At 54.1% G+C, this 67,405-nt stretch overlaps 3 protein-coding genes, 1 long non-coding RNA gene and 1 pseudogene across 5 annotated transcripts; 3 read left to right on the top strand and 2 right to left on the bottom strand.

Annotated features, from left to right (window-relative positions):
- Positions 1-12,059: 12,059 nt before the first annotated feature.
- LOC148810822 (apelin receptor A-like) lies at positions 12,060-13,309 on the bottom strand. Its single transcript, XM_088908850.1, has 2 exons — positions 13,276-13,309; positions 12,060-12,610 (listed from the first exon to the last, which is right to left on the bottom strand). The coding sequence occupies exons 1-2, from the start codon at positions 13,307-13,309 to the stop codon at positions 12,060-12,062; spliced, it is 585 nt and encodes a 194-aa protein (XP_088764976.1).
- A 514-nt stretch (positions 13,310-13,823) lies between these two features.
- On the top strand, positions 13,824-15,254 carry LOC148810821 (uncharacterized). The gene is made up of 3 exons (XR_016086589.1): positions 13,824-13,870; positions 14,110-14,144; positions 15,234-15,254. It is a non-coding gene; the product is annotated as an uncharacterized LOC148810821 (long non-coding RNA).
- Positions 15,255-16,671: 1,417 nt separating this feature from the next.
- LOC148810820 (ATPase MORC2-like) lies at positions 16,672-28,559 on the top strand. Its single transcript, XM_088908849.1, has 9 exons — positions 16,672-16,700; positions 17,091-17,157; positions 20,711-20,815; positions 21,751-21,948; positions 23,004-23,064; positions 23,930-24,065; positions 24,955-25,131; positions 26,228-26,321; positions 26,644-28,559. The coding sequence occupies exons 1-9, from the start codon at positions 16,672-16,674 to the stop codon at positions 26,977-26,979; spliced, it is 1,203 nt and encodes a 400-aa protein (XP_088764975.1). The 3' UTR covers positions 26,980-28,559.
- Positions 28,560-29,662: 1,103 nt separating this feature from the next.
- LOC148810819 (rab5 GDP/GTP exchange factor-like) lies at positions 29,663-40,815 on the bottom strand (annotated as a pseudogene). Its single transcript, XR_016086584.1, has 9 exons — positions 40,192-40,815; positions 38,562-38,726; positions 36,498-36,637; positions 36,066-36,217; positions 35,693-35,762; positions 35,019-35,154; positions 34,463-34,557; positions 33,271-33,526; positions 29,663-32,620 (listed from the first exon to the last, which is right to left on the bottom strand). The product of XR_016086584.1 is annotated as a rab5 GDP/GTP exchange factor-like (transcript).
- A 2,027-nt stretch (positions 40,816-42,842) lies between these two features.
- Positions 42,843-47,802, top strand: LOC148810818 (neutral alpha-glucosidase AB-like). Its single transcript, XM_088908885.1, has 5 exons — positions 42,843-42,911; positions 46,452-46,562; positions 46,731-46,839; positions 47,041-47,168; positions 47,439-47,802. Exons 1-5 carry the CDS (start codon positions 42,892-42,894, stop codon positions 47,587-47,589), a joined length of 519 nt encoding a protein of 172 aa, XP_088765011.1. The 5' UTR covers positions 42,843-42,891; the 3' UTR covers positions 47,590-47,802.
- The last annotated feature ends 19,603 nt before the right edge of the window (positions 47,803-67,405 follow it).

Here is a 67,405-nt window from a genome sequence, read left to right as displayed (position 1 = left end):
GCGTTGGGCGGTGTGTGGGGGTTTTGGGGGCTCTGGGGTTTGTGGGCGTTGGGCGGTGTGTGGGGGTTCTCAGGGCGTGTGTGGGGGTTCGGGGGGGTGTGTGGGCGTTGGGCGGTGTGTGGGAGTTCTGGGGGGTGTGTGGGGGTTTTGGGGGCTGTGGGGTGTGGGCGTTGGGCGGTGTGTGGGGGTTCTCAGGGCGTGTGTGGGGGTTCTGGGGGGTGTGTGGGAGTTGGGCGGTGTGTGGGGGTTCTGGGGGCTGTGGGCGTTGGGCGGTGTGTGGGGGTTTTGGGGGGTGTGGAGTTTGTGGGTGTTGGGCGGTGTGTGGGGGTTCTCGGGGGTGTTTGGGCGTTGGGCGGTGTGTGGTGTGTGGGGGCTGTGGGGTGTGGGCGTTGGGCGGTGTGTGGGGGTTCTCGGGGGTGTGTGGGCGTTGGGTGGTGTGTCAGGGTTTTGGGGGGTGTGTGGGCGTTTGAGCGGTGTGTGGGGGTTTTGGGGGGTGTGTGGGCGTTGGGCGGTGTGTGGGGGTTCTGGGGGGTGTGTGGGCGTTGGGCGGTGTGTGGGGGTTCTGGGTGCTGTGGGCGTTGGGCGGTGTGTGGGGGTTCTGGGGGCTGTGGTATGTGTGTGCATTGGGCGGTGTGTGGGGGTTCTGGGGGCTGTGGTATGTGTGGGCATTGGGCGGTGTGTGGGGGTTCTGGGGAGTGTGGGCGTTGGGCGGTGTGTGGGGGTTCTGGGGGCTGTGGGCGTTGGTTGTTGTGTGGGGGTTCTGGGGGCTGTGGGCGTTGGGCGGTGTGTGGTGGTTCTGGGGGCTGTGGGGGTGTTGGGCCTTGTTTGGGGGTTCTGTGGTGTGTGGGCTTTTGCGGTGTGTGGGGTATTCTGTGGGGTGTGTTAGCGTTGGCAGTGTCTGGGGGTTCTGGGGGCTGTGGGGTTATGACGCAGTGGTGGCCGGGCCTAGCGAGATGTGACGCAGTTGTGGCCGGGCACGGTGAGGTGCACCGGCAGCTGCAGGGTGTGACGCAGTGGTGGCTGGGCCTGGCGAGATGTGACGCAGTTGTGGCCGGGCACGGTGAGGTGCGCTGGCAGCTGCAGGGTGTGACGCAGTTGTGGCCGGGCACGGTGAGGTGCGCCGGCAGCTGCAGGGTGTGACGCAGTGGTGGCCGGGCTTGGCCAGGTGTGACGCAGTTGTGGCCGGGCACGGTGAGGTGCGCTGGCAGCTGCAGGGTGTGACGCAGTGGTGGCCGGGCGCAGTGTGGTGCGCCGGCAGCTGTAGGGTGTGACGCAGTGGTGGCCGGGCGCAGTGTGGTGCGCCGGCAGCTGTAGGGTGTGACGCAGTGGTGGCCGGGCCTGGTGAGGTGTGACGCAGTTGTGGCCGGGCACGGTGAGGTGCGCCGGCAGCTGCAGGGTGTGACGCAGTGGTGGCCGGGCCTAGCGAGATGTGACGCAGTTGTGGCCGGGCACGGTGAGGTGCGCCGGCAGCTGCAGGGTGTGACGCAGTGGTGGCCGGGCGCAGTGTGGTGCGCCGGCAGCTGCAGGGTGTGACGCAGTGGTGGCCGGGCCTGGCGAGGTGTGACGCAGTTGTGGCCGGGCACAGTGAGGTGCGCTGGCAGCTGCAGGGTGTGACACAGTGGTGGCCGGGCAGGGCGAGGTGTGCCGGCAGCTGTGTGACGCAGTGGTGGCTGGGCGTGGGAGGTGCGTTGGCTGTGTGGCAGTGAGGGTGTGTGCGGATGGGTTTGAGGGGGTTTGTGGGCTTTGGGGGTGTGTGATGGGTTTGTGGGGGCTGTGGGGTGCGCGGGAGTTCTGGCTGCTGTTTGCGTTGGGTAGTGTGTGGGGGTTCTGGGGGCTGTTGGGTGTGTGGGCATTGGGCGGTGTGTTGGGGCTGTGGGGTTTGTGGGGGTTCTGGGGGGTGTGTGGGCATTGGGCGGTGTTTGGGGGTTCTGGGGGGTGTGTGGGCGTTGGGCGGTACATGGGGGTTCTGAGGGGTGTGTGGGCGTTGGTCGGTGTGTCGGGGTTCTGGGGGGTGTGTGGGCGTTGGGCGGTACGTGGGGGTTCTGGGGCCTGTGGGCGTTGGGTGGTGTGTGGGGGTTCTGGGGGCTGTGGGCGTTGGGCAGTGTGTGGGGGTTCTGGGGGCTGTGGGCGTTGGGCGGTGTGTGGGGGTTCGGGGGTGTGTAGGCGTTGGGTGGTGTGTGGGGTTTCTGGGGGGTGTGTGGGCGTTTGGGCGGTGTGCGGGGGTTCTTGGGGGTGTGTCGGCGTTGGGCGGTGTGTGGTGTTGTGTGTGTGGGAGTTGGGGTGTGCGGATGGGGCTCTGGTCTGGCCCGGCCCGGCGGGTCCTGTCTGTGGTCTGGCCTGGTGGGACGGTTTCAGGCTGTGGTTTTTCACGGCTGGTTCGGACTGTGGTCTGGCCCGGCGGGTCTGGGCTCTGGTCTGCCCGGCGGGTCTGGGCTGTGGTCTGCCCCGGTGGGTTCGGACTGTGGTCTGGCCCGGCGGGTTTGGGCTCCGGTCTGGCCCGGCGGGTTTGGGCTCCAGTCTGGCCCAGCGGGTGTGGGCTGTGGTCTGACCCGGCGGGTCTTGGCTCGGTCTGGCCCGGCGGGTGTGGGCTCTGTTCTGGCGCTGTGCAGGGGGCTGGCACCTCTGTCTTTGCCTCAGTGCTGCAATGATGTGGTTGGATTCTCTCTTCCTGATCGATCGTGAAGAAATTCCTTCACCAGATTCTGAGCAGCGCCGAGGCCTACTGGGCTTCAGTTCCACAGCAGTCAAGTCCGGGCCGGGTCTTACCAGAATGGGGTGTGTGCGGATGGGGCTGTGGGGGTGTGTGGTGGGTGTGTGGGCGTTGGGCGGTGTGTGGGGGTTCTGGGGAGTGTGTGGGCGTTGGGCGGTTTGTGGGGTTTCAGGGGGGTGTGTGGGCGTTTGGGCGGTGTGTGGGGGTTCTGGGGGCTGTGGGCGTTGGGCGGTGTGTGGGGGTTCGGGGGGTGTGTGGGCGTTGGGCGGTGTGTGGGGGTTCTGGGGGCTGTGGGCGTTGGGCGGTGTGTGGGGGTTCGGGGGGTGTGTGGGCGTTTGGGTGGTGTGTGGGGGTTCTGGGGCCTGTGGGCGTTGGATGGTGTGTGTGGGTTCTGGGGGCTGTGGGCGTTGGGCGGTGTGTGGGGGTTCGGGGGGTGTGTGGGCGTTGGGCGGTGTGTGGGGTTTCAGGGGGGTGTGTGGGCATTTGGGCGGTGTGTGGGGGTTCTCGGGGGTGTGTGGGCGTTGGGCGGTGTGTGGGGGTTCTGGGGGCTGTGGGGTTTGTGGGCGTTGGGCGGCGTGTGGGGGTTTTGGGGGTTGTGGGGTTTCTGGGCGTTGGGCGGTGTGTGGGGGTTCTCGGGGGTGTGTGGGCGTTGGCGGTGTGTGGGGTTTCAGGGGGGTGTGTGGGCGTTTGGGCGGTGTGCGGGGGTTCTGGGGGCTGTGGGCGTTGGGCGGTGTGTGGGGGTTCTGGGGGCTGTGGGCGTTGGGCGGTGTGTGGGGGTTCGGGGGGTGTGTGGGCGTTGGGTGGTGTGTGGGGTTTCTGGGGGGTGTGGGGGCGTTTGGGCGGTGTGCGGGGGTTCTGGTGGGTGTGTGGGCGTTGGGCGATGTGTGTGGGTTCGGGGGGGTGTGTGGGCGTTGGGCGGTGTGTGGGGGCTGTGGGGTGTGTGGGCGTTGGGCGGTGTGTGGGGGTTCTGGGGGGTGTGTGGGCGTTGAGCGATGTGTGTGGGTTCGGGGGGGTGTGTCGGCGTTGGGCGGTGTGTGGTGTTGTGTGTGTGGGAGTTGGGGTGTGCGGATGGGGCTCTGGTCTGGCCAGGGCCGGCGGGTCCTGTCTGTGGTCTGGCCTGGTGGGACGGTTTCAGGCTGTGGTTTTTCACGGCTGGTTCGGACTGTGGTCTGGCCCGGCGGGTCTGGGCTGTGGTCTGCCCGGCGGGTCTGGGCTGTGGTCTGCCCCGGTGGGTTCGGACTGTGGTCTGGCCCGGCGGGTTTGGGCTCCGGTCTGGCCCGGCGGGTGTGGGCTGTGGTCTGACCCGGCGGGTCTTGGCTCGGTCTGGCCCGGCGGGTGTGGGCTCTGGTCTGGCGCTGTGCAGGGGGCTGGCACCTCTGTCTTTGCCTCAGTGCTGCAATGATGTGGTTGGATTCTCTCTTCCTGATCGATCGTGAAGAAATTCCTTCACCAGATTCTGAGCAGCGCCGAGGCCTACTGGGCTTCAGTTCCACAGCAGTCAAGTCCGGGCCGGGTCTTACCAGAATGGGGTGTGTGCGGATGGGGCTGTGGGGGTGTGTGGTGGGTGTGTGGGCGTTGGGCGGTGTGTGGGGGTTCTTGGGGGTGTGTGGGCGTTGGGCGGTGTGTGGGGGTTCTGGGGAGTGTGTGGGCGTTGGGCGGTGTGTGGGGGCTCTGGGGACTGTGGGCGTTTGGCGGTGTGTGGGGGCTCTGGGGACTGTGGGCGTTGGGCGGTGTGTGGGGGTTCTAGGGGGTATGTGGGCGTTGGGCGGTGTGTGGGGGTTCTTGGGGGTGTGTGGGCGTTGGGCGGTGTGTGGGGGTTCTGGGGACTGTGGGCGTTGGGCGGTGTGTGGGGGTTCTAGGGGGTATGTGGGCGTTGGGCGGTGTGTCAGGGTTTTGGGGGCTGTGGGGTTTGTGGGCGTTGGGTGGTGTGTGGGGGTTCTGGGGAGTGTGTGGGGGTTTTGGGGGCTGTGGGGTGTGTGGGTGTTGGGCGGTGTGTGGGGGTTCTGCGGGGTGTGTGGGGGTTTTGGGGTCTGTGGGGTTTGTGGGCGTTGGGCGGTGTGTGGGGGTTCTCGGGGGGGTGTCGGCGTTGGGTGTTGTAAGACATTTCTTCAAACTACGCACAGAACCCTGGCAGGATGGAATTTTCTCACCAATGGTCACAGGAACGGACTAACAGACAGGTGACACTGTAAAAAACAAATGTGACTGAAGTTGAATTCCCAGGTGGATCAGCAGAATCTGTGGGATCTCTGGTTAAAGCTATTACACCTGTTCAAAAAAAGTCAAATTAAGCTCATTTATATACTTAAGATGGATAAATTCTGGAAGGTATTTAAGCCTGATGTATGGAGACACAAATCAAATACATTTGTGCTCTACGGAGTTCTATGCAGAGAGTAAGCAAATACAAGTTGTAGCTGCATACCCTCAGTGTGTCTCTCTGCTAGGACTGACAGGGACAACAGGTTGGAGCATGTCCCAAGATGAAAGACTGGGTGAGATATGTTAGTCTGTGTTTTCAGGTGTCCTTTCTAGGGGAGCTGTCCCCTCTGCTCGGTCTGCTGGGAGACGGGCCAGAGCAGAGCCACCTGTGAGCCGGTCGTTTTTTCACTTGGGTGGTGCTTTTGTGTCCCAGTAGGGGCGACAGCTGCGAGGGGACAGTGGCAGGTAACCCTCTCGCACACTCGCACCCCTCCCCAGCCTTCGTCCTGAGATCCTCAAAGGAACCTGTCTGACTCCCCCATGTGTGGCACACTAGACCACAGGCTGAGGAAGCCATATCAAAGGACGAGGTCACTGAGAGAACGCGGGAGCTGAAATTCACATCCCTCTACCAAATTCATTTGCAACTCTTCTTGTCTTAGAGCAGTGCTGGCATTGTGATTTGCTGTGACTAAATTCAATTCGATTTTAGGCTATAATTATAGGAATAAGAATGAATTGAAAGTCACAATGTTGTGGGATTTTGTGCTGTAGTCACATACATAGAGTTCCTTTGAAATGATCCAGATTTATTTCGACTTATTGTTCAGATAAGCTCTTATCCCATCAGGGGATCGGATAACACTGTATCACCAAATAACAGAAAGATTTACAGATTGGATCATGCTTCTTGCATTAAAAATTCCTCAAGAGTTACACGGTAATTGTAACAGCATTGCACACAGCACGTTCATATTTGCTATTAATAATTTAAGTTTCAAAAGACAAAGGTTACATTTCTTCACCCCCTTGTTGTTAGTATTCATCTGGCAGGAATTCTAGTGATGAGACCTCCTACAGTGAGCTCTGAGGTCCTGGCACTTCACAGGACCACCGTATGACCAGTCCTTCATGCAGACTTGCTCACACCCCTTCAGACCCTTTGGTTTCCCTCACTGAGCTGCCATCCTGAATCGGAATCACAGAGCTTCAGCTGGATTGAGCTCTGGGGATCGGGATGGGCAGGCGAGAGTGTCTGTTCTGTGTGTGATTAACCTTTCTTTTTCAATCTGGATGTGAGCTCTGGATCGCTGTCATGCTGGAATCTCCAGTTTTGGCCACACAAGAGTACTCCTGGCAGAAGAGCCAGGTGTCAGGCCAGTATGTCCAGGTCTGTGTTGGAGTCCATTTCCCCTGTCTTGTCTAGGGCTCCAGGACTCCCAGAACATAAGAGTGGTCAAGAGTGTTTTCTCTTACACCAGCTTCGTCTAGTTTTACACCAGACATAACGCAGATGAGCCAAAAAGCTCAAGTTTCATTTCATCTGACCACGAGACATTTGTTTCAATCGTCATTCAAATGGTCTTTTTGTCATTCACTTCTTTCTTCCAGCCCAGCTGTGAATACTACATTCATGCTGGCAGCTTCACACGGTAGTTTTCGACACTATGTATCCTGAAGAAGCCAGTGTGCATTGGGTATTCAGGTGTTACCTTTGTCCCAAACCTCTTCACAGCCCATGGTGGCAAGATACACTTGTGTCCTCTTCCACACAGGGTGACCACTATACCAGTAGCCTTAAATGTCTAATACTGGACACCACAGTGGAAAGGGGTTAATGCAGCTGTTTGTGGATTCTGTTATAGCCATCCCCCAACATCTGGAAGCCCATGATCATCTGTCTGCAGTGAAGAGCTCTCTGGCTTTAACCATCATGAGGCTGCAGCTGCTGAATGTTTTTGCGTCTTACCTCCTTTTGTACCCCAGGGAAGCAGGAAGCCTTCAGAGGCGTCTATACAGTCTCGTGGGCTTCCACTGCGGTTCCAAAGAACAGAGTGTTCCTGGAGATGTGTCTTTGCTGAATTTGATTTAAAGCAATACTTAGAGATGTGAATAAATGTGGCCATGCTGTTCTCTGGAATTCAGTTATTTAGGACAGACTTGACTTTGTGTTTTTTTATTACAGTACAACATCAATAAGTGAGGCACATTATCCAATCTATAACCCATTATGCTCTACATTATGCTCATCTCACTGTCTCTTTTAGTTATTCTTACAAGTTAACCGCATGCTAAACCAGCCCACCTCTCTGCTGATTCTTTAATTCATATAGGATTGGTAGGATTGGTCCAGGTACAGCTAACTTGAACCTGCAAAATGTCCATATATACATCTTGTTCCAGGGTCAACTTTCATGTTTATGGTTGATTTAAGAGCAGTATGAATTTTTTGCCCTTTTTTAAAACACAACACAGCCTAAAGTGTCACTGCTCAAAGTTAGCTTGCTTCTGTCACCACGTACTGTGGAAAAGTGACAGTAGTGTTTCATATATATCAACAGACAGAGAGATAGATAGACATAATCATAATGACATATGTGTTACATGGGATTAACAATGACACACATAAAACACCATCCGCCCATATTCTGTTCCACTTCAATTCCAATTCAGGGTCACAGGGGAGCCGGAGTCGATCCCAGCAAGCAAAGGGTGCAGGACAGGGTACACCCTGGACAGGATAACAGTCCATTGTAGGACAGACACACACACATACGCACACCAGGGACAATTTTCCCAGAAGCCAGTTAACCTACCTGCTTGTTTTTGGACTGTAGGAGGACGAAAATATCTAAGTGTCTAAGAAACAGCCATTGATAGTCACACTTTATCTGAGTAAAGGAGATCAGGAGATCTATAGATGGCAAAAAAATAGTGTTCACTTGTATTCTGTCTTGTGCAGCTCCATGTAGAGATTGCCTAAAGCTCTGAATACGTCTCCAATGCCAAAACAAAAGCCCAAAAATGTTCCTAATTCTGACTGTCACTTTCTACAGTGAGGAGAGTATTGCAATAACATTTTATGGAGCCCAAGAAGAGTTAGATAAGGAAGGAAAAGACACATTTCTACACATCTTTCACTTTTGATCCTCACTTCAAAATGCAATAAAATTCAGATTTTTTCTGAATTAAGGTTAAAGACTGCAGGTTTCAAAATCAAACACTTCCAGTCTAGATTTATTTCTGTTAATAGGAGTGATCACAATATTTCTTATTTGAAGAAAATGTTTTAAATTCTGTTTTAGCTATAAGGAACCTCAGTAAAGGATTTAAATCTTACACCTTCATGAAACAAATTTCTATTTTTAAGCCCTTAGCTTCCTACAGGAATTCATGCCAAGATTATTATTAAAATTATTAAACTATGTAATACTTGACTACAAATAATTTAATAATTTGAATATGTGGATTAAAAGAAAGAGGTGAGCCACAAAAAGTTCATCTTGAACCCCACACCCCACACATCAGTGGACTTGAGTTTATCAGCCACCTCAACACTCAGCACAAACATTGGCCTGTTTTCAGAGCTGATTGGCAACAATTGTCAAAGGATTACAAATGAGACTGTGTCCAACTGAGCTCATTAAAGGAAAACCACGGACTGAATAATAGTTCATTATTCAGTGTTGAGTTTAGTTTCTTGAGGTTTTATTGAGCGTTCCTTTTCAATAAAACCTCACGGAAGGAAAAAACAGCAGTATGGAAGTGAAACAAGTTTTCAAAAAAACTGAATCGTCACTTACTGCTGCCAGACATTATTACTGGATTATCCAGACAGAATTAGGACAAAGCCAGAAGGAAGGTTAACACCAAATTGAAGAACGGATGCTCTTCAATTACACAGCATGAACAATTACACGGTAAGATTTTTACTACCAATTGATCAGCACTTTGCAGGAAGAAATTAAATGAATAGTTCAGGTGAAAATAGGGGGAAATAATTAAGATCTTCAGACCTGCTTGTGTTTTCAGCCACATGTCGCTAATATTTCTCCAAGGCCTAAATGCTTTTAATTCAGGTTGTAATTTTACTTGATTGCCTGACTCAATAAGCTGGCTGCCAGAGGAATCGATTCACAACTTCCTGAATCAACCATTTTTAAACATCTTATAAAGCACACATTCTGATAACCAAATAATCACCTGTGCAGTTCAACTGTTAGTAAGATGTTAGTCATCTTTCATCATCTGTATTCATCTGGTAATATTCTACAGGTCTTACAACAAGTGCTCACAGTCAAATGCCATACATAATGACGGCTGAGGGAAACACATACCTTAATCCTCTAGCAAGCTCAACAGATTGTTTTAGTGGTTACTTGGGAATGCAAATGACAAATCATCAGTTTTCTTGTCTCCGAACACTCTGGTTGGCCTGCAAGTTACTTCATTCATACAGAATGAAGGGGCTTAACTCAGCACTCGTTTTGTCCTGATGTCATGTAGAACGTGTTGTGGTTTGTATGTCCTGTGAGATTTCATGTGTGGTTTACCACTGGCTGACAGTTCTTAAATGTAATACAGTGGCCTTAAAGTTCAAAAGAAATTCACTGCACACCTGCTAGGACATGAATCTTGTAACTTAAGATCTGACAGCACTTGTCAGGCTTTTTTGTGTCTGTAAAGCCAGAATTTCTGGTGACTCCAAGGCAGCATATCCCTAACAATAGAGGTCGTTTCTATCATGTTCTTCAACTTAGACATGGTCCTTACTACTGCAGGTAAAAGCCCCATGGATTCTTCTGGAATGTAGCAATTAACACACTTAATTTAAGATTCTTTCTTGTATGCACATTCTGAAGTTTGCTATCGGATTGCTGACATGAAATTATGTTTGTCTTAGGAGAACACACCTCAATACATCACTCACTCAGGGTGCATTTTCAAATGTACAAACTTTTTTTTGTGGAACGCAAGCTTAATATTGTTAAAATACACAAGTGCATATAATCCTAATAGAACTGCAAGTCTTGTTAAGTATTAATAGTAATGGTCAGGATTAAAGACACATGAATGAAAGCTTACATACAGTACGTTGTAGTGGACTGCTTCATTTTTTTAAGGGCACCAAGTTACATAAAGTCAATGGAGCAGAGAGCTTTTGTACACAATTCTACAGTAACAACATTTCATATCACCCAGCATAATTATCATCCAGGTGGGGCTGCACACTGGTGGTGGTGAGGGGGAGTCCCCATTACCTGTAAAGCGCTTTGAGTGGAGTGTCCAGAAAAAAGCGCTATATAAATGTAAGCAATTATTAATTATTATTATTATTAATTACAGAAGTCTGTTGTATAATATATGATTGTTTAATTTGTGTTAAATTGTTGCAGTGTTTATGAACTAATATACTTTGTAAGGTTGGGATGAAAACTCTTATTGCATAGAAATGCTGTGAAAAGACTTTTTTACCTCTGACTGTAGTATGAATCAATTAACTCAATAGTAAGACCAGTCTTTCTCAGCGCTTGTGTAGTACATCATTTTCTGAATTTGTGCTTCCCTGTAGCATCCTAATAAGGCACAAGAATGATGTATTCATGCTATATGTGAATGGTGGTTAGTTCCTGGGAGTTTTCTTGTTTGAGTAGATGCACATGAAGTGATGTAATATCTATTAAAGGGTCCTATAACTTTCCACTCTAACAGTAATGTGAACTCTGCCCCATTTTTCCAGTATTAAGTGAACTATTCTACCTTAAGATTCAAGCCCACCTGTCACTTTATTCATATTCTGGCAAAAAACAACACAAAAAATACATCGTGTCTGGGGAATTATTGACATCTGCTTGACCACATTGCTGCAGGCAGATGTTTAAAAGTTAGAGACCAGACTCTGCTTCTTTTTCTAATTCCTTTATAGTGCATTTTTAACATGCCTGGCGGGCTTGCTGAGACACCCTTGCTTTAACTCAGCCAAGAAAAAGAATTTCCTGGAAAAGCTCAATATCCCAAAAGAACTGCAGTCATTATTTTCCCTGTGCTTTTTTTTAAAGCAGCAGGCTGCTCGGTTCCTCTCGTCTTCAAAAACTGAAACAACTGCACAAATGAGCAAGTGTGGGAAGAGACACAGCAGCACTAAAGGCAGGGTGACATTCACACGGCCAGCAGGGATTGAAGAAAGTTAAGAGGAATATTTTAAAAACACTTTTTATTTACAAATAGGAAATGCTAAGAAGCATCCAGATACAGTAGTTAGTTATAGGCAAAAACATACAATCCATAATACAAATCCTTAATTTCTGAGACATTCACAGCAAAAGCCACTTACAGATGATAAGTCACCCCAGCTCCAAAGTCATGTAACAACAGTGCATTCAAGTCAATTCGTAGCCATCATCTCCTAGACCTCTGCTCCCCCTCCCAGAAAAACATTTGGCAACAGCCATCTGCCTGCCCGACCACCTCTGTCGTCCGACATGTTAATTCAACTGCAACACCTTCCTTCTAATCACACTCACCAGCCCCTGGCCCCTTTCCTTCATTAGCACAGATTAGCAAAAGTGGAGACTGGGCTGCACAATCTTTCTTCTTTAAAACAAGTGCTAAGGAAACAGTACGACAGCAACAGAGCACAAAAAAACCTGGAAAACACTCGGTACATTTTTCTTTCCCAGTGTGACCAGGCTGAAACTTCACTGCCAACAACTTATGACCTCCCTCTCATCTCACTCCTCCTGTCCAGAATTCAGCCCTGGTTGAATTCTTTACGGCAATTTACAGCATGTACTCTTTTTAAAAAAAAGGCAAGCCAGAAAAAAATAAGTCTTTGAAACACATTTACCTCTTTCAAAAATGTGTACAACGCAAGCGGCTGGAGGCACAGCCAGCTGGCCCCAGCGTTGTTTGTTGGGGGAACCCCTCATAGCCCAGGTATAAGCGCGTGGGCTTACCCCAATAACAGAACAAGTCCACACATTGGGTTTTCCAAGTGTTACAGCCCAGCGAACAGACCGGGTTTTCAGTTTTTCAAAGTCCCTTTCTCCCACAATGGGGGGAAGGTGATCTCAGTCCGGGAACCGCGTGCTTTTTTCTGCGCGCCGGCTCCGTGCACACAGTCTGTCGCCCCCAGGAGCGGGGCTCCCTACACCTTGGTGGCCAGCGACTGCACCTCGGACTTCTGGGTCTGCGTGCTGAGGGTGGACGACAGCGAGCTCATCTGGCCGTGCATGGCCTTCTTCAGGTTGAGCAGGCACAGGCACTGCGAGCGGAAGCGCAGGTCGAAGAAGGCGTAGAGGAAGGGGTTGAGGCAGCTGTTGACGTAGGCCAGGCAGGTGGTGTACGGGTGGGCGTGCAGCAGGACGCTCAGCAGGGCGCAGGTCTGGGGAAGCACCTTCAGGTAGATGAAGGCATCCAGGCTCTTCAGCACGTGGAAGGGGGTCCAGCAGAGGGCAAAGACCACCACCAGGGTGGTGATGATCTTGAGCAGCCGCTGCTTCTTCTGGTCCTCCTTGCGGAGGTTGTTGAAGTGGCGGGTGACGGTGCTGCCGATGAAGCAGTAGAACGGTGACCTCTGAGTTTTTGGACAATGTGAGTCATTCAGCACATTCAGTGATGTCTGTGGTTGGCGCTTTGAGGTCTTGCTCTCCTTAATTCCTTCTAAGAGCAGCGGGTGGCTGAATTCCTGTCCTAAAGCTGTCGGGGGTTGGTGCATACACTCACACGTTTTATGCGTTTTTGGCAAAACCTGAAATTTGCTGTGGATCCAGTCAGGCTGAATGGCTTCCTGTTTGGCTGACTTGGGACTGGAACACACTGCACTTCTCGACTCTAGTGTCTCGAGTTTGATTCTGTCTTGACGTGCTCTCCGTGTAGCATTTACAGTTTTTTTCTCTTGGCCATGTGGAAGCTCCAGGTGATAGATAGATACTTTATTGATCCCGTGAGGGAAATTGCAGTGGAACAGCAGCTTCATGCAGTCAACACAGCATAGTGTAACGAATGATACAATAATAATACAATACATACAATACAGTCAGTACAGTCAGTGAGTGAGGTGCTCCAGTTACCTTCCGTAGTGGAATGTAGGAATGTTGTCTGAGGCTACCGGGTAACTCTAAATGGTCCGTCCTCTGCCTGAGTGAATGTGTATCCCATCCATTATCTACACATTATCTATACCACTACAGGACCACACTGCATCGTGGTCCTGTATTGGTATAAACGGTCCCGAAAATGACCATGTGGTTGTCTGGACTATCAAGATGTCTCCTGCACAGCCCCCAGTGTCAGTGCAGTTACAGTGGGCCTTGGCTGCCCCCTGTTCGGCTAATGCAGTTTGCTGTTCCACCAAGACTTGCCGTTCTTGCCGCCAAGTCTTGGTGGAACATTCATTCTTGCCGTCTGCCATAAGACTGTACAACGCATCCACCTTGCGTCTTGGCAGAGGCAACATCGACAGTGACCTGTTTCTGGACTAAACGCATCTACACATCTACTGCTACATCTGTTCTCTTTCTTTTTCTTTTTCTTTTTCCCGTTTACAACCACTTTTTGTGCAATATATGCCAGGGACCTGTGCAATACATTTATATTTATATCTATAGTTACATCTATATTTATATTCATATGTGTGATACGATTTTCTGTGTACTGTTCTGTTCTAGTTTGTTCTTGTGCGTCCGGACTGTGAGTAACTCTTGTACTGTATTGTATGTATTGTACTATTATTATATATTTCGTTACACTGTGGCTGTGTTGTGTGTGTTAAGCTGCTGTTGCACTGCAATTTCCCTCACGGGATCAATAAAGTATCTATCTATCTAAGACAAGTTATTATTTTAAAAAACTCAGTATCGTTGTCGCATAATTTGAGTCAGTCATTTCTTTTCACTCTTTCAGGACCACTCACGAGTTCCTGTTTGGAGCCCTAGCTGAGCTTGTGAACAACGCAAGGTACAAATCCTCTTTCTAGCCTGCTTTCTTCCTTTCATCCTGGCTCGCTGTTTGTGTAGATGTTCAGCTTAGCGCAAGGTTCTCAAAGGGAAGGTTGGTATGTTAAGCTTAGTTAAGTTTAGTTCCGTTCATAAATCAGTTGAGGTAGTGCAGAAACTGTCATTTGTAACCACAGAATATCTATCTGCTGCCTCTTCCACTTCCCACAGAGCATATCTAATGTTGTTTTGTCTTTGCAGGGATGCGGATGCTAAAAGAATAGACATCTACACAGGTAGTTTTCACATACTGCGCTCAACCATCTGTTTCTGGTACTGTGTCTTCAAACAGTATGGTCTGTTTGTCTGACAGCTGAGTATGGCGGTTACTCTGACTTGTGATCTGAACCGAGAGGAAGGTGTTTTGGTGTTTTTATGTTTCCTCAGGCGCTGGCTGTGCTGTAGTTATTATGAGGACCGCCGCTGCTTGCAGAAAGAGCAGAGTAATGTGATGTGTTCATGAAAGAGCTCTCAGCAAAGGGAACAGCTGCAGAAGTACAGGAGCCCTGAGAGCGAAAACCGTATTTGCAGATTTTTTGTCGAAAATATTTCGAAAAAAAGTTTCTTCTATGCCTCTTTTAAGTTTGTGGCCACTTATCTTAGCAAGCAGTAGGAAGGGTTCTGACTAATAAATGGAAAGTATGTTGTCAGGACATAAGCCTCCATCTGTTTGTAATGTGGAATCGCCTGTTGCTGTCACCATCTTCTTCATGCCTCATTTCATCAGGTTAATTTAGAAATATAAAGCTCAGCGGCTCACAGTCTTGAACCTTAGCAATTTGGTAGGTTTATGTTTTTGCTGTGCATACCTTAGCAAATTAAAACTCTCACTCTCACTCTCAATGGATTTTAAATCCAATTTTGCTCTTGCCAATCGTTTTATTGTTCTGGCCAGATTGTGGGGTGCTTCTATGTTTTATTTTAAACTGACTTTGAAGTCACCTGTTGACTTTTGTTCTGTATATATTGCTCCAGTTAATCACGTTTGGAGAGATTCATCCCCGTTTCCAAATGAGGCAGAGGGTTCATAGCTCTAATTTTATGAAAATATTTAATTTGCAAGTCTTAATGCATCTATCTTACGAGTTTTCGAAAGTGGGTAACGTATTTTAAATTGCTAGGTGCTCACCTTCTGAGTAGCTGAACTGGCTAAAACAAGCAAGTTCACATAAAAGGCCAGAATCGTAGGTCATTTTCGGTACGTGTATGTCAAAAGTGGGTAAGCCTCATCCGTAAGCTCCTCATGCTGTCAGGAGTAAGTGTCTGTCTCTGTAGAGCAGGGCGGTGTTATCTCTCTGGCCCACTTTCTGTCCTCTCCTCTCCAGAGAAGAAGCCGGAGCTGCGTGGTGGGTTCATGCTGTGTTTCCTTGACGATGGGACTGGAATGGACCCCAGTGAGTACAAGCCTTGCTGTGGATTTAATCCTCTGTTTGTGTGTAAAACAGTTACCTGTCAGCATTCATAATGGATGTTAATTGTATGAAAATCTGCACATATACAAATATGTTCAAGTAAGTAGCTGCGTCAGCAAATAAACCTTTACTTGTTCCATATTCAAATATGTCATGGATATCCCAGTGACGCAGTTTTTAGTATTGATGCCTCATAGCACGTGGGTTTCCTCTGGGTGCTCCATTTTCCTCCCACAGTCCAAAGACATGCTGGTGGATTCATTGGATTCTGGGAGAATTGTCGCTTGGCATGAGTGTGTGTGAGTGTCCTGTGATGGACTGGCGACCTGTCCAGGGTGTGCCTTGTCTTGCACCCGCTGCTTGCTGGGATAGACTCCGGCTCCTCTCTGACCCTGTACTGGATAGATCGGTTAGAAAAGGGGGGGATAGGTGGAAACATGCCACATGCTCATTTCTCTTGTGAGGTTTGCCGCATTCGTTTTCGGTTGCAATGTTGTGTTTTGTCAGTTCATTGAAAGACTGAGTTGTCTTTATACATGTGACCCAGCGGTGAGTTACCGTTAAAAGAACCCGAAATTACTAGGGAGTTGTAACGGTATATACGGTGTTGTTGCCCTATTTACACCCTAAATACCCGCTATATAAATGCAATTATTGCTACTATCCATGCAGTCCTTCTCTCTGTTTGTAAATGTACCCAATTTCCCCAGCCTTTGTGATGCACAGGGTTTATTTTAGTTCAAAGGAATCCTGGGTCGTGGTTGTTTGCCTGTTGGCCACAGGGGGGCGCGTGTCTGCGGAGCAAGGGGGTGTGAGCAGAGTCGGGGAAGAGCGCAGTACACTCCCTCCACCACCACGCTGCCCTCCGCTGTCTGCGCCCTGAGCTCCGTCACTCTCCCACTCTTCTGCTTCACCGCAGGCGCCGAGCCGGTCACCTTCGTCTTCTTGGGCTGCGGCTCCTCCTCCTCGCTGTTCTCTGCCTGGGGGGGGGGGCTCTCTTGCGCTGGCTCCCTGCGGGCGTTGCCTGCTTTGCTGTGCTCTGTGCGGCGGAGGGAGAAGAGGGGAGAAGGGCTCATTCAAGGCTCATACCTCTTTGCTCGGGAGCCGACAGCAGCTGGCCGTCAGCGGGAACGCTCCCCCTCTGCATGAGCAGGCTCGTACTCAGCTTGTACGCCGCAGTGTGTCAGAGCCGTCACAATCACCTACAACACATACTTCTTACACACCCAAGGAGCACTCAGTAAATCTGATGTGCTTTTGCGGTTTCGATTATCCAGAGCTGTTTTTGACATATTCGGTATTTTGTGTGTGACCCAGGGTGAATAGCGGCCTGTTATGCCAAATCCACTAGATGGCGCTACCTCTTAGCTGGCGGCTCCTGTCAGGTGAGTTCAGCGTTCTGCGCATGGGCAGTAGGGACTCAGAAGCAGTGAGTTACCGTTAAAAGACCCCGAAATTACTAGGGAGTTGTAACGGTAAATACGGTGTTGTTGCCCTATTTACCCCCTAAATGAGTATAAAGGGGCACTTCATAGGATTGAGACAAGAGTAGCGAGATGGATATTAGATTTTAACGGAGTACACTGAGGCGGTAGCCAGTTTTTAGACAACTACTCGGGCTGGGGATATCTGTTTATTGATTTGTAAGTAATGGGTTTCACATGCTCCTTGTATTTTCTGTTCCTTCGTTCTTTACAGAGATTTATGTTTAGCACCGTTTGTTAAGTGTACGCAATTGTAAGTATGATACTAATTATGGTCGTAATGTAGTTCTCAGGGAGGGCTGAGAGGTGACCCGCGCAGCCTGGGAGCGGCTTATTTCTGCCCGCGCTGCGTGGTGAGTTGTTTGAACTTCAACTGTGATGTAATTTATTTATTTTTTTGTTGTTCAGTGTAGATGCGTTTCTGTAATGGTCAGATGGAATGTAAAAAACTGTAAAACTAAACATGTTTTCTTTGTTTTCCCCTCTGCGTGAAAGAACCACTGCCGTATTGTGTGTATATAAAAATATTGTTATATGTCATTTCTTTTGTTATTTTATTTTTGTTTTTTAAACTAAGAACAGATCAGACCACATACTCACCTAGAAATAAAGAACCCCAAAATTATATTGGTGTCCTGTGCTGATTATTCTTTGCCAGGCTACACAATTTTGGTACCAGGAGTGGGGTTTCTGATAGTCTGGGGGTTCTGACTCTCACAGTAAAGCGGTGGTGCATAAAATACGGTAGTGGTGAAGACAGCTGTCCAAGGAGGCTGATAACGGACGGAGAAGGCCAGGTCCAGAGGTCCAGTGGCCAGTGTGCTGGGAACCAGACGACACCAACGGCCAGTGGAGGACGTCTTCTTGTCTCTTCAGACTCATCTGCTGAACTGTGGTATTCCAAGATTGATGTTTGCACAGAGACTGTGTTTGTGAACAGTTCCCAAAATGTCAGGTGATGACAGGGATGATGGTGCAGCAGTTGATGGTCGTGTAGTTACGGAGAATGGTAATGGTGACAACCTCCATGACTTGAGGTCTCAAGTAGAAGACCTAGTTAGAAAATATGACCAAGCCATGGCCACTATTGCTGCACTGGGTCCTGAACCAAAACGTTCATATGTGTATGTACCTAGAGAACGTAATGTACAGCCTTTTAGTGGTGATATAACTAAAGATGGTTGCTCCGTTGACGAGTTTATCGAAGAAGTTGAACGAGTAATCAGAGCCAGGGAACAGACTCCTGCTGAGCAGTATGACCTTGTGTTATCATTGTTGAAGGGTCCGGCCCTAGAAGAAGTACGTTTACGTATGGGTGGTGAATCTAGACAGGTCAGTGATATATTCAGTTACCTCAGACATGCTTTCAGGGAGAAGCGCAGTGTTTCCCAACTGTTGCAAGCCTTTTATGGCTGTAAGCAAAGGGAGGGGGAAGATCTTTGCAATTACTCTCATTCTCTCTCTCGCATGCTCGGCGCTGTGTTAAAGGTATCGCCTGATGTAGTGTCGGATGAGAAGCGAGCTATCCGAGATCAGTTCATAGAGGGGGTTAGGGATTTATCTCTATCGCCCAGGACGCTGCAACACTGCTGCTGATGCCCTCTCTAGGCAGCCATTTGCAGGGGAGCCTGAACCTGACCCTGATGATGTCGAATATGATGATTGTGTGGCTATCTGTAATGTTGTCAGCAGAGGCACACCCCTGGAGCCAGATTTGGTGGCAGCCGGTATGAAATGCTGCAAAATAAGACAGATCCGTGTTTTGGAAGCGGGAGTGGATTGTGATAACTTGAACAAGTCACAGAGTAACACCCAAACTTTCCCAGGGTATACAAAGAAGGAGCTCCGTCGGTTTCAAGATGCTGATCCCTCTCTCAGTGCTTTCCGGATGTTCTGGAATAAGTAGAGAAAACCAGGGAATAAGGAGAGATCAAAGTTGCCTAAATCTACCTTGTCTTTGTTGAAACAGTGGCACCGGGTGCGAGAGCTTGATGGGCTATTGTACAGGGTGATCGAAGATCCTCATGTTGGTGAATGTTTCCAACTCCTCCTGCCTGATTGTATGAAAGATCAAATATTGGAAAGTGTACATGACCAGATGGGTCATCAAGGAATTGAACGCACTCAGAATCTGTTGAGACAGAGATGCTTTTGGGTGGGCATGTATAATGATGTGGAACAGTGGGTCAAGAAGTGTCAATGGTGTATCCTGACCAAAATGCCACAGCCAAAAATCCAGGCACCCATCAAACCATTTATAGCTACTAGGCCTTTAGAGGTTGTCGCTGTCGACTACACGGTCCTCGAGCCAGCCTCTGATGGGCGGGAGAACGTGTTGGTAGTTACTGACGTGTTTACCAAGTTTACACAGGCTTTCCCGACTCGTGATCAGAAGGCAGACACTACAGCAAAAGTCCTCCTGAAAGAATGGTTTATGAAATTTGTATGCCCTGAAAGGTTGCATCGTGACCAGGGAAAAACCTTTGAGAGTCAGGTAGTTGCAGAGCTGTGTAAACTTTACGGAGTGAAGAAAACACGCACCAGTCCTTTCCATCCTCAAGGAAACCCACACTGTGAACGGTTCAACAGGACCCTACATGACCTTTTACGCACGTTGCCTCCTGAGAAGAAGCGCCGTTGGCCAGAACATCTGCCGGAGTTAGTCTATGCCTACAATGTGACACCTCACGCTAGTACGGGATATTCGCCTTACTTCCTTCTGTACGGAGTGCATCCTCACTTACCTGTTGATGCGTTACTGGGCCAGGAGGAGGTGCTGGATAAAAGACATGATTGGCTGGTGGTCCACCAGGAACGGTTGAACGAAGCACATGCCCGAGCTAAAGAGTACGCAGAACAAAAAGCTGCGGAAAGAGTTGCACTGCAAGAAGACAAAGTGTTCTTTCCCCCAGTCAGTGTAGGTCAGCTGGTTTATCTGAGACACAGACCGTTGGGCAGAAATAAGATACAGGATGCTTGGGGACCTACTGTGTATAGGGTGGTAGAGGTGCAGGGTACGACACACGCAGTGGAACCATTGGAAGGTGGTCCTATAAAGCGGGTACACAGGGTTAATTTAAGGCCATGTGTGGGCCCTGTCCCAGCCCCCAGGTGTGTTAGAAACCAGTCCCCCACAGGAACGTCTGTTAGTACCCTTTCAGAGTCTCCGCCAGAGTTTGTAGTGTTGGAGGAGGTTTCGCTTCCAAGATTAACTCGGGAGGTGTTCCCTGAGTCATTAGATGTTGCTAGTGATGAGGATCTCTGTGGTAGTGAATCAGAAGTGTTCTCTGAGCCTCTTAGGTTTGAACCTGCTCCTGAATCTACAGGTGCTGTGCAGGTTAGGACTGAGGCTGACACCGAGCCTTCTAGGGCTGAGCCTACTACCAGCTTCTCTCCTTGTGACCGTGTAGTAAATGTACCTACTCCTGTTCCACGCAGAAGTCGTAGGGCCAATGCTGGGGTGCACACTAATCCTTTTCATGAACCCAAGTCTGTCTGTAATGCGATCTCCTTAACTCCAGAAGTCTTTTCCCAGATGATGGCAAACTTAAGTGCTGTCCTTTTTAGGGAGGCAGTCAAGGGGGTGAAGGGTTGATAGGCACCGGGACGTTGACTATGCAGCAGGGAAGCCTGGCAAAGAATAATCAGCACAGGACACCAATATAATTTTGGGGTTCTTTATTTCTAGGTGAGTATGTGGTCTGATCTGTGCTCCTTGGGTGTGTAAGAAGTATGTGTTGTAGGTGATTGTGACGGCTCTGACACACTGCGGCGTACAAGCTGAGTACGAGCCTGCTCATGCAGAGGGGGAGCGTTCCCGCTGACGGCCAGCTGCTGTCGGCTCCCGAGCAAAGAGGTATGAGCCTTGAATGAGCCCTTCTCCCCTCTTCTCCCTCCGCCGCACAGAGCACAGCAAAGCAGGCAACGCCCGCAGGGAGCCAGCGCAAGAGAGGCCCCCCCCAGGCAGAGAACAGCGAGGAGGAGGAGGAGCCGCAGCCCAAGAAGACGAAGGTGACCGGCTCGGCACCTGCGGTGAATCAGAAGAGTGGGAGAGTGACGGAGCTCAGGGCGCAGACAGCGGAGGGCAGCGTGGTGGTGGAGGGAGTGTACTGCGCTCTTCCCCGACTCTGCTCACACCCCCTTGCTCCGCAGACACGCGCCCCCCTGTGGCCAACAGGCAAACAACCACGACCCAGGATTCCTTTGAACTAAAATAAACCCTGTGCATCACAAAGGCTGGGGAAATTGGGTACATTTACAAACAGAGAGAAGGACTGCATGGATAGTAGCAATAATTGCATTTATATAGCGATTTACATGTTTCCAGGAAACCCACTTTATCACCCACTGAAGTGCTGCACCTTCTTGGGTGATGCCTCTCGCCCTTTTTCAACACTATGCGGCAGATCAGGTAGAGATATGAGAACTCCCTTCTGTGGCATTAAGGGGGTGTTTTAAGACTAAAGACTAAATTAAGAACACAAGATGACAGACTTTGGGCAAAGGAGCCCAGTCGTTGTTTGGTTTTAACTGGACTTTTGCTTAGTTTTCACCTGTGTCTTTTGAGGTGTGTTTCACTGTTCATTCTGATGGATTTATGGAAATGGTTGAAAGCCAGAGTGAAATTTAGCTAGGACATCACGGGTAGCATCCCTGCTTTTAAGCACAGTGCCTCTGCATCTTTAATGACCAGCTCGTCGGGATGTCTGCTTAATATCTCATCTGAACGATGGACTTTCCTGCAGCGCGGTGTGCTTAACCAATGGAAATGTTAAAGGCGTCGCAGTTGGACCTTGAATAATGATAATATTATATCAACGTGGGGAAGGTGAGGGCCTGAGGTTTCTGCACATCCCTAAGCTCCCCTGTCTGTTCTGGTGGCGGGTGTTGTACTGGACTGCCCCTTCTCCGGAGTCACGTGCGATGTGCTGTCCTTGAATCTGCAGAGCGCTGGGAAGCAGATGCCTGGCTCCAGACGGAGGACACTCCCTCCTGCTGAGAGCACGGAGGAGGAGGAGGAGGAGGAAGAAGAGAAAAGGCCAAGCTCTGGCAAAAACAGGCTGGCGGCTGCAATTGCGCCCCAGGTGTTCAGAGCAGCGGCCGAGCCAAGCGCTCGGAGAGCCCAGAGCAGTGTGGTGGTGGAGGTACGCTGATCCCCCGACGGGGCGCGGTTCCGAAAAGCCCTCTAGGCGGTAGCCTCCTTCCCCCAGCACAGACAGGCGGCGGTGTCTGGTCTCAGTCGCTGCAGCAGAGCCTGGCGTGTGGCTCGTCCTGCAGCCCTCTCTCTGGCAGGCAAGGCCCGCAATTCTGCAGTTCTGTGGGTCTCAAGCTGACGTCATGCGATACTGGAAACGTGGACGCGCTATCGCAGTTTTTTAGCCAAGATTGGCAATGATGTCGGTAGCTAAAACATTTCTGTTACAGCTTGGTGCACCTGACACTTTCCGTGTCTAGAGGTGATGACATTTTATAGCTTTGCTTCGCAAATTTTCCTTTGTGATGATGACTCCTTATGATGAACCACTGCCTTTTGCCAAAATGATGTACTATACAGCAGTAAAAAAAACATAAAGCCAGAAAGAAAAGATCTAGTTGGCTGTGGCAATTGTTTTGGGGAGCAAAACATCCCAAATACTACACATCCGGCACTACACATGCATCCGGCGCCCTGATAAATTATCTAGATATGATAAAGGTTCTTGGTATTCATACATCTGAGTATCCAGATTGTGGTGTATTTAGATAAAGAATTTGATGAATTTTTTGTGCTGGTGAGAGAACGCCAGCTTTCGCTTTCTCTAGCACGCGGTGTCCTATCCGAGCTCTGAGCTCTTGGTTATTTAATTGAACCTGAAGTTTAAACTAATTGAAGCTTTTGATGCATTTCTGTTCTTGAACGTCGGAAGATGGTAAGAACAAAAACAAAAGTAACTTGAAACCTGTACCCATTTGGAGTGCATTTAAAGGCATTTTTTAGCCCTCCTCTCCTCGTAGTCGACAGGATCTGATGAACCAAATTATTACCTTCACTTAGGGTTCAGTTAAGCAGCTGGAGAGCTCATCTGGAGTGGAAACCTGGAGGCTCTGGGGCTACGGTGGGGAAAGATTTGCTCTGGCGTTTGAGACATCAGCTAGTGGTTTCATTTCCAGAGCCAGACCCTGCTGTGCTTAATGCCAGGCTTGTCTCTTGTGTTGGCAGATCACGGACAGCAATGAAGAGGAAGAAGAAGCAGGAGTGGATCTCAAGGCAGCAAAGAAAGGTGAGCAGCTCTAGAGAGCTGTAGGAATCCACAGGAGGAATGTTAAGACACTGCAGCCCAGCCAGTGGGAGAGCCTGGCCAGAGTGACTCAGACCAGTAAACCTTTGCTTTAACTGAACATTAGATAGTGTAACATGTTCTTGTACAGCATACTTTTAAATAGATTTAAAAGCCATGAATGGCAATGGAGCAGGTAAAGGGTGGGCAAATTGCTCATGGTGGGTCTTGTTTGTGTTTCAGATGCTTTAACAATTTTTTTTAATACTCGTACGTTTTAAAAAGTAAATTCTAAAATAATGCTAACCATGTAAAAAAATAATCTGTAAGATGCATACATAATAAAACAAGGTAAAAATAAATACTACATAGATTTAAAATTCAGGAATACCAATGGAGCCCTAATGACAATAATAAACTTTATTTTATATCACTCCCTTACAATTGGCTTGTCAAAGCGCTTTACAGAAAAACAATGAGAGGAAAAGCAGAATTACACAAGCTACAATGAGGGATTAGAATACAGCAAAGGGGCACACAGAGCCTAGTTAAATAAAAGCCCTTCTACATCAGTTGCTTACACGGGTGTTAGTTGCGTGTTGTATATGTATTTTTTGTCATAGCATATTTTGAGAAAAAAATGAAAAAAAAACATTCATGATTAAGCAGACATTTGGCAATAACAGACACCTCTTCTCATTTATTAGCCCACTGAGCTGAGGGTGTACTGTAATATAAGAATTCTGCCTCCACTGCGGCATCCTCGTTTGGACCGTGCGTGATTGTGCTCGCAGAGGTGAAGGGCGCGAGTCATTGCAGGGTCGCTCTTTCAGGCCGCCTACAGTGTCCCCTTTGTCTGCTGATAGAGGCTTACTAGTGGAAGTGAAGGTGAACAAGGAGTGCTTCACCGGCCGCGTCTCGTCTGTGCAAGCTGGCAAGCAGGGCGTTCTCTGGAAAGTGAAGTTTGACTACGTGCCCACTGCCATCACCCCTCGTAGCAGGTGGTAAGTATCCTTTTCCCTTCGGGAAGGCTTTCCCGAGTTCCTTACAATATGGTTGGAGTAAACCAGCAGGTAGACGGATAACGGTGTCGGATTGCCATCTCCGATTTCAGGGATTTCTTCAAGGTTTTTCTGCAGAGCACTGGTTCACAGTAGGGGAAATGGTAAAAAATGACCTGTTCCGAGGTTAACCCTGAAATATTTGAACCCTGCTGCGGAACGTTTTGGAGGCCACGCACACAAAGCAATGCATTGTCACTTCACACAAATAGAAGCAGCAGGCAATGGTGTGGAGTTTATTCTCATGGCACACTTTCTTTGACCTTTTTGCACATTTGGGCAAGAGCTTCTTTGAATAATTGAATTCTTTCCATTTCTATAAAATAGTCATGCTGGTTACATTAATCAAGGTCTTTTTGACAAGGGTAATGTAAGCAACACAGTGCTTTCTGTAATATGTCCATAACAATTACTAATCCAGTTGGAAAGGTTTTAGAATAACCTGATATTCTAGTTTTCTGTGGTGTACAGATGAGCTGTACGTGAAAAGTGATTTAAACATGCTGCCATGTTGAGGCTAGATATGCAACCACGATCCTGAGGATAGGCAACGCTGATCTAGCTGATCCTGCTCGCCAGGCGTTGATCGGCAACCCTGAGCCTGCTCACTAGGAATTGTCTAAGGCAAGGTGCAATTGGTGGACAGACAATTTTCAATAAAACGGAACGTGTCTTGGCGGCAGCAACAGCACAACTGTCTTGAATGTACTTGAGCTGCCTGCCTTCCAAAGCGGGGTATGAAATAGCCAAAGAAAAGAAGTGGTTACCAGTCCTCCAGAGCCCAGGGATGTTGTCCGTGATGCTGCTGCCCTTCTCACGGTCTTGCTGGCAGGGTGCTGAAGGGCAGTGATGATGTGCGGCTGATGCGTCCTCCAACGCCCGAGTCCCAGAGTCCCAACACCTTGGAGGACATGGAGAAGGAGGAAGGAGCCCCCACCCGAATGGAGCCCGACACCACCCAGCCCACGGCCAGCCGGGAAGTCATCGAGAGCCTGGTTGTGAGGATGAGGTAGGCCAGGGGCTGAGTAACAGGCTGCGGAGAGGGTATCCGACCGATCCTGGGGCTTCCGGACCTCTGTGGCATCCTCCCCTTTTCTAACCACTTTATCATCAGGGTCACAGGGCAGCTGGGGCCTATTTTGGCAGGCAGCAGGCAAAAGGTAGGGTACAGTCTGGACCCAGTCCATCGCAGGACACACACAGACACACACTCACACCAGGGCCAGTTGACCTACCAGTATGTCTCTGGACTGCGGGAGGAAAACCATGCAAACACTGGGAGAACATACAAACTCCACGCAGACAGCACTGTAGGAATTAAACCGGGGCAGCAATGCTAATGATAACCACGGAACAAGTAAAGGTTTATTCCATTCTTTACTTGTTCCATTGCAGCCTAAGCATGCTGTTGTAGCACCCTACTTGAAAGAATGATAACCATGCTGCCCCTTCAGCGGTTTTTTATTCCTTTTATCCCCATCCGATTTGGAAGTGCCAGTAGTAATTTCTGCACTGTGCAGGACCCATGAGGAAGGACACGCTTGTTCCTCTGACGCGCTCGTCCCTCGAGCGGGCCACCTTGTGGCACGAGGCACAGGGCCTTAAGGGAGAGGGCTAGTGCACATTGCCTCCCTGACTAACATCACCGCCGGCTTGCAGCTTCCCATCGCTGGAGGCGCTGATCCGCGGAGAGATTCTTCTCCGCCTCACCACGACGCCTGAATCGTCTGCACTCGGAGCATCTCTCTGTACCGGTTCAGCTGTGCAGGAGTGTCTGGCTCCCGTATATATAGAGATGTACAGGGCGATTGCAAAGTTAGTTCGCCTCTTCAAACACAGTTACCCTGCAGACTGTTCTGTGAAGCCTTGGTATTTCATACACCTACAAATGAGACCACTGGGGACTCGTGTTCTCAGGTAATCCACATTTTTTCAATGGACAAGTGAAAAGTGCTCTGATTATTCCAAGTTCGGAGAACCAAGTGTTTATGTACTTTTCCTTCAGTCTTCTCCATAGCATATTAATATCTTTCCTGTACTTTAAAGATTCTTATGGTTGCAGACACAATTCTGTAACATATTTCCCTTTGCCTTAATCCTTCCAGGATGTTGCTACGGTACTTTTTCCCTCCGGATTTCCAGATCCCTAAGGATGATGTCAACACCATGACTGCAGAGGAGCTGGTGGCTTTCCCAATGGTAGGGAGCACTCTGGGATTGAGCAGAGAGCCTGCTGACACGAGGCTGCCGTTAGATAACCATTCATCAACAGGGCATGGGGGGACGTCCAGGGTTCACCAGGGAACACTGGAAGACAGCATTGTTGGTTATATAATTGACTAGCGGTTATTACACCTTCTTACATATTCTAAATATGAAAACTCTAGAAAGTTGAATTTAACACATAAATATTTGTGTTTGTGAGGAAATTGTAAGCATAAGTTAGATATTATATCTTAATACGCGACGGTCTCGGGTGGGGCAGCTGGGCTGACGCCTGCGCCGTGCCCTGCCTCCACAGAAGGAGTATTTCCAGCAGTACGAGCTGGGGCTGCAGACGCTGTGCAATTCCTACCAGAGCCACGCAGACGCGCGGGCCCGGGCCGTGGTGGAGAAGAGCAACAGCGCCGAAGCCAGGCTCCGCGAGACGGAGGAGAAGCTGCAGAAACTGCGCACCAACATCGTGGCTCTGCTGCAGAAAGTGCAGGAGGTGAGAGCAGCGCTGCAGCCAGGGCTGGGCTCCCACGCGCTGTTCACTCGCTGCCTGGACACGGGACAGCTCGTAAGAATTATCAGGCCACTGCTGGGAAAGTGGCACCCACTGTATCCAAGGTTTAGACCTATTCAGTTGGCGTGAAGCACCTTGGATATATCTTTCAGGCTGTCCAGCTGAATTACCTTGCTGGGGCAAATGCTACTGCTTTTAAAGTAAATAATAGTTTTATTTTCTTTGTTCATCGAATGTTGTTAGCAAGCACACGTTTCTGAAATCCCTAAAGGGTATTTTCTCCCTTTACGAGACGCACCAGACTGTACTCTTGACTGTCAGATCCGATACTTTTGTTTGGAAGTGACTCTTTTCACTTCACATTACGAATTCAAATGTAGATTTTCAGCAGTTCCGCTATAATTTTTGGCTGCATTGTGCCGAATAGCAGGCACCACAGCTTTGGCTTAATTTAATCCTCTACCTTGCGGGACATCGATATCAACACGGATGATGAGCTGGACGCCTACATTGAAGATCTGCTTACTAAGGGAGATTAAGAGACGCCTACTTCTTACGTCAGCCAAAGGGACTGATCACAGACAGCATAGCTGGCTTGGGCCCGTTCACCCTGTTCCACTTCCTGGAGTCGTCTGTTCTTCTCTTACATTGTTCTGCATTCCTAGAGACCAAGGCGTTTGTGGGCAGTGGCACTGGAGGGTCCAGGAGAAGGGGGCATCGCAGTGGTGGGTCAGTGGCTGGTTGCAGCAGCACTTTGGAAGCAAAGGAGCAGAAAGACTGCTTTTTTTTTTGCAGAAGCTCTCTCCTGCAGGGAACAGGGCTGGCACCACCCTCCCTGTGTGGGCAGTGCTCACCAACCCACCCCGAGCCTGAAAGCGAATCTGCTTTCGCTAATCTGTGGCTAAGCGGGGATGGAGGAATAACGCTAAATGGCATTAATTGTACCAAGGTAACAAAAACTACACTGCATTCAACTTTTAAGGACAGCCAATTGAAAGGGCAGAGGAGGCTGGAGGATGCTGTTTGGTTGTGGACCAAAGTAGCCTACGGAGATTGAGCTGAGCTGGGAGAACCGTCTTCTGCTTCCAAAGAAACTAAGATACCTTGCCTGGATGGCTGTGGTGTTCTCCTGGACCCAGGGAAAATGTGACTTTTACAGCTGAGCTCCAGTCTGTTAACATATTTCTGTTGGACGACTGTTTATGAAAAGCGCATCACCTTCCCCACGGTTTTTAAATTCCTAATTTTTAGTTATCACAGTTCAAAATTTCTACATTTTACCTAAAATAACGTAAGCTTTCTTTGGACTGTTTGTTGTTGTCTGTGACAACTTCACGTCAGGTCTTGCTCAGACTAAAGCTAAACCAGTAATGACCATTGTCAGAAAGTCACTATCGCACTCCCATTGTTGCATCTGCTGTTAAAAAAACAGATTTTCAAAGTAAGGTAAGACTGCTTTGTATATACCACAGGGTTTTTAAATAGCCATACAAAAACAGAGCAGGTAATAACTGCGAACTAATCATTCTGGATTTTTTCCAACTGTAGCTGATTTCAAGGATGTTAGCCATCATAGTCTACTGTGATGATGTGCATAAGATAACAGGGTTTCTTTGAGGCTGTCGTCTTGTGAAATACCATCTGTACTCTGATTTTTATTCTTGATGCAGTCACCTGTTCTCCAAATTAAATCCAAACTTTTAACTAAATGCAGGGTGCAATTTCCCGCTGGTTTTTTGACTGCTGTTTTCCGTTTGTCAGAAGCTTTTACTCCTCACTGCGGAAAGCAGCCTTCGATCTAGATGGGGAAATGTCTGTGAACAGGTGGATTGAAGTCTGGGTTTAATACAGGAAACTTCTACACAGTTTTGTGCTATAAATCCACTTGCAGATGAAAGGATCATTGTTAGTTTCCCAGCTTTAAATTATAGTTTTTCTAGCTACGTTTGAGCCCAGCAGGATCAGATTTTGCTCTTTTGGGGTCTGTTAAAGGCACAAGAAATAGTGCCACAATTGTTCCCTTAACAAGATTAGAGCATGTATATGAATAGGTCAGGAAATAATACTATCTGTAAAGTGTAAACTGTATAACTAGTGTTAACAGTCCATCTTTGTTGTTGCCTGTTCTCAGTTTTGATTACAGCCTGTTAACCGTTGTAATCCAGCCTGATTGACCCATATACGTTTCTTGGGTTCTGTGATTTGCAGCCTGAACAGTCTGCCTGCTGGGATCTGTTAACTGTCCATGTTCATGTTGAGAGGACAGTTCAACACCTTCAAAAGAAATACAGTTTATCAACCAAAAGTGTGGGCTACCTCCACAGGGATGCCCTCAAGCCAAAGTGTTTACTGGATTATCAGTATAATGTTTTTATTTCAGTCCAATCTGATTAATACACCAAATTCCAACTCATGGTTGTGTTCAACACATTGAAGGAGGATCATTTCAATTTCAGATTACCCAGAAACAGGCTAATGTGCGTACAGTTCAGTATACAATTTTTTCTGATCCTCTGCCTTCTCTGAAACAACAGGTTTTGGTTTTTTTAGAATTATTTTAACAATGTTAAAGAAGAAATAAGTGGTTTATTAAAAATGGTGGATTGATTTTTTTGAGATACTGTGATGGACAGATTATTGGAAACACTGAGCTGTAAAAGTTAAAACCCTAAACCTAAAAACTCTAAGGAGGGAGAATCAGTTTCATGTGTGATTTCTTAGTGTTTCAGTATAACAGCTCACCTGGCTTCACTTTTAAAAATTAAATATGTTCATTGTTTTATGATTTTCCTTAAAAAGACAACTCTGTACATTCTGAGAAGACATTTTATTGGATAAAAATAGGCTTTAGTTTTTATGAGAAAGGAAAGGTGACTGCCAGAGCACCAGAGGTATTTTAGACAGCTTCAGGGTTGGCAGGAACCTGTTTCTGTTTTACAAGTGATTATGCATCTTACAAATCTTAATTACAGCTCTGAAAACAAAAGCAGAGGGCATGTGTCCTGCGCAAGGTAGTCTTTACATTTTCAGTAATTCTGTTTCTGGATATGAAATGCACATGGAAAACTACTGTAGAAGGAACAGAAAGGAGCTTCTATCCATGTGCAAACATGTTCCAGACATGGAATGTACTGAAGTTGAGAACATAACTCAATTTAGAATGATTATTAAAGGGATGACAACAAAAAAACATTTAACAACATAAAATAAATATGGTGAAACAGTTCAAATGTGCATGAAAAAAAGTTCAGAGGCACAGGTATTTCTATTATTTGATGCAAGCATTTTAAAGTATAGGGTGACAATTCCAAAAGACACGGCACGAGAGAATAAGAATTTATTGTTAATACACATTCATATCGGTTCTTCATGTGCTTTATTCAAAACTTCATGTCACCAGTAAACATCACAAGCACTACGCAGACTGCTTGTACACAACACAAGGACTTGTGCTAGTGGCTTTGTTTACTGAACACAATCATTGTGAACCCACTTCACCCACCCCCCACTCCCCCAGAAAGTTCCACGAGTATCTTCCGTATACCTCCTCATTTTTTAGCCCTGCTGAAACTGCACACAGCAGCCTGCGGCAGCTGGAGATTAATTCAGAAAGCACTAGTATGCTTACACTGTAACTTGTTCCAAAATACAAGTAGTTGGTTAATAGTTATTTGTTCTTGTACCACTATGGTTACAAGGGTTGTGATGCACTGCTTTCCTTTCTAGATTTCATAGTTGCTAGAGTCCCAGCTGCCTGAAGTTATGTTTTCAGGCAGTGCTGCCAAGCACTCTATCGTCATGAATTTGGGTTGAGATAGTGGCTGTTTTCACGAGAACATTACATTTATTCCAGAGGCTCTTGAGGCCCTGGAGACTGGGACCCATAGGTGGGGTAGGCGATTGTCCTCTGATCGCTTACCAAATTGTTATAAAATAATCATTTTCCCACCCACGGTCGGGCCTGTTAAGTTACATAACTTGAGTACATACGTGGGATAAAGTTAAGGAACACCAATAACACAGAGCTTACACTCAGAGACAGACTTTAACAGGACATCACAGTCTAATACCAATACCAGCTTCATAAGAAAAGGCACCGAGGTGGAAGGTCCCGACTTCATTATTTATACGCAAAGGCGCTTGAGGAAAGACAAAAAAAATCAGAAATGTTAAACTTTCTCTAGTCCACTACAAACAAAATAATTTAGACATGTTCTTCTATTGAGCACCCTGATTCATTTTAAAAAGTACAAGAAAGAGGCTGCTGAAATGAGACTAGCAGAATTGATGACCTGTTCCTTAAATTACAGACCTGTCTCTTAGTTTTACTTGAGTGCTGTAATACTTGCATTCCACCACAAGAGGGAAGCATTGGTTATTTTTGGTTACAATCAAATAACAGTTCTTGAATACTGCACTTCAAACTCAGGTTAAAGCTCTGCGTTGTATAAATATGGCACTTCACTACACGTATCAGACTGCTGTTGAAAGAGGGTTTTTTTTCTACACCCACTCCCCTTGTCTCTATAACTCCAAAAGATCTAGAATCGTCGCACCAGTACAATTACCTGGGTTTACAAAGCAAACCCTTTTTTTCCCCAGAGCATGTTTTACTTCCCCTCTGCCCTGGGAATGAAGCAATTCTGATTATTTAAAGGCCGGTTTAGGTTAAGCAGCCAAAAGACTCCTGTGCTTCACAGTCGACAAACAAAAACAATAAATATGTGGCTAAGATCACGTAGGATTCAACTGACGATAATTCAGAGAAAAAGGAAAAAAGGTGCAAAGATGTAGGTACCTGAGTAGTAACCACTCTTAAGTATTGTTTAAGACTTCCAGCGCTTAAATATTCATAACTAAGTAGGAAACAAAATACTCATCTTTATTGGTGTGTCACAGAGAAAGCAAGCAGGCAGGTACAACTGTAGAATGAACTACTGGTACCTCACAGCTGACACTTTCCTAACTAAAACATGTTCAACGTGCAGTAAATGCAGCCTCTGAGAAAACAAATTTGTCAATGAGACCTCTCTGAGTTTACTGAACAGTGCTACCCTAGTGTAGCAGGACCCCTCAGGCCTGCTTCAGAGTGCCTGCCCGATCCAAGAAGCATCCCCCTGCGCTGGCCCTTCACGAGGAAAACCTATTGAGTTACCCTGCACCCTGGTATAGCTGTGTTCTTGGCAATGGACTGAAGATAAAACACTGGTGTTTGCAAAAGTCCCAGCTGAAGGGCTGGTCGCCAAAACCTAACACTTCGAGACAGAAGCCAGAAATCAAACCGTGTTACTTGGTTTCCTGTTTTCCACAGAACTGTTACAATAAGGTCTCAAACACCAAAGCCTTGAACTTCAGCCCAGTAATTTGTAAACCCATTTTACCAAAAGTAATACCTGGGGTTGAAGTTTCAGAAGCGAACATCCAGACGCCCAGGCAGGCCACGCCCCTGAAGCTAGCTCTGACTCGGGGGCTCTGTGCATGTGAAGTTCAGGGGGACCTTGGCCTGGATTTCCTCCACCTGCGTCTGCACTGCCTGCACCCACCGCGCCAGGTCTGCCTGCAGGGCCTGCGCCCCCTCCGCCAGCTGCTCCTGCCGGCTCGCCACCTCCGCCAGGAGCTGCCGGTTCTTCCTGGCCCTCCGAAGCCCCTCGCAATCCGTCTCCGCGTCCCGCGGGGCCGCGCGCTTGCCCTGCATGTACCCCTCGAACTCCTCAGCGCTCAGGTTCAGGGCCGGGCCGTCCAGCTTCTCGATGAAGGCCACAGCGCAGCACTGCCGGGAGAGCAGAGACCTGGCTTCAGTTTTAAACAGTTTCTGGGTGAACAGACAGGACGCGACATAGACATATGATACACAAGATGATAAAAGGAACGTCAAATGGTTAATTTTTACAGGACTTGCTTACAGTACACATGTGGTTCATTAATTTTTAGTTTCTTCTTGCATATACAGTCTCGTGAAAAGCATTCACCCCTTCCTGCATTTTCTTCCTATGGAATATTGACAGTGCTTCATGTGGGTCCTAATGATGTATACAGACAGTCTGAGTGAACAAATAACACCAACATTTGGTACTTGTTTCATTAATTTCAGGAACAGTCATCCAACTTCTAGTGTCCCTGTGTGTAAAAGTCCCCCCTAGTTCAATCAATTCAACTAAAAGGCATAACTAAGGCGGTCTGTGTGAATACTTGATTAAGTAACCGGGGCTTATTTGCATCAGCCCTGCTCGGTGTAAAAGAAACTCAGCTGTTCATCATCGTCATCGTCACCAGTGAAGCCCCACCCATACAGACCCTCAGAGCCACGCCACGCCCCGTTCAAAAGAGATTCCTGAAGGTCGTCGCGGGAGTGCGCCAGTCTGGGGACGCTCTGGGGAAGCTCTGGGCCGCAGAGGCCCGCGGTCCCGCAGCTGGACTCACCAGGTTGGTGAAATAGTAGCCGGATGCCCCGGCCATGAGGCTGTGCGGCAGGCCGAAGCGGGTGATGTACTGCGTGTTGGAGTGCAGCCGGGGCGGGCTGGCCTTCAGCACCACCAGGATCATGCCGGACAGAAGTCGTCGGCGCTCGCCGGCTCCGAGCTTCTGGAGGCCAGCACCCGGAAGACACTCTGGTTGCACTTGGAGACGCAGGCCAGCTTGTCCTGCGGCGCTCGCCGGGCGTCCATCTCGATTATCGCTGCCGAGAGCAGGGGGCGAAATGCCTTCATCGTACGGCCACTGGGGTTCGGGAAGTTTCAGAATCTCTCTTCATCCACTAATGTTCTAATCGCTGCTTCCAATTCCGAGTCACAGGAGGAGCTGGAGTCTATTCCAGCAAGGAACAGGCACAGGGCAAGATACAGCCTGGACCGGACACGCACATACTCACAACTGGGCCAGCATTCCCAGAAGCCCGTTAACCTGCCAGTATGTCTTTGGACTGTGGAAGGAAACTGGAGCACCCAGAGGAAACCTAAGAGAGCATGGGCAGGCACTCCACACAGACAGCACCCCAGGCCTGTAATTGAACCCAGGGCCCCAGCATTGTGACGCAGCAATGCTGACCATTGGTAGAGTATAAGAGTGGCTAACTAGCTACAGCCCCATGTAGGACAGTGACAGCTACTCAAAGTGTTGACAAGACAGGTGATCCTGGTGTTCAGGACTATTACACATTCAAGGCATAGATACATTTGAAGGCGTTCCAGGAAGTGAGTTTAATCAGAACTCTTGAGCACAGATCGCTTATGTGCTCAATGAAAAGTCATGCTCAGTGGCCTGGCCAGACATGATGCCCTGATCCTGTCTGACACTGGTAGAGAGCCACTGGGGTCACTGGGTTCCATGAATGTGCAGGCCTTCAAGTGGTCGTCTATCAAAGACTATTATACAAAGCTGTCTGGTTTTGTGTGCACTTTACCCTGTTGTTCTGTAAAAATAAATTCAAAATAGCACAATGGAACGTACCAGCTGAACAAAATAATTAAAAAAGCCTAAGATATCGAACGGAGATGGTGAGGACAGAACAGCATAAGGCATAGCATCTACATACATTTCAGTGCACAACAACAGAGCCATATTCTGTTATTAATCAGTGAGAAATTAAAAGTTACCTTCTTAAAAAAAAACTCACCTGTGATGGCAGGCAGGAGGGCGTCACTGTTGACCTCTAACCTCTCCTCTTTAATGGGAACATGAAGCATCTGAGGGGTCACCCAGCTGAGAGATCTGTGGAAATAGCAGTGGCAAAGATCAGCTTAGTAACTAGTTAGGCAGTGTAGATGTAATAGTAAAAGGCTGCTTCAGACATTCCTAAACCTAATACAGAAGGAAAGACCTCTGTCCAATTATAGTCCACTTCATTAGAAAAACTCATGTGGTGATTTTCTGGACTCTGGGCCTAACCTTCAGTGGTTTAGCAGGTATGCAATCTGAGATACAAATTTTGTTTTAACCCACATGGCTTAAGGAATGATATCTTGCCTTCCTACACCCTGTAAGCCTGAATGAGATTTTGACTTTAAGGAATAATTTCAGCCTATTTGTGTAAATTTCCTCCAGAGGATTAGCTGTCCGCTTGGTGATGTATTCTGGGATTTTCAGCATCTGTTATGAACAACAGCCTATAAAAGGATGACTGTTACTGAGCTGTACTCAGCGGGCTTCCAGGTCTGTGGTCCGAGTCTCACCGGATCCTCCTCTGCAGGGCCAGGTCTTTCTGCTCATCGTCAGAGCTGTCGTGGCAGAACACCCACTTGTGCAGACGCGTCATGATCAGCTTTTCAATGTGCTCCATCATCTGCACCGTCTGCTCCTCGGAGAGGCCTGCAGGACAGAGGGGGGGCAGCAGCTCGAGCCCGAGGGAATCCCACACCCTTCCTCCAGCTCACTGCATGTGCACAACCAAGCCACAGCCAAGCGCTCTTTCAGGCGTGCAACAGGCATTCCTCTCACACGTATCGGTTCTGTGCTCCACAGAACCTTTGGGTTCAATCGGTCAGTCTCTCTCTATGGGTACAGGCAACACGGCAGACTAGAACAGCACGAAAAAGACTTCTATCCCTTTCTTGACCAGAACAAATCCCAGATCTCAACTGTACCGAAAACTGTGTAACAAACTGTTTCAGCAAAGGTCTGGATCCAACACATCCAGCCCAATTTGCTGCAAAATCTGGCCCTTGTGTCACTACGCTACTGACAATCAACCAAACAAGACAGTTTATACATAAGGCCATTCAGTCCCGTCAGACACACAGCACATGAGACCATTCAGTTGTTCTTTAGTTAAATAATGGGGGCCAACCATAAGATACACAAGTTCATACAAAATTGTATTATACACCTCCAACTGCTTTTTACTCACTGCTGAAGTGTCCGGCGATACTCTGATAAAAATCCTGCACCAGATCCCACTGTTTCTGTACCAGCAGATCCTACAAAGAGACAGACGGGGGATCAGCCAATGCCAAGTTCTTCCAGGTTCTAAGCTCTTCATCTCAGTGACACTAGAAAGAGGTCTGCTGCCTCACCTTCTCAGAGAAGCAGTGTGAGAGGGCACTGGACAAAGCGTTAGCAGACCTGGGGCACAGTGGGCTAGAGGAGGAAGGAGAGAGTGGGGAGGGTGAGAGGTGGCAGGAGACAGGCTGTGAGTGACAGGCAGTCTGGGAGCAGAAATACAGATGGGAGACTGGCAGAGACGTGGACAGAGACAGGTAGTCGGTGAGAGGGGCTATTACATGGTAGGCCTCCATGGTGTTGACAAAGGCCGTGCAGCGCGACTACAGGCTCTGGGAGAACGGCTTGCACAGCAGCTTGAGGAAATTAGTAAAGTCTCCAGGCTGGAGGCTCTGAAACGCCTTTAGGGCAGCAGACTGGCTCTCTGTGGGCTCTGGGGACAGAGAGGAGACAGATATTAGTAAAACCAAAAACCCTGCAAGGGGATGAAGGAGCTTGACTGGTAAAGCCCAGGCTCAGAGAGCCGCCCATTGATAAAAACAGAACAGCACAACTGACACTCACTTCAGAGCCAAACTAGATTTCACAGGAAATCTGTGAAACAAACACTGTCCTTAGTTTACTAGTCAGGTGATGGGTGAATTTAAAAGCCTGTGGCTCATTTTGAGAAAATGACGCCTTTGTGTTTTGAGCTATGTAGAGGACCATCTCACCGTTGGGTTTCTTCGGAGAGGAAGAAGGGCCCCAGAAAAGCCTCTTCATGGTGTTGACTCGTCGCCCCTTTTCTGTGCTCTTCTTCTCCTCGAACTTGGAGAAGGTGATGGCTGAGCCCCCTTCCACACCGGGGCTAGGGCTGTGGACACAAAACAGCAACCCCACACACGCTTAGCCATCGCAGAGCGAAGATCTACACACCCCAGGGCACACCGGCCACGGGAAGTCAGAAAGCAACGAGCGCATCCTGTAAAGTACTGGCAAGATCTAGGCAGGAAACTAATTCAGGGCAAACCAAACCAGCAAAATAAGTATCGGAGAACAAGAAAAAAGGGTGGAAGGTATTTGGAACAGAGAACCTAGCCATATACATGAAACAGATTCCCTGGGATCTTTTAAAAAAGGGTTGAATGAGATGATGTTCAATGCTGTACTAGCAACCAAACAAATGATGAGCCCAATGGTCTCTTTTCACTTGTCACCTTGTACCAAAAGCACATGCTTTCTTCAAATGTACACAGGCTGCGCACTGAAGCTCACATGTACACACAATCAATTAGTGCACACGTGAACCCCAATCTCTCTAATGCACAAGAGATAAATACACTCCTTATAAGAACACGGCACTGGAGGGATACAGAATTATGTCATCTTTCTCCAATACAGGGTTGAGGGGGAGCCGGAGCCTATCCTGTCAAGCAACAAATGCAAGTCAGGTCGCCAGTCCACCACACAGACACAAACACGCACTCACACCAGGGCCCGTTTTCCCAGAAGCCTAGCAGCTTGTCCTAGCAGCAGGTCTTTGGACTGTGGGAGGAAACCGGAGCAGCTGGAGGAAACCCACAAGAACGCAGGCAGGGCAAACTCCACAAAGAAACTCTCCTTGAATCGAACCCAGGGCCCCAGCTCTGCGAGGCAGCAACGCTGACCACTGCACCACCCTGCCGTCCAAACGTACATTCAAGATATATACAAGCTAACAGACGTGCTTGAAAAACACTTGAAAAGGTCAACACAAAAATCTTGTTCTGGGGATAAGTAGGGTCAACACAGGTGGAAAATTAGGAGAGGACAAGTAAGAACTGCTTACACATAAATGTAGCTTATCGCAAAAAAAATATCCCTGTGTTCTCTCCTGTGCCTTAGGTGTTTCCATATCATTTAGAAATGAAAATGTAAGCCAGTGTGGCAAAGTACATGATCACATTTAAACCCAGAGCTGCTGTACTGGTTTCATGGCTCCATGAAACTGATAAAAAATTGCAAAGGTAGCTGCATGCTCTCATCTGGAGGATTTCAGCGTACAAACGCGTACATTTCTTTACTAAAAACCTAGAGGGGAGCAGGGATAATATCAAATATCCAAGACCGTCCAGCTATATATGGGAGAGGCCGTAATAAATATATCTTAACGATGACCCACGTAATAGTTCACTGGACTGAATAATTCAACTATTCTCTATTTCTTCATGCTGTACTAAGAACGGGATCAGCTGGTCTCCAACCTTGTTCCACAGGTTTTTTTGCTGCACTTGAGTGTGCAGCTGGGGATGGTGCCGAGACTGTACCATACCAGTAATACTCAACTTAGTACGCAGCTCTGTAACAAATCTACAAGTTCACTGCGATTGACCTATTTTTCTTTTTTTTTTAAGTGAATGTGAGATGCAATTCCATAGGAAACACTTAAGCTCGGTATTTAACCAACATTTGTACATTCAAAACAATCGCCAAGCCCTGAAGAATGAACAGATCCCACCAAATACCATCTGCACAATTCAGTTAGTCCACATCGTGTGCACATATTGTGCCAAGAATTTGGGAGCAGCTGCAGGTGGTCAACAGCATCACAGCTGAAGAAAAGCAGCATTTTTTTTGATCACGAGCTTTAGAATGTTTTCACAAGAACACAGAAACATGCAAGAAGGACGGTGATACACCACTGAAAGCTTCCTGAAAACGACTCTTTTTGAGTCGTGCGACGCAGTTATTAAAGGCAGGGCTCGGGGACACGGCCCCGGGACGTGTACTCAGGCAGTGCGGTCCGCCGTGGGCCCTACCTGCTGTGCTGCCTGCAGGCCTGCGCCCTGCGAGACCTCTCTCGCCAGCACTTGGAGCAGCAGCCCTGCCACGCGGGGTTGCCATAGTAACCACAGCCATCTTTGCACAGCAGCTCCGACTGGTCCACGTGAATTCCCCTGGGTTCCGCCCACATTCCTCCTGGCCTGGAAACAGGGGTCACGGCTTGTTAATGTCACAGCGAACTGTAGTTTCACAAGTGGCAAGCTTTGTCCTCAGATAAATAAACTGAATTGAATCAAAACTAAAATCCAGAACAAAAACACCAGGTTATGGGTTAAGTAACACATGGGAAGCTTAAATGTTGAGCGTACAGTGTACTATAAGTAGGGCAATACCTAGAGCATTCCTGCGTCACGGGACAGCCTGAAGTCATGCCTTGCTCGCTAGATGCCTCAGATTTACAGGAAGAGAGGACAAGAAATGTAACAATACTCATATAAGGAATCTTTGTAAACCCCATCTTATCCCTTCTGGTTTATCTTTTTGGAATGCAATATTTCAAAATATAAACTGGAAGTTAGTTTGGACAACTCCTGATAGATATTGGGATATTTATTTGATAGGTATTACAAATAAAGTTAGAGATATCGTTTAAAATTGTTCATAAGTTTTATTCAGTTAAATTAGTGCTCTCTAAATTTAAACCTGAGCAGGATGATCTGTGTGTTTTTTGTCGGGCTGAAAGGGAATCTTTTGTGCACTTATTTGTAAGGTGTGTGTTTGTGAAGTTGTTTTGGACGGACTTCCAGAGTTTTGTTTGCAGGCAGTTAAAGGTGTTTTTTAGATTTAAGGATTTTGATATTTTATTGTACTGTTTAATAGAAAATTTGGAAAAAGAGCATTTATTTATAGTCAATTTATTAGTCATTTCACATCCATAAATCAAAATGGTCTAATAATCCCCTTTTTAGTACTTTTGAGGTGGAGCTGAAACACTATTTAAATTCTATACAAAATTTGAGAAATAATAAAGCAAGGAAAACATATGATATATGTAAAAAATACAATTTGATCACACAATTTACTTCATTACCTCTGGCGGTTGAATGTTTTTTTTTCTGTTTGGGTTTTTTTCTATTGTACCTGTTTTTGATCCTCTGGTTGTACTTGTATTTGTAAATTCTTTATAAGTTTAATAAAAAAAATTATGAAAAAATATTTATTACAGGAAAAGCGATGAGTTTTAGAAAAAAAAAACTAAAGCGACTCAAACTCCACCTTGGTGTAGGCCTACTTGCCAATAAATCCCGGATTCGTTTAATCACCAGATTCTAGCAGGTTAAAGATGAACGTCACTCTCTTACAAGTACTTTGAATTTCACAAATTAACCTGCTGCGTCATATTTTTCATAAATCAGTGAAGGAAAGCTGCCCGCACTGATCTCTGAACGCCTTTCCTCCGCACATCAGTGTTGATAAGGGTTTCATCTCTGGATAGTGGCAGCACTCTGGAAACGTGTCAGCAATGCAATTTTCTTAATGCAATAAAAGTCATCAACGAACAAAGACAGCAACGCGTATAATCGTTACTTCAACGAAAATTCCTAAAAGTTCGAAAATCGAAGATATAAAATACTCTTCAAAAAATATATTTTCGTTGTAAATTACCTGCACAAAGCTGAAGCTAAGATTACACCAATCGCCGCCCGTATGCGATCTCGTTGTAGGAGACGAGTTATATACTAGACTAGTTATCTTTATTTAAGTTTTCCATATTTAACTAGTTTTCAAATAGGCTTTATATCCGCCGCCCTAGGCACCGAAAGTGAGTGATGCCCTGTTGTTGTACAATCATTTTTAATAACTTAGAAAATAAAATCGATCAAACCCAGACATTTTCTCCCCCGGATCTCAAATGCAAATTAAAGAGAAAAACAGCCTGTTTTTTCTTGGAGTTTTTTTTTGCTAGATGCATGTCGTCTTTTTTTCCGGCGTTTTACTGCTATCAGCCCAGACAACTTTTGCTCGTTTCCCGGAGTTTCCGCAAATGCCGGTGCGTGATGTCTTGATGTTTACAGAGGCTGTCAGATCCGATTTCCCACCCCACTGTCCCAAACACAGCAAAAAGAGGGTTGAAGGGCAACTCATCGGGCTGGACGGCAGCAGTGCCTACACTTTACTGCAACACCGGTGTATGAACGAAGCTGACAGATAAATCAAGTTCGAGATAAAGTACGATTCACCCTCTTCTGTCTCTTGGTGCTTCGTCCGTAACCCGGAAATGCTACACTAAGCGTCACGAATGATCCGGAAGTGTATGCAAATAGCCGAATTTCAATCAAAGTAGAAGACTTTCAGCTGCCACAGTAGCATATGAGGAGTATAGCAACATTAAGCGAAGTGACAAGCAGCTGAAACACCTGCTTTGTTATTTCTTCATGGTTAACTGTAATTCCTTGAACATTCAGCTAAAATTTGAGAGGGTCCTTTTTTCATTTTAAATCGCCTCCACTAATCTCCACGTTTGACAAATCTAAGATGATTCATTTTTTATGAATTTTACAGCACCTTTCTTCCATTTATACTACTGTAAAAATTGTCATCGCTATATTTTTCCTAGAAATGTTTTTTTTTTCTGTTCAGTGAAAAGGGTTTTAAGATGCAAGCTTTTAAAGGAGCTGTATCTGAAATGTGTTATTAAATCAAATTATTATATTTAAATTCAATCGTTTTTTTAAACTATAACCAGGGACAAAAACTTTTTTTGCACCACCAAAAGTGGTGAGACATACAATGTTAAGACAGTCAGCCAATAGCAAATCACCCTTCTTCATTCCCTTTTAAGTCTTTATTAATATTTTTGGTCTGGGTGGATCACCTCTAGAAAAACTGCAGTGCAGAATTGGATGGGGAAAATTTGTGCCTCTCCACAGGTGGATGGAATCTATTGCACAGACCCTCAGCTAATAGTAAATCACCTTGTTTTTGGCAGCTAGGTGTCTCTGTCAAAACTGCTGGGGTTTATAGAGCACCTCCTATTCCCAGACTGGGACTGTGCAGCGATGGGCAGGGAGCAGTCTCACTCCCCTCCCAGCCAAACAAAAATGTGTGCCTCTTCAAAAATATTTCAGATCTACTCTACAGATCCTCAGCTAATTTAGTACATCACCATGGTTTTCTCAGATAAGTGTCTCTGCTAAAGCTGCTGGGGTTTATAAGACCACTTGCTGTTCCCAGACTGGGACCGTGCAGTGATGGGCAGGGAAAAGTGTCAACAACAACCGTGATCCCATCCAAAGTAATGCTGACACTGAAGATCATAGTATTGCGACCAAAACCATAGCTGTGACAGGGAGTAAGCGTACAATAAAAAAACAGTTCTTAGACACAGAGTGGATGACTGGCACTGTTTTGAAAAGGCAGAAACCGTTATGCATCTAAATCACCCAACAGCCAAAAAAAACAAAGGTGGAGTGCGATGCTTGCACTGAGCAGCTTAACTTTGTGTAGGTATGACACAGAATGACAGAGATACTGAATCTGTAGGGTTTCTGTGTTGCTCAGAAAATTGTGATGTTAAAGCCATGGCATTAAAAACTGGGTTCACTTTAATGAACAAATGTGAAGCACTCAGCAGTTTAATACATAATAAGTCAGATGTAACCAAAAAAAAAGTAAAATTGATGTGTCACATGTCAGCATTGGTGCTCAAACAGCGCTGGATTATCTCAGTTTTGGTACTTATTGTGGTAAGACAGACAAACAAATGGTAGTTCAGGTGGGTAGCTGCGTCAGCATGCGTAGGCTGCAAAGGAACAAGTAATTGTTTTCTTTCTTTTTTCCCCAGCATGGAATAAACCTACGTTTCGACCGTGGAGCCTTCTTCAGGTGTTAACAGATGGTGTCCAGCGGGGTCAGTGCTGGGGGTCACACTGCCCTGAGGTGTCCAGGGGGGTCAGTACACTGGACCACAGTCCCCTGCCGCAGGGAACACCTGGCCTGGATCGGACTGCTGCGCACTTGGAATCTACAAATCAACAACCTACATAGGTTAAGTTTTAACGCAGTGAAACTAAAAAACAAGCGAGAATTACGCCACTTCCTCGGCACGTCCTACACTGCCACCCTGCGCCCTGAGGCAGCTTCGCTCTTGCAACAGTAAAGACAGAGATCCGTCTTGAACACAAACACCTGTACGCGTAACCACCTATCGCGTCCCGCCATGTGCGCCCCCCTCCCTCAGCCTTGCTCATGCATATTCATGAGCCGAGGCTGCGAGCCGGCCAATCAGGGGAGGCTGACGTAACCTCGCGAGAAGCCGGAATACAGAAAAGGAATCGGGAGAGCAAAGCTCAGGTTTGAATCAAGATGGCGACTTACTCTATGAGGTACGGTGTAGCGGCGCCGGCGGCTCGTTTACCTGCCTCCTGTGCTGGATTAGACGAGGCTGCGGCGGCTGGGGGTCTGTCCGACCACGGAGTGTGCAGGGAAGCTGGCGGTGCTGCTCTCTGTCCTCCAAGGTCTGCGGGTTCCCCGAGCCGGCGGTGCCGGGTGGAGGGGCTCCTGGGCGCCGGGTCTGGGGGGATGGAGGAGGCGGTTAGGCCGCAGATCAGGGGTTTAGTTTCGCTGGCCCGGCCAGTGTTATGCGACGCCAGCCGGCGAGGGGGAGGTCGGGTTGGGCCTGGTTGCATCACGCAGCCCGGGGTCTCGGCGGGCTTCCCGGCTCTGAAAATAATAATTGCTTACACTTCTATAGCGCTTTTCTGGACACTCCACTTAAAGCACTTTACAGGTAATAGGGACTCCCCTCCACCACCCCCAATGTGCAGCCCCACCTGGATGATACCGGACCATTCGGGCCCGGACTACCAGACTCGGAGACAGTTTTTACCCCCGCACTATCGAACTATTAAACTCCCAGCCTCTCTCACTCTCACCTATGATCTGAACCTCACAGTACCTTCTTTCTTACCAAAAACTTAAACACACATTGAAAATCTACCTCTACCATACATGTCAAAAGCTCACTCCCCATAATTTCATTCCGTTAATGCATGTTCTTGCACATAACCTGTTACCTTTGTTGTTTTGCACACTGCCTGTTGTCCCTGTCTTTCTTATGTTAAACAATTGAATTGTTTTTTTGTACTACTTATTGTCCGAGAGCTAGCTAAATAGCATTTTGTTATACCATATACAGTGGTGTGAAAAAGTGTTTGCCCCCTTCCTGATTTCTTATTTTTTTGCATGTTTGTCACACTGAAATGTTTCAGATCATCAAACAAATTGAAATATTAGACAAAGAGAACACAAGTAAACACAAAATGCAGTTTTTACATGAAGGTTTTTATTATTAAGGGAAAAAAAATCCAAACCTACATGGCCCTGTGTGAAAAAGTGATTGCCCCCCCTGTTAAAACATAAATCAACTGTGGTTTATCACCTCTTTGGAAAGCTGAGTTCAATTTCTCTAGCCACACCCAGGCCTGATTACTGCCACACCTGTTCTCAATCAAGAAATCACTTAAATAGGACCTGCCTGACAAAGTGAAGTAGACCAAAAGATCCTCAAAAGCTAGACATCATGCTGCGATCCAAACAAATTCAGGAACAAATGAGAAACAGTAATTGAGATTTATCAGTCTGGAAAAGGTTATAAAGCCATTTCTAAAGCTTTGGGACTCCAGTGAACCACAGTGAGAGCCATTATCCACAAATGGCGAAAACATGGAACAGTGGTGAACCTTCCCAGGAGTGGCCGGCCGACCAAAATTACCCCAAGAGCGCAGCGACGACTCATCCAAGAGGTCACAAAAAACCCCACAACAACATCCAAAGAACTGCAGGCTTCACTTGCCTCAGTTAAGGTCAGTGTTCACGACTCCACCATAAGAAAGAGACTGGGCAAAAATGGCCTGCATGGCAGAGTTCCAAGACGAAAACCACTGCTGAGCAAAAAGAACATAAAGGCTCGTCTCAGTTTTGCCAGAAAACATCTTGATGATCCCCAAGACTTTTGGGGAAAATACTCTGTGGACTGACGAGACAAAAGTTGAACTTTTTGGAAGGTGTGTGTCCCATTACATCTGGCGTAAAAGTAACACAGCATTTCAGAAAAGGAACATCATACCAACAGTAAAATATGGTGGTGGTAGTGTGATGGTCTGGGGCTGTTTTGCTGATTCAGGACCTGGAAGACTTGCTGTGGTAAATGGAACCATGAATTCTGCTGTCTACCAAAAAATCCTGAAGGAGAATGTCCGGCCATCTGTTCGTGACCTCAAGCTGAAGCGCACTTGGGTTCTGCAGCAGGACAATGATCCAAAACACACCAGCAAGTCCACCTCTGAATGGCTTAAGAAAAACAAAATGAAGACTTTGGAGTGCCCTAGTCAAAGTCCTGACCTGAATCCGATTGAGATGTTGTGGCATGACCTTAAAAAAGCGGTTAAGGCTCGAAAACCCTCCAATGTGGCTGAATTACAACAATTCTGCAAAGATGAGTGGGCCAAAATTCCTCCACAGCGCTGTAAAAGACTCATTGCCAGTTATCGCAAACGCTTGATTGCAGTTGTTGCTGTTAAGGGTGGCCCAACCAGTTATTAGGTTTAGGGGGCAATCACTTTTTCACACAGGGCCATGTAGGTTTGGATTTTTTTTTCCCTTAATAATAAAAACCTTCATTTAAAAACTGCATTTTGTGTTTACTTGTGTTCTCTTTGTCTAATATTTCAATTTGTTAGATGATCTGAAACATTTCAGTGTGACAAACATGCAAAAAAATAAGAAATCGGGAAGGGGGAAAACACTTTTTCACACCACTGTACCTGTATATGAGTATAATGACAAACTTGAACTTGACGATGCGACATCAGCCACAGTGCACCAGAACGCTCACCACACATCAGCTGTGGTGTCAGGACCAAGTCAGGACCTCGGTTTTACGTCTCAGCCGAAGAACGGTGCCTGTTTACAGTATAGTGTTCCCATCGCTAGTGGGGGATTAGGACCCACGTGGACCACAGGGTGAGCGCCCCCTGCTGGCCCCACTAACACCATTTCCAGCAGCAACCTTAGTTTTTCCCAGGAGGTCTCCCATCCTGGTACTGACCAGGCTCACACCTGCTGAGCTTCAGTGGGCTGCCAGCTGTGAATTGCAGGGTGATATGGCTGCTGAAAATAAGCGCACAGCACAGCACCCGTCTCCCGGGGACACGCAGGGCCGAGCCTCCAGCTGCGCTGTGCTTTAATCCCAGATGTGGTGCCTCCGGGGGAAAGGATTATATAATAGAGACAAAAGTACTCACACTACACTCTCTTCTTTAATTTTCGTGGAGTTTTTCTCCATTTCTCCAGTTCCTCCGTCTTCCAAGCCAGTCCACAATCCGTTCTCTCAATCCTTATTCAGTCCGAGTTCCAAAGTCCGTAAGGTTCCACAAATCCGCGCCATATCCAAATCACAAACCGTAAACTGTAATCCTTTATTTCTTCCATAAATCCATTATGCTTAAATCTGTACCAACACCAACCAAATTCACCTACTGGCTTCTGCACTGGTTCACTGTTTCCAGGGCATATATATTTTGTTTCCTGATGAGACACACCTGTGTCTTGTTGTTTTTCGGACTGAGCCCTTTCCATCTGCGGGTCAGCTGGTTTCTCTTAGCGGCCATCTTGGTCAGGTCTACGTCGAGTAGATACCTGTCCTGGATGACCCTTCCCCTGGTCATCTTACATAGATTAAAATATGGAGCAATCTCCTCTCTGTGTTTCTGCATTCGCCCGTCAGTTCAAGGTGCTTTATTAGCATGACCGATGGGTCCAATCAGTGTTGCCTCTGGGACTGTGGGGTCAGTCCCCTGTCTCTCTCTCTCTGTGTGGCTCTGGGACCGTGTGGTCAGTCCCCTGTCTCTCTCCCTTTATTGCAGGATACTGCGTTTCTGTCTGGCAGGACTGACTCTCTCAGCCCTCTGGCTCCAGCTGGTACAGGCTGTGCATCGCACTAACTTCAAGACCTGCAAGCAGAGCTCCTTCTGCAAGTGAGTGTGAACTCGTCCATTCTCCTGCCTCTGCTGAGATCCTCACACCAGTCTGAGCTGGTCAGCAGAAAGAGCCCCAGTGTCGTCTCTGCGACCACCCAGTGAGACTCTCTGGTGTGTGCATGTGCATGTACGTGCGCCTGTGCTCACGCTGTCCCTCTGTCCCAGGTGCCAGTGGGCTGTCCAGCCTGGCCAGTCCCTCTACAGAGCCCTACTGGACACCCAGCAGCTCAGCGATTCCAGACTCTCCCTGCAACTGCTCAACGAGAACAACAAGGTGAGGAGCAGGTCACCCCAGCCAGTGCCGGGGCTGAGCTGGTCAGTGTCAGTGCCGGGGGGGGCAGAGGTCACTGGGCGGGTGACCTGGTCAGTGTCGAGTGGGCAGAGGTCACTGAGGAGGAACTGACCGGTGAGGCAGGTGACCAGGTCAGTGTTGTGGACGGAGGTTGCTGCGGTTGACCCATGCTGTGTCTCCCAGGTGAAGCTGCTGCCGGAACTGTACAGGCTACAGGGCAACATGACCCGGATCAAGATCAACGAGCTGAAGCCACTGAGGCCCCAGATGGAGGTTCCTGATGTTCTGATCTGTGACCCACCTGCTTACCCGTGAGTAAGACCCGCGCAGGCAGGACCCCAGTTCGGATCCTCACGTCCCTTCTTGCATGTGGGACTCGCCAGCACCTCTGACCCGGGACGGCGAGAGGGTGGGGGGGTATCTGTTCTGTTTGGCTGCCCTGCTTTCCCTCCTGTGAAGCCTCTTGTCTGTTGCTGTGGAAACCACCTCCCTGTAGGAAACCACCCGCCCCGTAGGGGGCGCCCCCTTTGTACATAGCGCTCGTTCACACCACTCACCCCCCCCGAATCTCGTTGCTACAGTGACACGAAGAAGGAGGAGGAGGGAGCGGAGACCCAGGACGGCGGAGCACAGGTGGGAGAGAAGGCAAGTATCCCACAATGCACTGGAGCAGCACGTGCTCGATTGTTGTTTAACGAGGCAGTAAACAAAAGCAATATATTTTACGTTTGAGTTTAATTTCTGAGGGATACAGAAAAGCCGAATTAGAAAGCTAGAAGTGATAGAAACATGATCAGCATCCTTTAAACTCGATTGGTCCGGATCCTGCTGGATCCTGGGATTGTGCGTCCCAGGTTCCGGTGCTCTGGGGCTCCTCAGTCAGTGACGCCTCGATAACGCTTGCCCCCCTCCCCCCCCCACGAAGCAGCAGCAGGAGAAGGAGGAGGACCAGTCAGGAATGTGGGAGACCTTCAAGACCCACAGTGACAGTGCCCGCCGCACTCTCGGCCTGTTCTGGCTCAACGTGGCCCAGACCTGTGTGGACATCGTCTCCAACACCGCCGGCAGGAGCCCTGGGGTGGGGGGGTGTGCAGATGGGGCTGTGGGGCTGTGGGGGTGTGTGCGGATGGGGCTGTGGGGGTGTGTGCGGATGGGGCTGTGGGGGTGTGTGCGGATGGGACTGTGGGGCCCGGCGGGTTCAGGCTCTGGTCTGGATCGGCGAGTCTTAACTCTGGTCTGGCCCGGAGGACTCTGGTTGTGGTCTGGCCTAGTGGGTCTTGGCTGCGGTCCGGCCCGGTGGGTTCGGACTGCGGGCCGGCCCGGCGGGTTCGGACTGCGGTCCGGTCCGGCGGGTTCGGCTCCGGTCCGGCCCGGCGGATTCGGACTGCGGACCGGCCCGGCGGGTTCAGACTGCGGTCCGGCCCGGCGGGTTCGGACTGCGGTCCGGTTCGGCGGGTTCGGACTGCGGTCCGGCCCGGCGGGTTCAGACTGCGGTCTGGCCCGGCGGGTTCGGACTGCGGTCCGGTTCGGTGGGTTCGGTGGGTTCGGACTGCGGTCCGGCCCGGCGGGTTCAGACTGCGGTCTGGCCCGGCGGGTTCGGACTGCGGTCCGGTTCGGTGGGTTCGGACTGCGGTCCGGCCCGGCGGGTTCAGACTGCGGTCTGGCCCGGCGGGTTCGGACTGCGGTCCGGCCCAGCGGGTTCAGGCTCCGGTCTGGCCCGGCGGATTCGGACTGCGGACCGGCCCGGCGGGTTCAGACTGCGGTCCGGTCCGGCGGGTTCGGACTGCGGTCCGGCCCGGCGGGTTCAGGCTCCGGTCTGGCCCGGCGGGTTCGGACTGCGGTCCGGTTCGGTGGGTTCGGACTGCGGTCCGGCCCGGCGGGTTCAGACTGCGGTCTGGCCCGGCGGGTTCGGACTGCGGTCCGGTTCGGTGGGTTCGGTGGGTTCGGACTGCGGTCCGGCCCGGCGGGTTCAGACTGCGGTCTGGCCCGGCGGGTTCGGACTGCGGTCCGGTTCGGTGGGTTCGGACTGCGGTCCGGCCCGGCGGGTTCAGACTGCGGTCTGGCCCGGCGGGTTCGGACTGCGGTCCGGCCCAGCGGGTTCAGGCTCCGGTCTGGCCCGGCGGATTCGGACTGCGGACCGGCCCGGCGGGTTCAGACTGCGGTCCGGTCCGGCGGGTTCGGACTGCGGTCCGGCCCGGCGGGTTCAGGCTCCGGTCTGGCCCGGCGGGTTCGGACTGCGGTCCGGTTCGGTGGGTTCGGACTGCGGTCCGGCCCGGCGGGTTCAGACTGCGGTCTGGCCCGGCGGGTTCGGACTGCGGTCCGGTTCGGTGGGTTCGGACTGCGGTCCGGCCCGGCGGGTTCAGGCTCCGGTCTGGCCCGGCGGGTTCGGACCGCGGTCCGGTTCGGTGGGTTCGGACTGCGGTCCGGCCCGGTGGGTTCGGACTGCGGTCCGGCCCGGCGGGTTCAGACTGCGGTCTGGCCCGGCGGGTTCGGACCGCGGTCCGGTTCGGTGGGTTCGGACTGCGGTCCGGCCCGGTGGGTTCAGACTGCGGTCTGGCCCGGCGGGTTCGGACTGCGGTCCGGTTCGGTGGGTTCGGACTGCGGTCCGGCCCGGCGGGTTCGGACTGCGGTCTGGCCCGGCGGGTTCGGACTGCGGTCCGGCCCGGCGGGTTCAGGCTCCGGTCTGGCCCGGCGGATTCGGATTGCGGACCGGCCCGGCGGGTTCAGACTGCGGTCTGGCCCGGCGGGTTCGGACTGCGGTCCGGTCCGGCGGGTTCGGACTGCGGTCCGGCCCGGCGGGTTCAGGCTCCGGTCTGGCCCGGCGGGTTCGGACTTCGGTCCGGCCCGGCGGGTTCAGGCTCCGGTCTGGCCCGGCGGATTCGGACTGCGGACCGGCCCGGCGGGTTCGGACTACGGTCCGGCCCGGCGGGTTTGGACTGCGGTCCGGTCCGGCGGGTTCAGGCTCCGGTCTGGCCCGGCGAATTCAGACTGCGGACCGGCCCGGCGGGTTCAGACTGCGGTCTGGTCCGGCGGGTTCAGGCTCCGGTCTGGCCCGGCGAATTCGGACTGCGGACCGGCCCGGCGGGTTCGGACTGCGGTCCGGCCCGGCGGGTTCAGGCTCCGGTCCGGCCCGGCGAATTCAGACTGCGGACCGGCCCGGCGGGTTCAGACTGCGGTCTGGTCCGGCGGGTTCAGGCTCCGGTCTGGCCCGGCGAATTCGGACTGCGGACCGGCCCGGCGGATTCGGACTACGGTCCGGTCCGGCGGGTTCAGGCTCCGGTCTGGCCCGGCGAATTCGGACTGCGGACCGGCCCGGCGGGTTTGGACTGCGGTCCGGCCCGGCGGGTTCAGGCTCCGGTCTGGCCCGGCGAATTCAGACTGCGGACCGGCCCGGCGGGTTCAGACTGCGGTCTGGTCCGGCGGGTTCAGGCTCCGGTCTGGCCCGGCGAATTCGGACTGCGGACCGGCCCGGCGGGTTCGGACTGCGGTCCGGCCCGGCGGGTTCAGGCTCCGGTCTGGCCCGGCGAATTCAGACTGCGGACCGGCCCGGCGGGTTCAGACTGCGGTCTGGTCCGGCGGGTTCAGGCTCCGGTCTGGCCCGGTGAATTCGGACTGCGGACCGGCCCGGCGGGTTCGGACTGCGGTCCGGCCCGGCGGGTTCGGACTGCGGTCTTTGCCTCAGTGCTGCAATGATGTAGTTGGATTCTCTCTTCCTGATCAATCGTGAAGAAATTCCTTCTGAGCAGCGCCGGGGCCTACTGGGCTCTAGTTCCACAGCAGTCGAGTCCAGGCCGGGTCTTACCAGAATGGGGTGTGTGCGGATGGGGCTGTGGGGGTGTGTGGTGGGTGTGTGGGTGTTGGGCGGTGTGTGGGGCTCCTGGGTGCTGTGGGCGTTGGGCAGTGTGTGGGGGTTCTGGGGAGTGTGTGGGCGATGGGCGGTGTGTGGGGGTTCTGGGGGGTGTGTTGGCGTTGGGCGGTGTGTGGGGGTTCTGGGTGCTGTGAGCGTTGGGCGGTGTGTGGGGGTTCTGGGGGCTGTGGGGTGTGGGCGTTGGGCGGTGTGTGGGGGTTCTGGGGGGTGTGTTGGCGTTGGGCGGTGTGTGGGGATTCTGGGTGCTGTGAGCGTTGGGCGGTGTGTGGGGGTTCTGGGGGCTGTGGGGTGTGGGCGTTGGGCGGTGTGTGGGGGTTCTGGGGGCTGTGGTATGTGTGGGCATTGGGCGGTGTGTGGGGGTCCTGGGGAGTGTGGGCGTTGGGTGGTGTGTGGGGGTTCTGGGGGCTGTGGTATGTGTGGGCGTTGGGTGGTGTGTGAGGGTTCTCGGGGCTGTGGTGTGTGTGGGCATTGGGGCGGTGTGTGGGGGTTCTGGGGGCTGTGGGCGTTGGGCGATGTGTGGGGGTTCTGGGGGCTGTGGTATGTGTGGGCATTGGGCGGTGTGTGGGGGTTCTGGGGAGTGTGGGTGTTGGGTGGTGTGTGGGGGTTCTGGGGGCTGTGGTATGTGTGGGCGTTGGGCGGTGTGTGAGGGTTCTCGGGGCTGTGGTGTGTGTGGGCATTGGGGCGGTGTGTGGGGGTTCTGGGGGCTGTGGGCGTTGGGCGGTGTGTGGGGGTTCTGGGGGCTGTGGGCGTTGGGCGGTGTGTGGTGGTTCTGGGGGCTGTGGGGGTGTTGGGCCTTGTGTGGGGGTTCTGGGGTGTGTGGGCTTTTGCGGTGTGTGGGGGTTCTATGCGATGTGTTAGCGTTGGGCAGTGTGTGGGGGTTCTGGGGGCTGTGGGGTTATGACGCAGTGGTGGCCAGGCCTGGCGAGGTGTGACGCAGTTGTGGCCGGGCACGGTGAGGTGCGCTGGCAGCTGCAGGGAGTGACACAGTTGTGACCGGGCACGGTGAGGTGCGCCGGCAGCTGTGAGGTGTGACGCAGTGGTGGCCGGGCCTGGCGAGGTGTGACGCAGTTGTGGCCGGGCATGGTGAGGTGCGCTGGCAGCTGCAGGGTGTGACGCAGTTGTGGCCGGGCACGGTGAGGTGCGCCGGCAGCTGCAGGGTGTGACGCAGTGGTGGCCGGGCCTGGCGAGGTGTGACGCAGTTGTGGCCGGGCACGGTGAGGTGCGCCGGCAGCTGCAGGGTGTGACGCAGTGGTGGCCGGGCGCGGTGAGGTGCGCCGGCAGCTGCAGGGTGTGACGCAGTTGTGGCCGGGCACGGTGAGGTGCGCTGGCAGCTGCAGGGTGTGACGCAGTTGTGGCCGGGCACGGTGAGGTGCGCCGGCAGCTGCAGGGTGTGACGCAGTGGTGGCTGGGCCTGGCGAGGTGTGACGCAGTTGTGGCCGGGCACGGTGAGGTGCGCCGGCAGCTGCAGGGTGTGACGCAGTTGTGGCCGGGCACGGTGAGGTGCGCCAGCAGCTGCGAGGTGTGACGCTGTGGTGGCCGGGCCTGGCGAGGTGTGACGCAGTGGTGGCCGGGCGCGGTGAGGTGCGCTGGCAGCTGCAGGGTGTGACGCAGTTGTGACCGGGCACGGTGAGGTGCGCCGGCAGCTGCAGGGTGTGACGCAGTGGTGGCCGGGCGCAGTGAGGTGCGCCGGCAGCTGCAGGGTGTGACGCAGTGGTGGCCGGGCCTGGCGAGGTGTGACGCAGTTGTGGCCGGGTACGGTGAGGTGCGCTGGCAGCTGCGGGGTGTGACGCAGTGGTGGCCGGGCCTGGCGAGGTGTGACGCAGTTGTGGCCGGGCACAGTGAGGTGCGCTGGCAGCTGCGGGGTGTGACACAGTGGTGGCCGGGCAGGGCGAGGTGTGCCGGCAGCTGTGTGACGCAGTGGTGGCTGGGCGTGGGAGGTGCGTTGGCTGTGTGGCAGTGAGGGTGTGTGCGGATGGGTTTGAGGGGGCTTGTGGGCTTTGGGGGTGTGTGATGGGTTTGTGGGGGCTGTGGGGTGTGTGGGCATTGGCGGTGTGTGGGGGCTGTGGGGTGTGTGGGCATTGGGCGGTGTGTGGGGGTTCTGGGGGGTGTTTGGGCGTTGGGCGGTACGTGGGGGTTCTGGGGGCTGTGGGCGTTGGGCGGTACGTGGGGGTTCTGGGGGTGTGTGGGCGTTGGGCGGTGTGTGGGGGTTCTGGTGGGTGTGTGGGCGTTGGGCAGTGTGTGGGGGTTCTGGGGGGTGTGTGGGCGTTTGGGCGGTGTGTGGGGGTTCTGGTGGGTGTGTGGGCGTTGGGCGGTGTGTGGGGGTTCTGGGGGGTGTGTGGGCGTTGAGCGATGTGTGTGGGTTCGGGGGGGTGTGTCGGCGTTGGGCGGTGTGTGGTGTTGTGTGTGTGGGAGTTGGGGTGTGCAGATGGGGCTCTGGTCTGGCCCGGCCCGGCGGGTCCTGTCTGTGGTCTGGCCTGGTGGGACGGTTTCATGCTGTGGTTTTTCACGGCTGGTTCGGACTGTGGTCTGGCCCGGCGGGTCTGGGCTCTTGTCTGCCCGGCGGGTCTGGGCTGTGGTCTGCCCCGGTGGGTTCGGACTGTGGTCTGGCCCGGCGGGTTTGGGCTCCGGTCTGGCCCGGTGGGTGTGGGCTGTGGTCTGGCCCGGCGGGTGTGGGCTGTGGTCTGACCCGGCGGGTCTTGGCTTGGTCTGGCCCGACGGGTGTGGGCTCTGGTCTGGCGCTGTGCAGGGGGCTGGCACCTCTGTCTTTGCCTCAGTGCTGCAATGATGTGGTTGGATTCTCTCTTCCTGATCGATCGTGAAGAAATTCCTTTACCAGATTCTGAGCAGCGCCGGGGCCTACTGGGCTCCAGTTCCACAGCAGTCAAGCCCGGGCCGGGTCTTACCAGAATGGGGTGTGTGCGGATGGGGCTGTGGGGGTGTGTGGTGGGTGTGTGGGCGTTGGGCGGTGTGTGGGGGCTCTGGGGGCTGTGGGCGTTGGGCAGTGTGTGGGGGTTCTGGGGGATTGTGGGCATTGGGCGGTGTGTCAGGGTTTTGGGGGCTGTGGGGTTTGTGGGTGTTGGGCGTTGTGTGGGGGTTCTCGGGGGTGTGTGGGCGTTTGGGCGGTGTGTGGGGGTTCTGGGGGCTGTGGGCGTTGGGCGGTGTGTGGGGGTTCTGGGGGCTGTGGCCGTTGGGCGGTGTGTGGGGGTTCTGGGGGCTGTGGGGTGTGTGGGGGTTCTTGGGGGTGTTTGGGCGTTGGGCGGTGTGTGGGGGTTCTGGGGGGTGTGTGGGCATTGGGCGGTGTGTGGGGGTTCTCGGGGTTGTGTGGGCGTTGGGCGGTGTGTGGGGGATCTCGGGGGTGTGTGGGCGTTGGGCGGTATGTGGGGGTTCTGGGGGTGTGTGGGCGTTGGGCGGTATGTGGGGGTTCTGGGGGTTTGTGGGCATTGGGGGGTGTGTGGGGGTTCTGGGGGGTGTGTGGGCGTTGCGCGGTTTTGGGGACTGTGGGGTTTGTGGGCGTTGGGCGGTGTGTGGGGGTCTTGGGGGCTGTGGGGTTTGTGGGCGTTGGGCGGTGTGTGGGGGTTCTCGGGGGTGTGTGGGCGTTGGGCGGTGTGTGGGGGTTCTGGGGGGTGTGTGGGCGTTGGGCGGTGTGTGGGGGTTTTGGGGGCTGTGGGGTTTGTGGGTGTTGGGCGGTGTGTGGGGGTTCTCGGGGATGTGTGGGCTTTGGGCGGTGTGTGGGGGTTCTGGGGGCTGTGGGGTTTGTGGGCGTTGGGCGGTGTATGAGGGTTCTCGGGGGTGTGTGTGCGTTGGGCGGTGTGTGGGGGTTTTGGGGGCTGTGGGGTTTGTGGGCGTTGGGCGGTGTGTGGGGGTTCTCGGGGGTGTGTGGGCGCTGGGCGGTGTGTGGGGGTTCTGGGGGGTGTGTGGGCGTTGGGCGGTTTTGGGGACTGTGGGGTTTGTGGGCGTTGGGCGGTGTGTGGGGGTTCTCGGGGGTGTGTGGGCGTTGGGTGGTGTGTGGGGGTTCTGGGGGGTGTGTGGGCGTTGGGCGGTGTGTGGGGGTTTTGGGGGCTGTGGGGTTTGTGGGCGCTTGGCGGTGTGTGGGGGTTCTCGGGGGTGTGTGGGCGTTGGGCGGTGTGTGGGGGTTCTGGGGGGTGTGTGGGCGTTGGGCGGTGTGTGGGGGTTTTGAGGGCTGTTGGGTTTGTGGGCGTTGGGCGGTGTGTGGGGGTTCTCGGGGGTGTGTGGGCGTTGGGCGGTGTGTGGGGGTTTTGGGGGCTGTGGGGTTGTATGCGTTGGGCGGTGTGTGGGGGTTTTGGGGGCTGTGGGGTTTGTGGGCGTTGGGCGGTGTGTGGGGGTTCTCGGGGGTGTGTGGGCGTTGGGCGGTGTGTGGGGGTTCTGGGGGGTGTGTGGGCGTTGGGCGGTGTGTGGGGGTTTTGGGGGCTGTGGGGTTTGTGGGAGCTTGGCGGTGTGTGGGGGTTCTCGGGGATGTGTGGGGGTTGGGTGGTGTGTGGGGGTTTTGGGGGCTGTGGGGTTTGTGGGCGTTGGGTGGTTTGTGGGGGTTTTTGGGGCTGTGGGGTGTGTGGGCGTTGGGCGGTGTGTGGGGGTTCTTGGGGGTGTGTGGGCGTTGGGCGGTGTGTGGGGGTTTTGGGGGCAGTGGGGTGTGGGCGTTGGGCGGTGTGTGGGGGTTTTGTGGGGTGTGTGGGGGTTTTGGGGGCTGTGGGGTGTGTGGGCGTTGGGCGGTGTGTTTGGGTTTTGGGGGCTGTGGGGTTGTATGCGTTGGGCGGTGTGTGGGGGTTTTGGGGTCTGTGGGGTTTGTGGGTGTTGGGCGGTGTGTGGGGTTCTCGGGGTTGTGGGGGTTTTGGGGGGTGTGTGGGGGTTTTGGTTGCTGTGGGGTTTTTGGTCGTTGGACGGTGTATGGGGGTTCTGGGGGGTGTGTGGGCATTGGGCGGTGTGTGGGGGTTCTCGGGGGCTGTGGTGTTTGTGGGCGTTGGGCGGTGTGTGGGGGTTTTGGGGGCTGTGGGGTGTGGGCGTTGGGCGGTGTGTGGGGGTTTTGGGGGCTGTGGGGTTTGTGGGCGTTGGGCGGTGTGTGGGGGTTCTCGGGGGTGTGTGGGCGCCGGGCGGTGTGTGGGGGTTCTGGGGGGTGTGTGGGCGTTGGGCGGTGTGTGGGCGCTGGGCGGTGTATGGGGGTTCTGGGGGTTGTGTGGGCGTTGGGCGGTGTGTGGGGGTTCTGGGGGGTTTGTGGGCGTTGGGCGGTGTGTGGGGGTTTTGGGGGCTGTGGGGTTTGTGGGCGTTGGGCGGTGTGTGGGGGTTCTCGGGGGTGTGTGGGCGTTGGGCGGTGTGTGGGGGTTCAGGGGGGTGTGTGGGCGTTGGGCGGTGTGTGGGGGTTCTTGGGGGTGTGTGGGCGTTGGGTGGTGTGTGGGGGTTCTGGGGGGTGTGTGGGCGGTGGGCTTTGTGTGTGGGTTCGGGGGGGTGTGTGGGCGTTGGGCGGTGTGTGGGGGTTTTGGGGGCTGCGGGGTTTGTGGGCGCTGGGCGGTGTGTGGGGGTTCTCGGGGGTGTGTGGGCGCCGGGCGGTGTGTGGGGGTTTTCGGGGGTGTGTGGGCGCCGGGCGGTGTGTGGGGGTTCTGGGGGGTGTGTGGGCGTTGGGCGGTGTGTGGGGGTTCTGGGGGGTGTGTGGGCGCTGGGCGGTGTATGGGGGTTCTGGGGGTTGTGTGGGCGTTTTGCGGTGTGTGGGGGTTCTGGGGGGTGTGTGGGCGTTGGGCAGTGTGTGGGGGTTTTGGGGGCTGTGGGGTTTGTGGGCGTTGGGCGGTGTGTGGGGGTTCTCGGGGGTGTGTGGGCGTTGGGCGGTGTGTGGGGGTTCAGGGGGGTGTGTGGGCGTTGGGCGGTGTGTGGGGGTTCTTGGGGGTGTGTGGGCGTTGGGTGGTGTGTGGGGGTTCTGGGGGGTGTGCGGGCGTTGGGCGGTGTGTGTGGGTTGGGGGGTTGTGTGGGCGTTGGGCGGTGTGTGGGGATTTTGGGGGCTGTGGGGTGTGGGCGTTGGGCGGTGTATTGGGGTTTTGGGGGGGGTCTGGGCGTTGGGTGGTGTGTGGGGGTTTTGGGGGTGTGGGGTTTGTATGCGTTGGGCGGTGTGTTGGGGTTTTGGGGGCTGTGGGGTTTGTGGGCGTTGGGCGGTGTGTGGGGGTTTAGGGGGCTGCGGGATGTGGGCGTTGGGCGGTGTGTGGGGGTTCTCGGGGGTGTGTGGAAGCTGGGCGGTGTGTGGGGGTTCTGGGGGGTGTGTGGGCGTTGGGCGGTGTGTGGGGGTTCTCGGGGGTGTGTGGGCGTTGGGCGGTGTGTGGGGGTTTTGGGGGCTGTGGGGTTTGTGGGCGTTGGGCGGTGTGTGGGGGTTCTCGGGGGTGTGTGGGCTCTGGGCGGTGTGTGGGGGTTCTGGGGGGTGTGTGGGCGTTGGGCGGTGTGTGGGGGTTCTCGGGGGTGTGTGGGCGTTGGGCGGTGTGTGGGGGTTTTGGGGGCTGTGGGGTTTGTTGGCGCTGGGCGGTGTGTGGGGGTTCTCGGGGGTGTGTGGGCGCCGGGGGGTGTGTGGGGGTTCTCGGGGGTGTGTGGGCGCCGGGCGGTGTGTGGGGGTTCTGGGGGGTGTGTGGGCGTTGGGCGGTGTGTGGGGGTTCTCGGGGGTGTGTGGGCGTTGGGCGGTGTGTGGGGGTTTAGGGGGCTGTGGGGTGTGGGCATTGGGTGGTGTGTGGGGTTTCTCGGGGGTGTGTGGGCGCTGGGCGGTGTGTGGGGTTTCTGGGGGGTTTGTGGGCGTTGGGCGGTGTGTGGGGGTTCTCGGGGGTGTGTGGGCGTTGGGAGGTGTGTGGGGGTTCTCGGGGGCTGTGGGGTTTGTGGGCGTTGGGCGGTGTGTGGGGGTTTTGGGGGCTGTGGGGTTTGTGGGCGTTGGGCGGTGTGTGGGGGTTCTGGGGGGTGTGTGGGCATTGGGCGGTCTGTGGGGGTTCTGGGGGCTGTGGGCGTTGGGCGGTGTATGGGGGTTTTGGGGGCTGTGGGGTGTGGGCGTTGTGCGGTGTGTGGGGGTTTTGGGGGCTGTGGGGTTTGTGGGCGTTGGGCGGTGTGTGGGGGTTCTCGGGGGTGTGTGGGCGTTGGGCGGTGTGTGGGGGTTCAGGGGGGTGTGTGGGCGTTGGGCGGTGTGTGGGGGTTCTTGGGGGTGTGTGGGCGTTGGGTGGTGTGTGGGGGTTCTGGGGGGTGTGCGGGCGTTGGGCGGTGTGTGTGGGTTGGGGGGTTGTGTGGGCGTTGGGCGGTGTGTGGGGATTTTGGGGGCTGTGGGGTGTGGGCGTTGGGCGGTGTATTGGGGTTTTGGGGGGGGTGTGGGCGTTGGGTGGTGTGTGGGGGTTTTGGGGGTGTGGGGTTTGTATGCGTTGGGCGGTGTGTTGGGGTTTTGGGGGCTGTGGGGTTTGTGGGCGTTGGGCGGTGTGTGGGGGTTTAGGGGGCTGCGGGATGTGGGCGTTGGGCGGTGTGTGGGGGTTCTCGGGGGTGTGTGGAAGCTGGGTGGTGTGTGGGGGTTCTGGGGGGTGTGTGGGCGTTGGGCGGTGTGTGGGGGTTCTGGGGGGTGTGTGGGCGTTGGGCGGTGTGTGGGGGTTCTCGGGGGCTGTGGGGTTTGTGGGCGTTGGGCGGTGTGTGGGGGTTCTCGGGGGTGTGTGGGCTCTGGGCGGTGTGTGGGGGTTCTGGGGGGTGTGTGGGCGTTGGGCGGTGTGTGGGGGTTCTCGGGGGTGTGTGGGCGTTGGGCGGTGTGTGGGGGTTTTGGGGGCTGTGGGGTTTGTTGGCGCTGGGCGGTGTGTGGGGGTTCTCGGGGATGTGTGGGCGCCGGGGGGTGTGTGGGGGTTCTCGGGGGTGTGTGGGCGCCGGGCGGTGTGTGGGGGTTCTGGGGGGTGTGTGGGCGTTGGGCGGTGTGTGGGGGTTCTCGGGGGTGTGTGGGCGTTGGGCGGTGTGTGGGGGTTTAGGGGGCTGTGGGGTGTGGGCATTGGGCGGTGTGTGGGGTTTCTCGGGGGTGTGTGGGCGCTGGGCGGTGTGTGGGGGTTCTGGGGGGTTTGTGGGCGTTGGGCGGTGTGTGGGGGTTCTCGGGGGTGTGTGGGCGTTGGGAGGTGTGTGGGGGTTCTCGGGGGTGTGTGGGCTCTGGGCGGTGTGTGGGGGTTCTGGGGGGTGTGTGGGCGTTGGGCGGTGTGTGGGGGTTCTCGGGGGTGTGTGGGCGTTGGGCGGTGTGTGGGGGTTTTGGGGGCTGTGGGGTTTGTTGGCGCTGGGCGGTGTGTGGGGGTTCTCGGGGGTGTGTGGGCGCCGGGGGGTGTGTGGGGGTTCTCGGGGGTGTGTGGGCGCCGGGCGGTGTGTGGGGGTTCTGGGGGGTGTGTGGGCGTTGGGCGGTGTGTGGGGGTTCTCGGGGGTGTGTGGGCTTTGGGCGGTGTGTGGGGGTTTAGGGGGCTGTGGGGTGTGGGCATTGGGCGGTGTGTGGGGTTTCTCGGGGGTGTGTGGGCGCTGGGCGGTGTGTGGGGGTTCTGGGGGGTTTGTGGGCGTTGGGCGGTGTGTGGGGGTTCTCGGGGGTGTGTGGGCGTTGGGAGGTGTGTGGGGGTTCTCGGGGGCTGTGGGGTTTGTGGGCGTTGGGCGGTGTGTGGGGGTTTTGGGGGCTGTGGGGTTTGTGGGCGTTGGGCGGTGTGTGGGGGTTCTGGGGGGTGTGTGGGCATTGGGCGGTCTGTGGGGGTTCTGGGGGCTGTGGGCGTTGGGCGGTATATGGGGGTTTTGGGGGCTGTGGGGTGTGGGCGTTGGGCGGTGTGTGGGGGTTTTGGGGGCTGTGGGGTTTGTGGGCGTTGGGCGGTGTATGGGGGTTCTCGGGGGTGTGTGGGCGTTGGGCGGTGTGTGGGGGTTCTTGGGGGTGTGTGGGCGTTGGGTGGTGTGTGGGGGTTCTGGGGGGTGTGCGGGCGTTGGGCGGTGTGTGTGGGTTGGGGGGTTGTGTGGGCGTTGGGCGGTGTGTGGGGATTTTGGGGGCTGTGGGGTGTGGGCGTTGGGCGGTGTATTGGGGTTTTGGGGGGGGTGTGGGCGTTGGGTGGTGTGTGGAGGTTTTGGGGGTGTGGGGTTTGTATGCGTTGGGCGGTGTGTTGGGGTTTTGGGGGCTGTGGGGTTTGTGGGCGTTGGGCGGTGTTTGGGGGTTTAGGGGGCTGCGGGATGTGGGCGTTGGGCGGTGTGTGGGGGTTCTCGGGGGTGTGTGGAAGCTGGGCGGTGTGTGGGGGTTCTGGGGGGTGTGTGGGCGTTGGGCGGTGTGTGGGGGTTCTGGGGGGTGTGTGGGCGTTGGGCGGTGTGTGGGGGTTCTCGGGGGCTGTGGGGTTTGTGGGCGTTGGGCGGTGTGTGGGGGTTCTCGGGGGTGTGTGGGCTCTGGGCGGTGTGTGGGGGTTCTGGGGGGTGTGTGGGCGTTGGGCGGTGTGTGGGGGTTCTCGGGGGTGTGTGGGCGTTGGGCGGTGTGTGGGGGTTTTGGGGGCTGTGGGGTTTGTTGGCGCTGGGCGGTGTGTGGGGGTTCTCGGGGGTGTGTGGGCGCCGGGGGGTGTGTGGGGGTTCTCGGGGGTGTGTGGGCGCCGGGCGGTGTGTGGGGGTTCTGGGGGGTGTGTGGGCGTTGGGCGGTGTGTGGGGGTTCTCGGGGGTGTGTGGGCGTTGGGCGGTGTGTGGGGGTTTAGGGGGCTGTGGGGTGTGGGCATTGGGCGGTGTGTGGGGTTTCTCGGGGGTGTGTGGGCGCTGGGCGGTGTGTGGGGGTTCTGGGGGGTTTGTGGGCGTTGGGCGGTGTGTGGGGGTTCTCGGGGGTGTGTGGGCGTTGGGCGGTGTGTGGGGGTTCTCGGGGGCTGTGGGGTTTGTGGGCGTTGGGCGGTGTGTGGGGGTTTTGGGGGCTGTGGGGTTTGTGGGCGTTGGGCGGTGTGTGGGGGTTCTGGGGGGTGTGTGGGCATTGGGCGGTCTGTGGGGGTTCTGGGGGCTGTGGGCGTTGGGCGGTGTATGGGGGTTTTGGGGGCTGTGGGGTGTGGGCGTTGGGCGGTGTGTGGGGGTTTTGGGGGTTGTGGGGTTTGTGGGCGTTGGGCGTTGTGTGGGCGTTCTCGGGGGTGTGTGGGCGCCGGGCGGTGTGTGGGGGTTCTCGGGGGTGTGTGGGCGCCAGGCGGTGTGTGGGGGTTCTGGGGGGTGTGTGGGCGTTGGGCGGTGTGTGGGGGTTCTGGGGGGTGTGTGGGCGCTGGGCGGTGTATGGGGGTTCTGGGGGTTGTGTGGGCGTTGGGCGGTGTGTGGGGGTTTTGGGGGCTGTGGGGTTTGTGGGCGTTGGGCGGTGTGTGGGGGTTTTGGGGGCTGTGGGGTTTGTGGGCGTTGGGCGGTGTGTGGGGGTTCTCGGGGGTGTGTGGAAGCTGGGCGGTGTGTGGGGGTTCTGGGGGGTGTGTGGGCGTTGGGCGGTGTGTGGGGGTTCTCGGGGGTGTGTGGGCGTTGGGCGGTGTGTGGGGGTTTTGGGGGCTGTGGGGTTTGTGGGCGTTGGGCGGTGTGTGTGGGTTCTCGGGGGTGTGTGGGCTCTGGGCGGTGTGTGGGGGTTCTGGGGGGTGTGTGGGCGTTGGGCGGTGTGTGGGGGTTCTCGGGGGTGTGTGGGCGTTGGGCGGTGTGTGGGGGTTTTTGGGGCTGTGGGGTTTGTGGGCGCTGGGCGGTGTGTGGGGGTTCTCGGGGGTGTGTGGGCGCCGGGGGGTGTGTGGGGGTTCTCGGTGGTGTGTGGGCGCCGGGCGGTGTGTGGGGGTTCTCGGGGGTGTGTGGGCGTTGGGCGGTGTGTGGGGGTTTAGGGGGCTGTGGGGTGTGGGCATTGGGCGGTGTGTGGGGTTTCTCGGGGGTGTGTGGGCGCTGGGCGGTGTGTGGGGGTTCTGGGGGGTGTGTGGGCGCTGGGCGGTGTGTGGGGGTTCTCGGGGGTGTGTGGGCGCCGGGCGGTGTGTGGGGGTTCTCGGGGGTGTGTGGGCGTTGGGCGGTGTGTGGGGGTTTAGGGGGCTGTGGGGTGTGGGCATTGGGCGGTGTGTGGGGTTTCTCGGGGGTGTGTGGGCGCTGGGCGGTGTGTGGGGGTTCTGGGGGGTGTGTGGGCGCTGGGCGGTGTGTGGGGGTTCTTGGGGGTTTGTGGGCGTTGGGCGGTGTGTGGGGGTTCTCGGGGGTGTGTGGGCGTTGGGAGGTGTGTGGGGGTTCTCGGGGGTGTGTGGGCGTTGGGCGGTGTGTGGGGGTTTTGGGGGCTGTGGGGTTTGTTGGCGCTGGGCGGTGTGTGGGGGTTCTCGGGGGTGTGTGGGCGCCGGGGGGTGTGTGGGGGTTCTCGGGGGTGTGTGGGCGCCGGGCGGTGTGTGGGGGTTCTGGGGGGTGTGTGGGCGTTGGGCGGTGTGTGGGGGTTCTCGGGGGTGTGTGGGCGTTGGGCGGTGTGTGGGGGTTTAGGGGGCTGTGGGGTGTGGGCATTGGGCGGTGTGTGGGGTTTCTCGGGGGTGTGTGGGCGCTGGGCGGTGTGTGGGGGTTCTGGGGGGTTTGTGGGCGTTGGGCGGTGTGTGGGGGTTCTCGGGGGTGTGTGGGCGTTGGGAGGTGTGTGGGGGTTCTCGGGGGCTGTGGGGTTTGTGGGCGTTGGGCGGTGTGTGGGGGTTTTGGGGGCTGTGGGGTTTGTGGGCGTTGGGCGGTGTGTGGGGGTTCTGGGGGGTGTGTGGGCATTGGGCGGTCTGTGGGGGTTCTGGGGGCTGTGGGCGTTGGGCGGTGTGTGGGGGTTTTGGGGGCTGTGGGGTGTGGGTGTTGGGCGGTGTGTGGGGGTTTTGGGGGTTGTAGGGTTTGTGGGCGTTGGGCGGTGTGTGGGCGTTCTCGGGGGTGTGTGGGCGCCGGGCGGTGTGTGGGGGTTCTCGGGGGTGTGTGGGCGCCGGGCGGTGTGTGGGGGTTCTGGGGGGTGTGTGGGCGTTGGGCGGTGTGTGGGGGTTCTGGGGGGTGTGTGGGCGCTGGGCGGTGTATGGGGGTTCTGGGGGTTGTGTGGGCGTTGGGCGGTGTGTGGGGGTTCTGGGGGGTGTGTGGGCGTTGGGCGGTGTGTGGGGGTTTTGGGGGCTGTGGGGTTTGTGGGCGTTGGGCGGTGTGTGGGTGTTTTGGGGGCTGTGGGGTTTGTGGGCGTTGGGCGGTGTGTGGGGGTTCTCGGGGGTGTGTGGAAGCTGGGCGGTGTGTGGGGGTTCTGGGGGGTGTGTGGGCGTTGGGCGGTGTGTGGGGGTTCTCGGGGGTGTGTGGGCGTTGGGCGGTGTGTGGGGGTTTTGGGGGCTGTGGGGTTTGTGGGCGTTGGGCGGTGTGTGGGGGTTCTCGGGGGTGTGTGGGCTCTGGGCGGTGTGTGGGGGTTCTGGGGGGTGTGTGGGCGTTGGGCGGTGTGTGGGGGTTCTCGGGGGTGTGTGGGTGTTGGGCGGTGTGTGGGGGTTTTGGGGGCTGTGGGGTTTGTGGGCGCTGGGCGGTGTGTGGGGGTTCTCGGGGGTGTGTGGGCGCCGGGCGGTGTGTGGGGGTTCTCGGGGGTGTGTGGGCATTGGGCGGTGTGTGGGGTTTCTCGGGGGTGTGTGGGCGCTGGGCGGTGTGTGGGGGTTCTGGGGGGTGTGTGGGCGCTGGGCGGTGTGTGGGGGTTCTTGGGGGTTTGTGGGCGTTGGGCGGTGTGTGGGGGTTCTCGGGGGTGTGTGGGCGTTGGGAGGTGTGTGGGGGTTCTCGGGGGCTGTGGGGTTTGTGGGCGTTGGGCGGTGTGTGGGGGTTTTGGGGGCTGTGGGGTTTGTGGGCGTTGGGCGGTGTGTGGGGGTTCTGGGGGGTGTGTGGGCATTGGGCATTCTGTGGGGGTTCTGGGGGCTGTGGGCGTTGGGCGGTGTGTGGGGGTTTTGGGGGCTGTGGGGTGTGGGCGTTGGGCGGTGTGTGGGGGTTTTGGGGGTTGTGGGGTTTGTGGGCATTGGGCGGTGTGTGGGCGTTCTCGGGGGTGTGTGGGCGCCGGGCGGTGTGTGGGGGTTCTCGGGGGTGTGTGGGCGCCGGGCGGTGTGTGGGGGTTCTGGGGGGTGTGTGGGCGTTGGGCGGTGTGTGGGGGTTCTGGGGGGTGTGTGGGCGCTGGGCGGTGTATGGGGGTTCTGGGGGTTGTGTGGGCGTTGGGCGGTGTGTGGGGGTTCTGGGGGGTTTGTGGGCGTTGGGCGGTGTGTGGGGGTTTTGGGGGCTGTGGGGTTTGTGGGCGTTGGGCGGTGTGTGGGGGTTCTCGGGGGTGTGTGGGCGTTGGGCGGTGTGTGGGGGTTCAGGGGGGTGTGTGGACGTTGGGCGGTGTGTGGGGGTTCTTGGGGGTGTGTGGGCGTTGGGTGGTGTGTGGGGGTTCTGGGGGGTGTGTGGGCGTTGGGCGGTGTGTGTGGGTTCGGGGGGGTGTGTGGGCGTTGGGCGGTGTGTGGGGATTTTGGGGGCTGTGGGGTGTGGGCGTTGGGCGGTGTATTGGGGTTTTGGGGGTGTGTGGGCGTTGGGCGGTGTGTGGGGGTTTTGGGGGTGTGGGGTTTGTATGCGTTGGGCGGTGTGTTGGGGTTTTGGGGGCTGTGTGGTTTGTGGGCGTTGGGAGGTGTGTGGGGGTTTTGGGGGCTGTGGGGTTTGTGGGCGTTGGGCGGTGTGTGGGGGTTTAGGGGGCTGCGGGGTGTGGGCGTTGGGCGGTGTGTGGGGGTTCTCGGGGGTGTGTGGGTGCTGGGCGGTGTGTGGGGATTCTGGGGGGTGTGTGGGCGTTGGGCGGTGTGTGGGGGTTCTCGGGGGTGTGTGAGCGTTGGGCGGTGTGTGGGGGTGTAGGGGGCTGTGGGGTGTGGGCATTGGGCGGTGTGTGGGGTTTCTCGGGGGTGTGTGGTCGCTGGGCGGTGTGTGGGGGTTCTTGGGGGTTTGTGGGCGTTGGGCGGTGTGTGGGGGTTCTCGGGGGTGTGTGGGCGTTGGGAGGTGTGTGGGGGTTCTCGGGGGCTGTGGGGTTTGTGGGCGTTGGGCGGTGTGTGGGGGTTTTGGGGGCTGTGGGGTTTGTGGGCATTGGGCGGTGTGTGGGGGTTCTGGGGGATGTGTGGGCATTGGGCGGTCTGTGGGGGTTCTGGGAGCTGTGGGCGTTGGGCGGTGTGTGGGGGTTTTGGGGGCTGTGGGGTGTGGGCGTTGGGCGGTGTGTGGGGGTTTTGGGGGCTGTGGGGTTTGTGGGCGTTGGGCGGTGTGTGGGGGTTCTCGTGGGTGCGTGGGCGCCGGGCGGTGTGTGGGGGTTCTCGGGGGTGTGTGGGCGCCGGGCGGTGTGTGGGGGTTCTGGGGGGTGTGTGGGCGTTGGGCGGTGTGTGGGGGTTCTGGGGGGTGTGTGGGCGCTGGGCGGTGTATGGGGGTTCTGGGGGTTGTGTGGGCGTTGGGCGGTGTGTGGGGGTTCTGGGGGGTGTGTGGGCGTTGGGCGGTGTGTGGGGGTTTTGGGGGCTGTGGGGTTTGTGGGCGTTGGGCGGTGTGTGGGGGTTCTCAGGGGTGTGTTGGCGTTGGGCGGTGTGTGGGGGTTCTCGGGGGTGTGTGGGCGTTGGGCGGTGTGTGGGGGTTCAGGGGGGTGTGTGGGCGTTGGGCGGTGTGTGGGTGTTCTTGGGGGTGTGTGGGCGTTGGGTGGTGTGTGGGGGTTCTGGGGGGTGTGTGGGCGTTGGGCGGTGTGTGTGGGTTCGGGGGGGTGTGTGGGCGTTGGGCGGTGTGTGGGGATTTTGGGGGCTGTGGGGTGTGGGCGTTGGGCGGTGTATTGGGGTTTTGGGGGGGGTGTGGGCGTTGGGCGGTGTGTGGGGGTTTTGGGGGTGTGGGGTTTGTATGCGTTGGGCGGTGTGTTGGGGTTTTGGGGGCTGTGGGGTTTGTGGGCGTTGGGCGGTGTGTGGGGGTTTTGGGGGCTGTGGGGTTTGTGGGCGTTGGGCGGTGTGTGGGGGTTTAGGGGGCTGCGGGGTGTGGGCGTTGGGCGGTGTGTGGGGGTTCTCGGGGGTGTGTGGGCGCTGGGCGGTGTGTGGGGATTCTGGGGGGTGTGTGGGCGTTGGGCGGTGTGTGGGGGTTCTCGGGGGTGTGTGGGCGTTGGGCGGTGTGTGGGGGTTTTGGGGGGTGTGTGGGCGTTGGGGGGTGTGTGGGGGTTCTCGGGGGTGTGTGGGCGTTGGGCGGTGTGTGGGGGTTTTGGGGGCTGTGGGGATTGTGGGCGCTGGGCGGTGTGTGGGGGTTTTCGGGGGTGTGTGGGCGCCGGGGGGTGTGTGGGGGTTCTCGGGGGTGTGTGGGGGTTCTGGGGGGTGTGTGGGCGTTGGGCGGTGTGTGGGGGTTTTCGGGTGTGTGTGGGCGTTGGGCGGTGTGTGGGGGTTTAGGGGTCTGTGGGGTGTGGGCGTTGGGCGGTGTGTGGGGTTTCTCGGGGGTGTGTGGGCGCTGGGCGGTGTGTGGGGTTTCTGGGGGGTGTGTGGGCGCTGGGCGGTGTGTGGGGGTTCTTGGGGGTTTGTGGGCGGTGGGCGGTGTGTGGGGGTTCTCGGGGGTGTGTGGGCGTTGGGAGGTGTGTGGGGGTTCTCGGGGGCTGTGGGGTTTGTGGGCGTTGGGCGGTGTGTGGGGGTTTTGGGGGCTGTGGGGTTTCTGGGCGTTGGGCGGTGTGTGGGGGTTCTGGGGGGTGTGTGGGCATTGGGCGGTCTGTGGGGGTTCTGGGGGCTGTGGGCGTTGGGCGGTGTGTGGGGGTTTTGGGGGCTGTGGGGTGTGGGCGTTGGGTGGTGTGTGGGGGTTCTCGGGGGTGTGTGGGCGCTGGGCGGTGTGTGGGGGTTCTTGGGGGTGTGTGGGTGTTGGGCGGTGTGTGGGGGTTCTCGGGGGTGTGTGGGCGTTGGGCGGTGTGTGGGGGTTCTTGGGGGTTTGTGGGCGTTGGGTGGTGTGTGGGGGTCCTGGGGGGTGTGTGGGCGTTGGGGGGTGTGTGGGGGTTTTGGGGGTGTGGGGTTTGTATGCATTGGGCGGTGTGTTGGGGTTTTGGGGGCTGTGGGGTTTGTGGGCGTTGGGCGGTGTGTGGGGGTTTTAGGGGCTGTGGGGTTTGTGGGCGTTGGGCGGTGTGTAGGGGTTCTCGGGGATGTGTGGGTGTTGGGTGGTGTGTGGGGGTTCTCGGGGGTGTGTGGGCGCTGGGCGGTGTGTGGGGATTCTGGGGGGTGTGTGGGCGTTGGGCGGTGTGTGGGGGTTTTGGGGGCTGTGGGGTTTGTGGGCGTTGGGCGGTGTGTGGGGGTTCTCGGGGGTGTGTGGGCGTTGGGCGGTGTGTGGGGGTTCAGGGGGGTGTGTGGGCGTTGGGCGGTGTGTGGGGGTTCTTGGGGGTGTGTGGGCGTTGGGTGGTGTGTGGGGGTTCTGGGGGGTGTGTGGGCGTTGGGCGGTGCTTGGGGGTTTTGGGGGCTGTGGGGTTTGTGGGTGTTGGGCGGTGTGTGGGGGTTTTGGGGGCTGTGGGGTTTGTGGGCGTTGGGCGGTGTGTGGGGGTTCTCGGGGGTGTGTGGGCGTTGGGTGGTGTGTGGGGGTTCTGGGGGGTGTATAGGCGTTGGGCGGTGTGTGGGGGTTCTTGGGGGTGTGTGGGCGTTGGGCGGTGTGTGGGGGTTTTGGGGGGTGTGTGGGGGTTTTTGGGGCTGTGGAGTTTGTGGGCGTTGGGCGGTGTGTGGGGGTTCTGGGGCGTGTGTGGGCGTTGGGCGGTGTGTGGGGGTTTTGGGGGCTGTGGGG

This window comes from Atractosteus spatula (genome assembly GCF_055471065.1).
Source record: "Atractosteus spatula isolate fAtrSpa1 chromosome 17 unlocalized genomic scaffold, fAtrSpa1.hap1 SUPER_17_unloc_4, whole genome shotgun sequence".
NCBI lineage: Eukaryota > Metazoa > Chordata > Actinopteri > Semionotiformes > Lepisosteidae > Atractosteus > Atractosteus spatula.
This window is presented reverse-complemented; position numbering and strand designations above follow the sequence as displayed.

Bases quoted from the DNA above. Each gene is read 5' to 3' on its own strand.
- LOC148810822 (XM_088908850.1), bottom strand. From the start codon at position 13,309: ATGAATGTTCCACCAAGACTTGGCGGCAAGAACG. The intron at 12,611-13,275 runs GCAAGTCTTGGT...AACCCCCGACAG, and splicing joins AAGACTTGGCGGCAAGAACG to CTTTAGGACAGGAATTCAGC.
- LOC148810820 (XM_088908849.1), top strand. From the start codon at position 16,672: ATGGCGCTACCTCTTAGCTGGCGGCTCCT. The intron at 20,816-21,750 runs GTGACCGGCTCG...TTGAATCTGCAG, and splicing joins CGCAGCCCAAGAAGACGAAG to AGCGCTGGGAAGCAGATGCC. The intron at 26,322-26,643 runs GTAGGGAGCACT...CTGCCTCCACAG, and splicing joins AGCTGGTGGCTTTCCCAATG to AAGGAGTATTTCCAGCAGTA.
- LOC148810818 (XM_088908885.1), top strand. From the start codon at position 42,892: ATGGCGACTTACTCTATGAG. The intron at 46,563-46,730 runs GTGAGTGTGAAC...CCTCTGTCCCAG, and splicing joins AAGCAGAGCTCCTTCTGCAA to GTGCCAGTGGGCTGTCCAGC. The intron at 46,840-47,040 runs GTGAGGAGCAGG...TGTGTCTCCCAG, and splicing joins TGCTCAACGAGAACAACAAG to GTGAAGCTGCTGCCGGAACT.